Source organism: Anopheles coustani, chromosome 3 (genome assembly GCF_943734705.1).
Source record: "Anopheles coustani chromosome 3, idAnoCousDA_361_x.2, whole genome shotgun sequence".
NCBI lineage: Eukaryota > Metazoa > Arthropoda > Insecta > Diptera > Culicidae > Anopheles > Anopheles coustani.
Window position 1 is genome coordinate 32,174,043 of NC_071288.1, and position 72,089 is coordinate 32,246,131.

Genomic DNA, 72,089 nt, shown 5'->3' on the forward strand with positions numbered 1-72,089 from the left:
CATCCAACACGAAGCTGGGTTTCATAATTTAAAAATAGACACATAAATCCTTTTCGCTTCACCCTGCAACATGAAACAACATCTGTCACCTTTTTCATAAGGAGAGTAGAACTCATGAACTCATCTGTTTGCTGCCGAAAATTGACAGAAATTGCGATTGAAGCCTGGGGAAAGTCGAATACGCTTCGGCTTTCGAATGAATGGAGGGGAAATACTTGAACACAAACACTAGTCTGTCGACTACGACAGTTATTTTGGTGTGTGTTTGTTTGTCTCTCGATGTTTGAAAACAGGATAAATCCTGAGTTCACACTGTACTGAAAGAGCGTTCATTCATAAATTTTCAGTTGGTTTTGAGTAGTCTCAAATTGAGTGAATATAAAAGTTGACTTAAGTAAACTTAATCTAATAACCGTATATAAAAATTCAAGTGGTTTCAAAAGCATGAGTTGCATTCTGAAATACTCAGCAAAAGCATTATTTAATAGGATTGAAATATTCTCGTTCCTCAATTTTTTCATTGAAAAAATCCACCTTTCTTAATCGAAGCTATCTCTGCGAAAAATCCGTAAGACCCGATTTCTATGTCTACGGCACGTGCTTCACCCGCTTCCTAACTTCAAACAGTGTTTCATCTTGTAATTGAAGCGATCAATATAAAAAAACATTGAAAAATAGCAGCGAAAAGCTGCCAGTATTGTACAAAGGTGATATTGAAGTCATCATTCTGTCCTGGTAGAGAATATCCCCTTCATCTTAAAAGCGGTTTTTCCGGAGTATGTCTCTTTTTTCTTTATCCTGAAGAAGAAATACTTTCTCGCACCTGGCGCTTCTTGGTGGGAAAGGAAGTGCCATACTTGCACACGCTAGGCATTGTATTGAATTTTTTCTACTTACACACCTAGTGTAAGAAACACAGAGAATTTGGAAAATTATTAAAACTCGCCTAATGCTATCTCCTTTTACTACCATGTTTAGTTATTCTGTGTAATGCCAACTAATTAGCCTCCTGAGGGACCATGAAATCCAACAAGATTAACGAAACTTAAAAATAGTAAAACATTGTGTTCTAGTAAAACATACAATCAAGAGAACAAAACCTGTCCAGAACACTCACTATAATGAAGATTAAAAAGTTAGTCCTCGCATGCCAGTGATGGATTATTTTTTCGTTTAATTTTTGAAAGCTAATCAAAATCGATTTTAAATCAAATGACTAGGTTTTGCTTTCTACCTTTATCGCTCTCAATAAACTGAACTGGAAGAGAAAGGTAAGAAAACGAAGCATCTGCAGATCCAGCAGAAACATTTAATTGGCGCCAAAAATTTGCATACAAATTACTATGTGTTCCATTTTTTTACGAGATAGACCTTCGTTATTTTCTTCGTTCTCTTGTCTGTTGTTTTGTGTACTGCAGGATGAAAGTCTGACTTTGCATTCCACAGTATTTTCTTGATTGGTTCACGCTATTGTCATTAATTTCATCAACCGTCATGAAACGTTTTCTTGTCATCTGCATATTTGAGGGGGATCAAAATTAAAAGAAAAAAAAACGGAGACATCTTCTCTAATTTTACTGGCAGCTTGTGTACGTCAAACGAATAACGCAAAAGTAGAGTAAAAAAAGGGCACGTGATTGCTCTGACATAATACGTCGTTGTTGGTAAATTTGACCACATTACTTCGCATACTTTTCAAAGAGCCTTTGGTCTTATCGCTATATTCTCCCATCATCCTGAACTCCAACATTAATTAGTAATAAATATTGTTCGGTACCGTAGTTCGATACTGTTGCCTCCAGCCGTATCCATCGTTACCGCAGGTTGAAGCACGAAGTTAGGCATTTAATTTGCAAACTTCCACCCATAATTCATTCCAACCTCCATTACAAGCCAGAACATCGAACCAACCGCAAAGGATCACGAGCAGCATGTGCGCTACTGGTTCCTGAATTATTGTTGGTCATTTTCAGCCAGTAAAAGTTGTTGACCCCGGCCAACCCTGACCATCGGATCGGGTTGTAAACAAGCCGTGCGTAAAGTGTTAGCGTGTTATCAAATCCACTTGGAGCTAGATGGGCTGGCAAAGACATATTTTAACGTTGTTTTTGTTTTTGAGTTTGAACATACCGTATTTAATAATTGCCACGAGGTGGCACGGATAACGTGGAATCCTCTCCGATGAGTTACTAATCTAGGTTGCGTTCCGCAATCGATTGTTTGACTTTATTTTGCCGTCAGTGAAAAGAAATTCTTTTTAAAGCTACTTATTTTCTATTTGATATGATTTTACGCTTTCTTTTAGTTCTACTTCTTTATCATTTCCATTCAACAATTCGACACTATTTTAAGACCGGTGACAGGATTTATGGGATTTTGGAAGACATAGAACAATAATGAAACCACTTAGTCTCACACGACAGCATGCCACAGAAAAAGAAAACAAAACAAAACCATACAACCTTGCCAAGGCATAGGCGGGAATGGGAGAAGAAGATTGTATCTGTGGCAGGTGAAAAGTTTTTCAACATTACCCAGTCAACGCGACGGAAGGCGGAGAAGAGATTTAAGAGATCATTCCAGCCGAAGTTAGTTTCAATAACACAAAAAAAAAAATTGGGCGTGATGTTTAAGAAGGATTATGCCGGCTTCGATTGAAAGAGCGTCCTGTTTGAAGGGCAGTTTTTTTCAGTTGTTGGATCTTTCCTTAACTGTCTCATAAACTGAAATGAACTGAACTCTGTTAGAATGAAGAAAGAGATCTTTTTAGTTTTCCTCAATTTTTAATTTTACTCAAAAATAATACATTTCCCCGAGCTTGTTCAGTGCAGTGAAGGTTGGTTGATTCATGCTCAAAAATCAAACGTGAGGTATTCGTTCGCAAAGGTTAGCACATCCGATCTTATCGACCGTGGGGGCAATCGTAAATCGATCCGCTACAACACCTAAATCTGATCGGAATGTAAAATGACCTCCAGACAAACGCTTATCGTGCGTAATAAACGATGGCCATATTTTTAATTTCCATGCACGGACATGCTCGATTTATACGCGATGTTTAATGTACATGTAAATGTAGAATGAAGCAATAAAATAAGGGAAACGATGGAGATACTGTCAAAGCAATGTTTTGCCTTAGCAAATGTATTCTCGGGTTTGCCTGGGTCATTTGTTCTCATGTTAAACTCGTATTTGGTTGAATTTTTCCTTAGTCACATGAGTGATAAAATAATCAAAATAGTCGCTACAAATAACTTCAGGTAAATCTATCTGCTCACAATCAGAGCGATGTTTTTCTAACAGTCGAACAACGGCGAAGCGTAAATCCTACATCGTAAGACAATTACAGGCTTGATGATTTGACACGCTTCACGACAGAAATGGGAACCAAGGGGGAGAGATCGATATACCCACGGTTCAATAAGAGACAAAAAAAACCGTTCAGGATCATTAACACTAATTGGTATCGTTTGGTATGTTTTCTGTGTTCTAATGGTCGACCGAAACATGCGTAGCACTTCTTAGCTAAATAGAATGCTCGGCACATTTTTTGTTTAAATAAAATGGTAGTCATTCCGAAGAGAAGATGAGTCTTGCTTTTTGTGTATTTTCTCTCAGTCTTCCTTTGGTTGTGAAAGATTTTATATGACGGCAAAAACTATCATCTAAAATGAAGTTTGTTTAAGTACATGAAACAAACAACACAAAAGGCAACTCCTAGAGATGCACAAACATTTTGAATTATTTTCATTTGATATAATCATATTTTAAAATATTTACGAAAAAATATAAATACTCCCAGGTCTTCGATCACTGAGTTAATTTATTTGTATCAAAAAGAATTACAGCAGTATTAACACTTTGACGGCCGCACAATTCACGGTGTCACAACGCTTTCCGACCGGCGCGTTTGCACTAGTTCCTCCGTATCTGGCCGCCCTGTTTGATAATTCGTTTTCAATCTTTATTAGAATTTACGTACGAACAGCAACGCGCCCTGTGGAATTTGTTTATTTTCCAATTTATATTTGTTTACATTCAGTAGTCTGTGGTGCGTGTCTGGTAACAGCGTTGACAGCACACCAAAATGATGTGATCGGATGCAAACTGAAACGGAGCCATTACGTCTATAGATGTAGCCGGCCGTCAGAGTGTTAATAAGCTATTGTGGTTTTCAGCAAACCCCATTTTCCGAAAACTGTAGTATATGTTTACGTCGAAAACCACACAATGCATCACGCTGGGGTTTACCACTATGCCATGCACAACATGATGATTGCCGATAGATCAGCAAAATGGTTCAGTCTGAGTTTTTCCTACCGTTTTCACTTAAACTCATTAACCACATTCAAGATTCGTTGGCGACAAAAACTACTCCTAAAATCACTGATGCGTTATAATCAGTCATCATGCGGTTAAATGGAGTAACGATGCTGACGAGCACAATCAACCACCCAAACGTTGCCAACCAACTCTAAACCAACCACGTTCACACTTTGTCTCCCTAGAACCAACGGCCATTAAAACAACTTATTACCTCGTTGTTGGTTATCAAAATGGCAACTAATAACTCACGGTTCAATCGGGTTCTTAATCATTTTCGTTCGATTGGGTACGCATCTGCCTGACACTAAGAACTTCCCGAAAGACAGCATACAATCCGCTCTGGTGCAGTAGTCACAAAACAACCGATCGATAGACCGTTTCCGGTGCAGAGAGATATTTGCCGTTGGGCAGGAAAAACGTAGCCAATGGCGGAAAATGAGCGAACAAAGATATGGTGAATTCCTAGGCAACCAGTGAAGAAGGCAAGCAAGTGTAGTCAAATGATCATGCGACGCAAGGGCGAAAGTCTTCGTCGTCACTTGAACGGGTCGAGCTCGGGAAAAAAGGGATGATGTTAAGGAAGACATAAGAGTGAACGTACCCGCACCAAGGAACTTCTAGGTGTTGCACCCAGCTCGTTTCGTGGCTTCACACGAACACAAAGTGCAAAGCCGGCGACGGTTGGAACATCACACCGTACGCCATTTTCCGACCAGTCGATTGATTATAAGGGCTCCGAAAATGGTGCTAAAACATGTTATGCTCCATACATGTTGTCTAAGCGGAAATGTCGCAGCTCGTTCTAACCAAGTCTAGTAAAGCAAAAAAGGAAAAATCAGCCTCTAATGCCAACAAAATCTGTTTCTTCGCTCGGCCCGGTATCTGTATGATGTTGCCGGATTGAGCGTAAACAACGGAACTAGCTCGTTCGAAACACCTTTCGCTACGATGAAGATAGACTGTTTCAAAATCTTTGCCGAGATTAAGCAATCAACTTTTTTCTTTTTGTATCTCTATCTTATACATTATACCAGTGAACCAAGACTGGAAATGGAATCAGCAACGTTTCTATCTACCATTTCCAAAACATGAACCTGCAATGAACAAATACGGGCTGCACCAAATATTCATTTTCGTTCAGATGCTCTGATTTAAATAAATCTGAAGGCAGCAATGTAGTTTACAAACTACAATGTATTTGCTTGACGCCAAAACAAGTAATACTTATTTGCAAATGGAAAATTGAAAATTAATTAAGCACAACGCAATCGAATAAATGGAAACAAACATGAAATAAACACAGACTAAACATAATATGACATAGATTAACTGTTAAAACGAGCGTAATTATTACAGCTGACCTAAGTATTCAACACATTGAACACTTCCCTCGTTTATGTCAATGTATGTTTTCGAAACACACAACTTTTCGCACCAGTATTTTTCCGTAGATATGCGTCCATTTCGTTTAACATGCGACGGAGAAATCATTAACCGCGAAACCGCTATGGAAAAGGTGTAGTCACCATCAGCAACACGCACTGATCTGGTAGGCCTCATTGTCGTTATGGAAATGGAAAACTCCCCCATCACGCGGAGTGCTATGAACTATGAGAGAGCGATAATGGTGTGATACCAGGAAAATAATTGCGGTTTTCCATGGTGAGACAATCACAAAGCTAACGGCGGACCAACAGCGGTGTCGTGTGTAAATTTCCATTGTCACCTAGCATTCAATCAATTCCGTCGCACTGCTTTCCGTATCATGATCGAAGTTTAACCAGCTCCCGTCTTCAATTTTGTCTCATCAATTATGATTTAATGAGATCTTATGCTGGGGAGAATATCAATCGTTACGCTCAGGGAGGTATAGATTAGTTGGGATTCTAGGAATGAAACGGAGTATGCTAATCTCTGTAAGATATAGCCTATACTCGAGAGTGTAACAAGACACTGAGAGTTGAGTAAGTTGATTTTAATTTGCAAATGTTTTGATTCAGCAAACAATACGTTCAATACGTTCTAAAGGAGATAAACTTTATGCTTTTGAGTGTAACCAAACTAAAGCTTTGCGTAAAATTGAAATTGCAAAAATATGTTCAACTGCTTAGGGTCGGGCACCTTCTGCACATAAGTTTTCACTTAATCCAATCTACTCAATTTATAACCAGAATATTTCCCCCAAGAGAAAGGACTCGGGGATTTTAGAGAAGCTTCTTATGTCGACACCAAACTGGCCGGTTTAACTGATTTAACCTGTCGTCGGGTAACTTTCAGATTCATCGTAATATTTTCAATTAAATCGTAACCCAATTTATATACCTTCTCGGTGCTGATGATGCGTGGCCAGAGCGCGCGCGCACACATCATGGCCGACATCGATTTTCCCTCAGACCAAGGTGGACAATTTCGTCCAGTGTGCTGCCTAATCGAATCCGTCCAGCGACTGGTGTACTACGGCTTAAAGTCGACGTCGCCAAACCCACACTAATTTGCTTTTAATAGGATGCTGTGTACCACTAATGACGTTCGCCCCCAGAAAACTATGGTGAAGATTTCCCGGTGGTATCTTTCTCTCTCAAAGAAACTACCTTAAATAATTTGGGTTTTGGTTGCGCACCCCTGGGGAAGGACGTTCTTCAATCTGTAATTCACGGACGCAAGGAGGACACTGCTGGCACTTGATTGCTGTTTGATCAATAATTAAATTCTACTGACAGCTTTCTCGATCGGTAACATCTTCGGGAAAGGTAATTTAAATCGTACAGAAATAAACAAAAATCAAATAAACTAAGCATTCGAACACTTACTCAAAACTTGTCGTAAGCAATGCGTGCAATATTTAACGTGATTCAAAAAAAATCAGTGTGAAACCCTAGTAGCACTGGAATGGTGCGTGATTAATCGGTGTCAAACATCGTCGCAATCATAGACGTGACACGGACAACATGGACAACGTCACTTCCGTTGCGCCATTCCGCGCGGTGCGCGTGGGAATGTGGGGAAGAAATGAACGATCCCCGGACTAGTCACATTACTAGCCGCGACAGCATCCGTTGGTGCAGTGATTAATTATAGCAGCAAAGTAATAAATTCATTTCGCACGGACACCTGGATTAAACACGCTATAGGAGGGATGTACCAATATTTAATGGTACAATAAGTAGATTCATTAAAGACGCATAGTTTTGGTGCGAAAAAAATATCTGTGTTACTCAAAGTTTTACTGAAATAATCTATAAGAAGGAGTGTGACATAAAAAATTAAAATTAGTCATACATACTACAACAATCCTTTAAATTTAACAGAGACAGTTTTCTTGCTGCTTGGTTTTTTAAATTGTGGTTGCTTCTAATAAATATACTCAGTTTGAAAACTCAACTAGGCATACTCACACATTTAAAACAAATTCAAATTATGCAACAAGAGACTCGTCGTAAAACATCCCTACGGCTCTGATTAACCTTAAAATAACTTTATAAAAAGGGTTGTTGCAAAACAACGCGCGAAAAGGCTCAAACATAATTCAAATCCACAAACCGGCGTTCCTTTCGAGCCATAAACCGTTGGATTTCATTCCAAGTCAGAAAGGTCCATCCTAATAAACCGCTTTTCAACGCCCCGCAACGAAAAGAATGTCCATGTTGTTTACTATTCAAACTTTTCGTACCTTAAGAATATTGTTTATAGTAGAAAATAAAACAATCTTCTCCAGAACGACCACTCCGGGCTGTTGTGTCTTTTCTCATTTCAAGTATGAGAAAGGATGCATAAAAGCCAATGTAATTTAATTTCGTGCAACGCTCGAATCACAACGGAAACGGTTTTCATCGGTCATAACAGGTTCAACCAGCGACAAAATAGTAGAAAACCATTCGCAATGGGGTGAAAAAAAGAAATGAAAAGCAGAACAATGCTAATGTCGTTGAGATCTTCTTTTGATGGTGCATTTGAACTGCAAAACAGTATTGAAAAAGTAACCACACTAGGAAAACAATCGTTGCTAATCCTTTCGCTACATTTCGACCTAAACTGAGTTTCAATAAAAACATTACATTCTACCAGAAAATCTCGTATGCACTTTGGGTAAAGAGAATCTGTAACGATAAAGCATCCGAACGACACGATCGCAGGTGAACCATTCGCTTCATACCAAGTACATTATGCTTACAAAGGAGCTTTAGCAGAAACACTCACAAGTTCAAGCAGAAACTTTCCATTCGGTTAATTTGGAATGAAAAGAGTTCGAGCCGAACGAAGGGAAGGCGGGAAAATAGTGCCTGTCGGGCAGCTTAGAATAAAACACTTGCAACATTGTCAGTTGCATTGTTGTGAAGGAGGAAAAACAGCATCAAGCTATAAGCTACAACAACAACAGCACTATATCGAAAAACACTTCCACCGAGTTCTAGCTGGCGTAGATCGTGTAACCCAAGCAGCCGGTTCCCCGTCAACCGAACCCACGTACTCCTCCAAATGTTTGGGAGCAACAGTGACGTTTTAAATTACAAGCTTCAGTTGACACCACCCCGACCAATGAGAAGGGGTGGATGTGGAAAGGGTCAAACTCGACCCCAGCGGCACTTTCTCGTAGCCTCACTCCACACCCCCCGAAACGTACCGCATGCCGCAGGACCTGGAAAACAATTCTGCCAGCGGATAGGAAGTGAGGCTAAGCTGAACATCAGAAAAGCTTGTAATGTTTTTGTCTGCCACTTCGCGTTTCACCCATGAAAACCCGTGAAACGACAGACCACCTCAGGCGCACGTTGGTGGTTATTTGTCCGCCGGTCTATGCAAAGTGTTTTTCCTAACAAACCCTTTCCCATCCGTTCTGAGCTCATCCAAATGTGTGGCTCGTGCAGAAGGGAATGAAAATAAAATAAAGGGAGATAAAAACAAAACTTCCGGTCCAGAAACGTTAGAAAATGGTTTGAAAAAAGGGCAATCGAGTGCAATTACATTTTTCATGTTCTCTTGTCGTTCGCGGAGAAGGTGTGCAGTCTGACATGAAAGAAAATAGCTACACAATTAGCTCGGGACAATTACACAAAGCGGAGGACACTAACGAACTTTTGGTTCTTTGAATAAAATGCAAAAGCAAGCTTCGGTTAAATATGAAGTTGTTGCTTGATTTACGAGTAACGAAAGGCCACGAAATCAAGTAACGAAGACTTTTAAAGCCCAATTGATGTTGAATGTTGAACTTAAGCCATGTTGCAAGTTCAACTAAGTCTATTTTATAACATTGAACAACGTAACGAAAAGCAAGCTGCATCGAATGCATTCCAATTTGATTAAGTGCGTTCGAACAGCGTTGAATGGAGGTGATCTGCCTTCGGAAGATGTACACGAGTGGCCACTTTGAAGTGCGCTTTGCACATCAAACGTGTTTTTCAATTTCCACCCTCGGCTCGGATACATCGGCCATTGGTAATGGCAGACGGAAGCCAACACGAATCCGCAAATGCGAGTTTTCGCGGTTCGATGATAGAACATTCGCCGGCATCATCATTCAATACGGCCAGGTATCAATTGCCATCGCTGGATGTTGGATCCCTCCCCGTCCGTTCGACATTGCCAATTTACTTGTTGACTGTTGCTGCGATCTCGAAACTGGCAAAAAAGCTTTTAATCTTACTTACCGCTGACCGTTGAGCGCACCAACCTGGACAACACCTGAGTTTTGATTTTAAAACGGATTCGAATACACATTTAGCGAGGGCTTGCGAGCGACCATATCTAACGGAAAGAGCCCGTTGAATCGTTTATTGGTCGAGCTGCATTTCAGCACTTGGGGTGGGTCGAGAAGCATTTCATTTGATATTGCATCGACCAGCGACGTTTGTTGTATGGGCAAACTAACTTTCATTTTACAAGGATGATGTTGTTAAGCGGTAGAAACAATTATTTTCTACTAACGCTTTCCATTGTTTTGTTGTCACCAACAATTCGGTTTCCATTAATTTTTCATCAAAATTAGTTCTTCCTTCAAATTACCTATCAATTGCACCAAAGTCGTGGTGTATAAATCATCCTGACAGTCGAAGGCCGGATTGTTTATTGATGGATCCATCCAGACTTGCTACCCTGGATACTTTTCCCATCGCAATTTGTCGCCTGGCACTCGTATGCAAAACTCTACCCGGAGGACTCTACAAATATGTCACTCCCACCACTCGGGTTTTGGTGTTTCGACGAAGTCGACAGACGAGACAACCCTAGCCATCCCATTTTCATCACCATGTGCAGCAGCGCCCGGAGTGCATTTAAACTAAAATATACACTGGCCAAAAACCAGGATGGCACAGATTGATTTTGTCCCCGTGTTGATGGTACCAGGGAGGCATCGGTTTTTACGAACCGTATCGGTCCCGGCCGGCGCGTCGCTGATGAGCCTATGAGGACAGAATGGGTGCTTGGTTTTGGCACAGACTCTTGGCCTCGTACGAGCCGAACATTTACGCTTCATCTGGTTCGATTTTTGCGACGTGAGGAACGCGTGCTCCTAAACAAACTACGCGAATGGAGAGCAAAATGATGTTCCGAAGCGTTCCAATCGTACACTCAGGATAAGGGAATGGCTTTTAGTTGGTTGGACGATTAGAAGGGGCGAAGCGAAGCTCACCTGAAGTGGCACACTATAAAATGGTTGGGGATTTCCATTGCCAGTTTTCTGGTTAAATTTCATAGTACACCTCATATACCAAGGTTTTGACGATCGTTATGTGTGTGGAACGAAATCAATGAAGAATTTCAATTCAAAATATTAACGCAGTTTTCGCTGAGTTCAAAAGAGACTTCCAAGAAATTAGAAATAAAATAGCGTAATGAATAGCCATTGAAAAATTCAGGATATAGGTTTGAGAAAGGTTGGTCATTAGCATTCAAATTCAAATTTTGGGTAATAGTATAGAGCTTAATGACAGTAACGTTTTTATTTAAAGGGTAAAAGAAGCAATAAGGTAGATAAAAAGTTTGTGACAACTTTATTTATTTAATATGTCGAAACTGGCGAACTTCGCTAGATAAGTTAAATGAATGAGCCAATTTGAATGGTAAACACCATATAAGTAGAAATGCAACTAATATTTCACAAATATGTCCAACTATAAAGAGCAGTCGTTTGCTAACCATAGCAAAAATAAGGAAACTAGGGAGCTGAAGAAAAAGGAGATCCATGCTTATTCTGCTGATAACCATAGACATTGTCACGCATGATTGGACATCATTCACAACTTCACAGAAAAACCGTGAAAAAATCCAATTAAGTGATACTTTACACATCATTTTCAATTAACACTCCATAACGCAAGCAATGGCATTTATTGCGGCAGCGCATTACACAACGCCGGAAACTTGCAGACGACTGCTGGGAGAGGGAAGACACCTATGAGCGCTAACGTTCGTCGTTCAGGCCGAAGCCTTCCGCAGCGGGTTTCCGGAGGGGGCGCACAGGCGTACGGCATCATTAAACAGCGCTCGTAAAATGCAGAACAGGAAACAAGACAATTTACAGGCAGGCAACAAACGTCGCTCCCAACCGGTAATATATCACCTTCCGAGCATGCTAAACATCCGCCCGACCACGTCCACGGGTGCAGGTGTGTGTAGATCCTGATGAATCCCAACTTACTGAAGGGAGGTAACAAAGTTTTTCCACCGGACGGGAGGTTTATAAAAAGTATTCCGCAGCTGCAGCTGCTCACGATGGTGTTGATGTAAATGTTTGTTTGAGTCCTCTATCGCATTTCTTTCCTTCCCTTCGTGTCCCATGCAATTAATTTCAACACAGGATGATTCAGTTTAGCTACAAAATATGCACACTTCATCTAGAACAATATTTACACACTTGCTTGTAATCTGATTCCACACAAAAAAAAACAGTTTCTCTGTATAGATAATATCTTGCGAAACGAAAAGCAGCTTATCCGCATATCGCCAAATATTTGCAGAACGTTTCCATCACCAGCTCGCAGTTGCATTGCACAAACTCCTAGGGAGTCATTCGGGCGTCCCGAAGGATGCGCTGCGGTTGGTGTGGTTAAATATTTCAGACAATAATAAACCCCATCTGGTGGCTAGCACCACATCTGGTGTTCCGACGCTCGGATAGCTTCGGTAAATACGCATCACCGACGGGCTTGGGATTCGGAGACAAAACCCAAGACATGTTCCTTTAAGAAGCCAAAAGATGAACGATCGGCAAACGAGGGTGCGGACAAATATGGGGGGGAAGAAATGAGGAATATTCTTAAGCTGCGTCACACTCGAGGAAAGCGAGGGCCATAAATGCCAAATGCAAATATGCACGCAAACGATGAAAGGTAAGCAGATTCTCACCAGATCGGTGCAAGCCGAGGATAATGTTTCCTTGGTGCAAGAACGGTTTTCAGAATCAGGAAGGAAAACACGCAAACTGTGAGCTGACAAACCGTTAGTTTTTTTTCTAACGTCTAAGGCCGTGAAAGGAAATTTTCACCAACTCCCAGCTAGCTGTAAAATTTTGAAGTTGCGTTGAAGTGCTTTCAATGTGTCTTCGTTGGCAGTCGTCTTCTATGAGATTGAAGATGAGTCTCGATGCACCGAACAGATTTAGTAATTACTGATAAATATTAATATTTAAACACGATTTCTTTACCACTCGCTTTAAGTCTTTAATGCATTCCTAAAAACCGTTTCCTGATTGGCTGACCAATTGTAGCCGAAAAAAATAGGAACAAAAAAGCGGAAATCAAAAAATTAACACCATTCCGGAGTGACCATAAACCATCCAAATGGACTAAATTTTACGACTTTTCAATTAGCTTCCGCAGGTTAGTGCACTACCTTTTGCACAACAAATGGTGTGAGAATATATTTCATCCAGGTTTTGTAAAGAGTTTTGTTTCCAACAGTATGCTACAATTATGAACTCGTGAAATTTAATGGATGACCAGTTTTGAAGAAATATTTGTTACATTAAGAAAGAATTCTTTGTTTCATCAATTGATTATTAGAAACAAAATCATTTGAAGGCTGAGTTAGTAGAAAAGAAAAGTATATTGAATGAAGAAATAAGATAAACCAACACATCGTAACGTGGTGCACCTATGTCGAACCAAATTCCACAATATGAGTCATCTTGGGCGGCCGGTGACCAAATGTTTAACAACGCACCGCATCTGATTTTCGACCCACCGCGTGAGATGTTTATCAAACAATTGCAATTTGCACTCGACACACCGAACACCCTCGTCCGGCAGACTCGCACATCGCGATTATAGGAGTAGTTAATTAAATTACCCAACGGGCCGAAGCGGGAAAGGATTCCGCTAATTGAGTCATCGAGCAAAACCACGAAAGCGAACCGACCGACATGGTGGTGAATGGGTTTGAAAATCGAGCATTCGGGATTTGTGGGAACTGATCTCTATTTGTGTTACGCGTTTGTTTAGCAATTTATTGGTGAGTTCGCGCTCATGAGAAATGTAAATAATTCTGTGAGGTTCTTCGCGATAACTGGCATGCCCAGTAATATGATGTCCATCTATCACATATTAAATAATAACGAAATTATATTATGTGAAAAGAACAATTCTATCACCAAACTAATAAAATTTCGTTAAAAACATACCCTTAAAACAATTCCCTTTTCTAATTTTTCCTCTCTCGAAACGGGTTTCACAACGCTACATTCCTCAAATTCAAATATGATATATTCATAGCTACTAATATCACTGAGAAAAGTGGCTCACCTGGAAGAAAAAGTACAATTTTCCCTTTTTTTATTTCACCAGAGCTAGCGCGGCCAACAAATCACCAGTGACTATTGCATTTTTCGGGTCGTATCGTTTCGTTCAAAAACTGCCCGGTTCCAAGGAGGGTTTTGAGTTTCGGCCCGAGGATGTGAACTGCAAATCCACCGCAGAACTGAAACAAGAAATATCAGGAGTTGAGTTTTCTTTTTCTTTTGACTCTACCCCTATCCGGAAACTTTCCGCACTCCCGAGTCGGCGGATTGGTACTCGAAAGTGGATAACCAACGGGATGATACAATGTGCTCGACGGTGCCGGCCACTTCAAAAACGTCAAAAACTGAACCAACGAAAACCTACGCTGCGGATTGGGAATATTTGATATTCATACCGGAAATACAGTACCGGTAAGATTAGGGCTTTGCCGCATTTTGTTTTGCATCCGTGATCTTTAGTGCTGCTGGCATGATGAAGGTTCAGGACGGTGACAAGGGAAATATTTGAACGTTCTTTTTTGAAACAAAACAACAGTTTTGAGTTCTATTTTAAAGGGAGAGAGAGGGGTAGTTGTTTGGTGAAAGAAAATGTCTCCAGCTTACTTCTGCTTTGGTAGCCTTGGAAAACACGACTGACATTTGTAACAGTTCCGAAACTAAAACCGCAACAATGGCGAGCCAGAAGTGTGCCATTCAAAACGATAGGAAATTTATTACCGAAACTCCAGACATCGTTGCATCGGGATATGGTACGAGGGGTACAAGGACATTCTCTCTCGCTCTACGACCCTTTCCGAGCCTATCACTTGGCTCAAGTGGAAACCATAAATCAACGCTCCACTCTGACGTCTGCGGAACGTTCCCCGGGCATTGGATCTCTGCAGAGCTCGTGTGAAGTGGCCACTCCCGAGAAGCACACACATTCACCACCACACAGGAAACGATCCGTGCACAAAACACAACCGAAGCCCGTAGGTTGCCCCGAGGTTGTGTGTTTCGTCGTGCGGAAACCGATGCTCCATGTTCCCAAACCGTATCCGTAACGTCATCAAACACACTCCAAAGGAGTGGATTGGTTGGGGGAAAGGGAGAGAAGACAGCGGCAAGTTCTGCAGGGGCCGACGGAAGACCGACCAGAAACAAATAGTTCTGCCCCTGGTGCTGACAGAGTGATGATGAAATTGAGTATACTGTGGTAAATAAAGCAATTCCCTTTTTTCCTTTCGAATACCCCCCGTCCCCCCTAAAGAGGTTAGGATTAGGAAGAAAGTTTTCTTATGACAGTGTTCAACTACCCCTATGAGTGTGTATGCATATGTGTCTAAATTCAAGCCAATTCCAGGACCGGGATTGCCTCATTGTCTTGAAACAGAACGAAACTAGGAACGGCAATTTATACCGGCTGTAGTAAGTGCTAGTGCTACGCATATGCACCTTTATCTACGATAAAGTTCACTTACTTTTTCAGCTTTTTCTACCCGTTGTGCGATGGAATCGTTTATCAAATTGAAATCGTAAATTAAAAGCCGAGCTTTTATCGCAACTGGATCAAGCAATCTTCGAAAAATGAAGAAAATGGATTCACCTGAGACATTCCCGTTTTTGGCTCTGGACAACGGTGTTGACATTGAAAATTGTTCCCTCTTCTTCTCGCGTCAAATAATTGATTGCCTAACTTTGCTCTCAGCAAAAGGGGTAAACGAAGATTAAATAAAAAAGACGAAGTTCCACGCCATCTTCTAGCAAAACGCCGCACTTGACACTGAAGAAGCGCTTCCAACCGTTGTTGGCATGGAAACACTCTCCGGATGTGTTTCCGAATGGCGCCTTCGCGAATTGTGTTTGCTTTAGCGTTCACGTTAAAACTTTGTTCGCGCTGCAAAAGTTTACCATCGTGTTTCAAATCGATGCTTCCGTTCACTGATAACCGATGAGATTGGTGCGATGTTTCATTCCGATAGTAACCGGAAAAACCAAAGACAATTTCAAAAATGTTCGAGAAAAGTTGGTCAAAGCTGTTACCGAAAATTCGTTCCATCCCTACCGGGAATTGATTCGTCGCGTTTGGATTACAGTTTCACTATTTTCAAAGCGAATGAAACAGTTCGTTCACTTTGCAATAACGATTTGGTACAGATAATTTAAATCACGTCTTCAGTTTCAGCCATTGTCGAGGGAGTAGTTTTTTTTCTATCACAATTTGACAGGACGATTCCGATTCGGAAAATCATAGCCAACCCTGACGCTGTATACATGAATTGATTGCAATATGGAAATGAATTTACCACCCAATCGGGGGTCTCCTTTCGCTGACGGTTGCAAATGGCAATTCGATTTGTTCGATTTATTTTAATTTGAAGTTTTTCCTTTTCTTTCTTTCGGCTAGCACACTGCTTCAATCACCAGAGCTCGTTTCTTGTTAGCCAGTTGTCAGATTCAACTGACAACCGCCGAGACGAGAAATGGAAGGATTATAAAGGTTTTATTTATTTCATTTTGCTGCCGCTAGTGCCCGGCCAGCCCGATTACTTGCCGTTCGGTTTTTCCTGGCGGACATGTGTCCGAGAGAGTGAAGGGATTAGTAGCTCGCTTTATCACAAAAATTCAGCCTCACCAGCGATGGCGTACAAATGAACGATTTTTAAAATGCAAAAATTCCATATTCTTTTCTTTCAAATGCTTAAAACGAAAGTAGACTAACCTGCAAATTATAGTAATAATGATCCTTTATTCATTGTTGTATTTTGTTTATTGTTTATTCGTTTTCACTATTTATTGCCTGAATGAATGTTTTTCTATTGGCCTTGCACCAACCGTGCGCGTACTTATTCATCATCTTTTTCAGCCAGTTTTACATCGCGTTTTAACAAGCAGGACTCATGGGGGTAGACAACTTCTAGCTCGTTTTCCCATATGCAAACGGATTGAAAAAAATGTTCAATGAATCATCAAAGTCTCTTGTTATCTATTACCTTCAAGCTAGTTGCCTCATGCGTTCGACGGAAGTATAGGCAGTAGAAGGGAAGAACTGATCGCTTCTAGCTTTCGGATGTGGTTTTGGTAAATAACCATGTCGTAAGCAAACTTGTTGCAGCACCAACGATGTGTTCGAGTACAAAATACAATAAAAAAGCCAATTTGAACTCAAACGGCTCAGCACCATAAAACTTAAGAAACGCTGCACTAAAAGGAAGACAAAAAGGTCGATAGGCAAAATTCCACCATAAATTGTAACATTTCAGTGTCCAGTGCGATCGTTTGTCCAAATAAAGAACTATCCGAAAGGGCACGACGCACCGGAAACGAGATGTCCAAATCAACATACATCGAGCGCATGGGTCGATCGCGCATTTGTTTAGGACGAACCAAACACGTGGCATGGGGAACAGCGATTACGCAATGTGCCAACGGAATAAATATGTAGATCGGCGCCATAACCAAACCCAAAATGTAAACTATCGTTACCGATCGCGATCCTGATCTCAAATAAACATAGAAAACGGACAAGGGACATGACGCAACGATAACGGGATGTTCAGGCATGCGTTGCATTATAAAGTGGATAGGATATTCAAGAAAAACCCAAAATAAGGATCACGAATCCTTCTCGCCAACTTCCACACACATACATTTAAAACATTGAAGTATAAGCACAAATACCATGAAGAAATTCTGGTATACAAACGCAATCAGTTATGAAATAAATTTAGTGTTAAATCAATCTCCGACTAGAGTAACCTCGTTGGTTTTTATCTCACTCACTGCCATATCCGAAAGCTCGAGCACCCAGTCTCCCTTTTCAAAGCATAGGCCTCCACCACACGCAGAGGAAACTAGCTGTAAAGTATTAGAGATCCAGGGACTTTGGCAATTAGCCGACAGAAACATAACTTCCCGTTGTACACCGATCACCAAGCAAGGAGGTCTCCCTTCGAGGGACCTAATTGGTTAAACGTGCAGTAACATTGGTGGCTCCAGAGAGGAGATTCACGAAATTTTCCTCAAAAGATTGGATTCTTGCTTGGGTAACCTGGACCAAGAAGAATCACATCAGCAAAACACTCTGTCGAACATATTCGTCGCAGAGATCAAAAGAGTGAAGATCGGTAAAAGGTGAAGAAGAATTCCGGTGGCAAGACTACGGTATTATCTTACCACACACCACTCAATAATAACCAAAAGAAATGTCCGTATCAGCCAAGATGGCACAAAAGACCCTGTATTTTGTGGACAACAAGAACGGTCACTGTCGATTTTGCGACAAACCAGACAACGCCGACACCAATATGGTCCAATGCGACGAGTGCGATCGTTGGTTCCATTTGGTGTGCGTGAAATTAACAAAACTCCCGACGAAGGAGAGAGCCTTTTCTTGCATCAAGTGCAACGATGGCCGAGCCAGATCGGTACCCTTGCCGCAAGATCAGCCAGGAACGTCGAAGGAGAAAAAGATCAAGTCTGAACCGAAGGTTACAACAATGGCTGATCTAGTAGCAGCTTTAAGAGTTGGGAACACGGTCGGCGTAAACCACCTGATGAGAATGTCTGTCAACGACTTGCCATACTTTGATGGCAACCCGAGAGACTGACCAGCCTTCAATAAAGCATTTACCGATACAACGGAAGAAGGAAGATTCTCAGACCAGGAGGATATGAATAGATTGCAGAAATGTAAAAAAGGCGAAGCCCTTAGAAACCTTAAGGCCCTATTTTTCAACCCAGAAAACGTGAATCTCATAATTGAACGCTTAAAAACTCTATTTGGTAGATCGGAACAAATCTACCAAGAGCTTTTAAGAGAAGTTCAAAGAAAAGCGGATCCAAATCGAATTCCGGATTTGAGCGTCGCTGTAGAAAATCTCGTGGCCAACATCAGAATCCTAAACAAACCATCTTATCTGAGCGACCATCGACTCATAAACGAGCTGGTTGACAAATTACCACAAGATAAACAGTTAAAATGGATCAAAGTGGCAGACGAGTTAGAAGAAAGAGAAGAGATGCCTACATTAGAGCACTTTAGCAGCTGGTTGGCCAATATTGCAGGCGAACTTCGTCGCTTACCAAAGGAAATTGATAAAAGACCTATGAATATGCACGAAGCTCCCAGATATTCAAACCTTACGAAACCAGCAAATAATCCAAATGACCAACGCAACATCAGTCGAAACGACTGTCATCCAGGATGCCCAAACTGTAAGGGCAATCACACCTTCTGAATTGCGATCAAGTCAAAAACATGACGCCAGAACAAAGAAACGAAGTTATAAACAGGGAGAAATTCTGCTCGAGCTGCCTTCGATCCAAAGGGCACGTAGAAAACACATAATGTTTTGCCAGAGAATGCGGTATCAACGGGTGCAAAGAAAAACATCACCGTATGATACACCTCACGACCGATGTACCGATAAACTACCACCATATCGGCCAGAGTCCAACAAACGTATACGTTGGCGTTCATAATGAAGCAGAATGGGAGTACAGGAAACCTCCTACGTTCAAAAGGCGAGAATATGAAAACTTTAGAAAAAAGGAAGCATGCCAACGCTGCCGTGACGTCCACGTCACTGTGTGCTTACACAGTGTGAAGAATTCAGCAAACTTCCCGTATAGAAAAAATATGGTGAAGACACATCGGCTGTGCCTTTCATGTCTCCTGACCGACGATCATCGTATGCGGCACTGTGAAGTATCTAAAGAATGTTCTAGAGAATTCTGTAACAGACGACATTGTAGCTCATCTAAGGAAAAGCTGTTGAATAATCAAAAAGAAAACAAGCTCAATGAAAATCGTCCAAATGAAGATTTGGTTCAGAAAATTAAAAGCAACAATCAAAAACATAATTTCTATTCTGAACCAGTAAAAGAGAAGAAAACTAAATCGAAAACATCCTTCAACAATCCAACCGAAAAGGTTACAATTCTTCGTGAAGGACAACAGGAGCGAGACGTGTTGGTAGACAACACATGCAGCGTAACAGCAGAACTCCCCAAAGAGTATCGTAAAAGGATCTCACCACGTTTGAATGAAAAGAAAAAAAAGAAACAAAAAGACTATGAAAATCATGTAACACGACTTGAGGACTTCGCCATATTCGAAAGCTCGAAGCACCCAGTTTTTTTTTAGCCGGCAGAAACATAACTTCCCGTTGCACACCGATAACCAACAAGCAAGGAGGTCTTCCTTCACGGGGCCTACTTGGTTAGACGTGCGTTCACAAAACTAAACTCCTGATGTTACTCGTATAAATTTCTGATTTACACTGATTGATTATTTAAAAAATCTGTCTTTTATATTCCAGGATTTCTTCATTCTATTTATAGAGTATACAATGGTTTGTGATTATGCCTGTATAAAGCAGGCAGGATTATTTATGCTTATTATGTGTTTTTCAGCTGATCGGTTTTACCTAAGTATCCTACCTACTTTCCTACAATGTAGCGTTGTTAGAACTGATCGGTTGTTATTTTCTCCTGATCGTGTCCTGTCCAGACCTCTCGTTTCTGGTACATCGTGTCCTTTCAGGAAGCTTCTTTATTTAGACCCACGATCGTACCTGGCACCGAGACGTTATGACTTACTCTGGGTATTTTCCCTATGTTGTTTCAGGATACAGCCTTTTACCTCATTTTACCAATGCGTTACCATCTTGCCTGGGTTTTTTTTCGTCCATTTTAGGGTAGCCCACCTTTCAGGCTCTGTTCGGTTTTCCATTTTTACCCCGTTGGTGAAGCAGTAGCCAACGCTCCAATGAGTATCGCTTCCGACCACAGGACCGATGGTGTTACGGGTCGTAACTGCAATCAGACTGGACCGACGGCAACCTCGTAGTTGCATTACGAAGGTATGTCCGTAAATCATATTCCAGAACTTTTCTCTAGAGAGCGTACCCGTAATGAACAAATTTAATTTGCTTCCACCGCATCATATGACAATGCCGTATATTCCCCTCAGTAATTCAGAGCGGAGAAAGGCGTCACCAACGACCGCCGGAGAACTTCCCGTACTCGACGATGATTCGATCGTTTTCACCTAGATCGAAAACATATCTCAGGGTACATGATTCTGCACGCTAGAGGTAGGTAGATCATCTTTAGCGGCTGCTTCCCTCGATCAACGTGGTTTCCCAGGAACAGATGAGTTAACTTGCGGTGGGAACCTCGTACTCGAACAGTCACTACAGCTCGGTATACTAGCCGTGTATGTCACCTGGAATGAGGAAGAACGAAATGATTTGATTATAGCTTGGAAAGAGAAGCGAATTAAAACAGCGAAGGCGCAATGTAACGTACCGGAAAGTTAATGTGGAATCACCATCATTGGCTGCTGACGGAACATTTCACGAAATTATAAGCAAAGTACTCAGATTTCCTCTACCGGCATCGGCACCGATTTTCCTGGATGGCATCCTCGAACTGCAATAGAAAATGTGCAAAAACAATATGATGACTGATTTTATATCTCAAATAAATTGATCAAATAAAATTGAGATCGATTTGGTAAAAACATTTTACAATGTATTTGATAAAAGTCTATTTTAAACCCACCAGCGGCATTCGTGCAAAATTTCCTCATTACCCTAATTTCTTCGTACTCCGTCAAAAATTAAGTGTATCCAGGTGAGAAAATATGATAACGAATATGTGAAAGCAGTTTCTCCGTTTAAGAAATTTGCAATTTTTCTAGTTTTAAGTCAAGAGGTAAAAGTTGGAGCAGATTATGGGTGTTATGATCTCCTTAGTGATAAGCATAGAAGCCTTGCTATAATTGAATCACGCAATAAAACTGGCTCATTTAACCCACGTCAGGTTTCTAAATGAACACTTTCGCGAACGCTATTTTTAAAGCGCATACTCGATCAAATTTTACACAGGTTTTTCACCAACCGAACCATAACTGCTGCTGCTGCTGCTGCTTCCCCGGCAGCGCTGAAGGCACAAATGCAGCTGCATCGGAGCTAATGGAGCACCAGACGCAGACGTACAGCTATATCATTCATTTGATGCTTGATGGAACGGATTTCAATCTGAAAACAGCGTCACGATAATCTGTCAGATGCAATCGAATGCATCTCACGCATTGTGAAGGGATTTTTCACCCGCACGGTGACTATAAGTTGCGCAACGACATCATAAACGTTTCGTGTTACTGTTTTGAGTGATTTTCTTTTGATATTTCGACAGCATATGCGCTCAGCATAAAGTGCACATTAAGAAAAAATGGCGTTTAAAACTTACTTGATTTAGTTTTGCAATAGTTTCGAACCGGCTAAAAACGATTAATTTTTAATTTTCGCCTACGGTAGCTTAATTTATGATTATTGTTCAACGCTTTCTTTAATTTATTATCCCGAGTACTGGGAACGATGCGATGCACACGTTCACATACACACAATTTCAAGCGATATATTTCACGCAACATACGTAACAATTCGCTCGCCTCGACATGACCGAGTCCTGGACGAGGAATGATTTTATGTCAGTATGGTTTGCGGTGTGGCGCGTTTGTGTGGTAAATAATTATTTTTATACGGTTATTACCATTATGATAATACCAGGCGACCCGAAACATCACAGTGTATCATCCGGGTCGGCCAACTCCGTGTGCCGTTGACCAGATGCGTTCCCTTGTGTCACGGAAAGTGTTAGTGGTTTCAGGGGTTTTGGCTGACATGAATGAGCATCATTAGTGCGTTGAGCAAAGTGCAATGTCGACGGAGGGGCTGTGGGCGGGTACACATCCGGTCCGGAAAGCCTCATTTGCTGGCCAGACCAAAATCCGACACGGGAACAAACATTTCGCTTCTCTTGCGGCTACAAAAGGTCAGTCAGTCAGTCTCTGCATCGCTTCGTCGTGCGCCATTTTCCTAACCATGCCTGAAACACTGTTTTCCGCATATCCCGGTGTGTGCGTGGCTCAAACGTCGGCGGTAGCAAACGGACACACACCGGTGCCACTTTTGTGTCCATCACCAAAAACACAATGTCCCGCTGATGGGATTTCGATGTGCCCACGTAGTCGAAATGTAAGAAAACACATCCTTCGCGCTATCACAGGAACACCTCCGTTCGGGGATGTTCGAGAATCAAAATTTGTTGTGTTCTATTTTATGATTATAAGCTTTGATTTGTAGTACCTCGTGCTGGAGAAAAATGGGAAAGTTGAAAAGTGTCATGGATCAACAACGTCAGAGACCATCCGCAACATAAACCAAATGGCATTCGGCATTGTTCAGCGTTTTACCGGTTAGTATTTGATGTTGCTAGCAATATAGAAAACCACAAAACGAGAAGCACCAAGCAAAAAAAAACATGACAGCCGATAGTCGAATTCCGAAATCGGTGATATGTTCCCCGCAGCACAAACAGTACTTATTTTCAGGCCTTGCTTTAATAGGTTTTCATCGTATGGGTATTGTATCTTAGCGACTTTGAAGTGCATACCATGATACGGCCAAGAATGAAAATGAAACGTAAGGCTTTGCAGAAGAACATTAAACTCAAAAAAGGAAAGCCTTTGTGGAAAAAAAAACGCATGTACAAACCGCCTACCTACAATGAACCTACAAACGAAGGAAAGATTCGCTGCGCTTTAGCTGGTCGACAACTTGTGTTTGCATTGTTTTTTTTGCTTCTTTTTTGTTCACTCTTATCGCGATCCACCTTGTCTTTGGGCAAATCATATTTTCTCTGGTGTCCGTTTTCAACGTCTTTTTATTTCTTCATTTCTTCCGTTTCTTTCGCTCCCAACACGTAGCGCGAAGTGAAGGTTCAAATTTTATTTCCCGTTTCTTTTTCGTTTTCGGTGTACCACGAAGAGCTATGGAATCGGAAAATTTTCTTGACCTCGTAAGGGCAGACCCTTTTTCTCCCATTGTTTTACACATCGCTTGGTACGCTTTATTTCGTCAGAAGATTCCATCCCGGTGCCGGCCCTGATTGGAGTTGCTAAATTTTGGACTAAATGCTTAAGTCAGGAGGAAAACAAAAGAAAGCTAGATAAAAAAAGTAAAGAAAAATTGCCAACTAGAGAGAAAGGAAACGAAGTGGAATAAAAAAAAAACACCAGGCTCTCTTGAGATGGAAGCAGCTTAAGCCGAAAGATAATCTATGAACAGCTTCAGCTTGCAAGGCCGAGGAAAAGCGGGATAATTGGATGGAGAGAGAAGAACAGGTGGTGAAAAAAGTAAATAAATAAACCGGCCCTTCAAGATGAAGGAAAAAGTTAAAACGCATGCCAATTTAACTCCCCGCAGACTGCGAACGGCACGAGGCAAAGTGGTGCTCTCGGGTAAATGGTATCAAAATCCATCCCAATTTGCCGCGGCTTTTCCGACGAGCGAGGAAAGCCTTCGCCGTGGATACGCCGCTCGTCATCGTTGTGGCCTTGATACGATTTCTTCTGAGAGAACCCACGGGTCCACGAGCTGCGAAGGCGGATGGAGAAGAAGGGTGTATGTGCAATTTGCGCAAAGCTGATATGTTTGAGAGTTCATGTTATGAAGTTATCTCGTTTGTAAAACATATTGAAGTGTTTCGTATCGCCACTGGCATATGCTTACCAATTGGCGGAACCCCAGGGCCGTAACGGATTTGGCCGATGACCTCGAGAACCATTCGTTTCGCTTCTGGTGTTTGGTGGCACTAAGGAGGAGGAGGGTGGTACACTGCGAGGGTAAACCTTGCCGATCAAAGAGTTGAGCAATGGTTCGTTTAAATTGCTTGGTTATTTCTATTTTTTCGTTCTGTGGTCAACAATTTAGTTTTTCCTATGAAGCGCTTTCGGGTAGTGGCCATTTTCCTTAACTAGGCAGTTGTGCTGTTTTTAATGGAACAGCTTTTAACTGGAGGTTGTGAGGCTTATTTTGAGGTGTTTTATTTAATGTACTTTATGAATAGAGCTTCTTTGAGAGAATTGTTACTGAATTGCTGCAGTCGTGAGTTTTACTTTTACATTTCTTGTGTATGGAATGGAAAGTATTAATAAACGTGAAATCATATATAATTTTCAATAATGGTAAAAAACTATGACCGAATGGCATATGTTACCTGTTTCTTAAATGAAAAAGGTATTTTTTTATCTCGAGTCTAGAAGCCTTACTATTCGAAGGATCCTCACAATAAATCCAACATGACATGATTCTATGGCGATGATATCCATATTCTTCCTCAACATCCTTCCTTGCAGGTCGGTAAGCCAACTTGCAATTTTTCTGCGGGTAAAAACATGCGTGACAGTGAAATGATGTAATATACATTTACTGACTTGTCTAAACTCGCAGTCGAGGTAGTTGTCTTCGGTAGAGACTCAACTCCGTCAAAGCTTTTGAACTATTAGACAACTAGTTGAACTAACGAGCCACACGCACGCATTATTGCATTCGGCCCGTACTGGAGATGACGATAAACCGAAGCTGGAGAGTGAGGGTAGGAAATTCGGAAAATTGAAAACGTGTACGGTAAACTGACAAGTGACATGTGAAATGTTGTTGTCATTTTGAAGAGCCATGTCTAAAGGGAAATATGTATGCCTGCCGTATAAGTTTATTGAAATATTTTGTAGCTCCTGAAAACGCTCTTTATGCGCATTTTGTTATAATCAATTCCATTCAAGAGGGAGGATTCGACGTGACGCACGAAAGAAGGATTAAACTTTTGTCAATGTTTATCTTCCCACACCGTGTTGAGTTGTGACGTGTTTTAAGTCGCGGTGTGCCGAGCGAAGTGAAAATAATAAATAAACTTCTAGGTGAAGGTGTAAACATGATGACTGCATCAAGCTGTGCAGGCACATGGAGCATCAAGCGCAGATATAGATTCGAGAAGTACATCGTTTGACTTTTGAATGCTGCTTTACGAAATTTGTTGAATTCTTCTTCTCTTCTTCTTGGCGTAACGACCTGTTGGTCATGCCTGCCCGTTAAGGGCTTACGAGACTTGTTTCCCTGTTGTACGTGGATAGTCAGTCCTCTCGTACAGAGGAGGGTCCGATCTCGGTTGGGATTCGAACCCACGCCGTCGAGGTGGTGTGCCCCGGCGATCATGGGCCGATTTTCTAACCGGCGCTACCGCTCGGCTGTCGCGGACCCCCCAATTTGTTGAATTAGGCAGCGTATATTCGGTGAAGGAAAACTATCGCTAAGCATTTTCTATTTCTGAAGCATAAGAGGAAGCATCTCCTAAAAGCTTTTCCGTGCAGGTGAGGATCAGACTGAAGACTTTTGGTGCCCTACAGTCATATGATTGGAACGTGCCGCATAAGATAAAAGTGACGAGGAAAAATAAAAATAAAAGTGAAACAGAATAATAGAGAAGGAACATGCAAGATGGAAAAGTTAAAGGCTAGAAACCTTAAGACTTTAGTGGACAGCCGTTTACACAACATAGACGCACGTACTCTGCTCTGGTTTCCATTCATGGTCACCGAATGGTCTGAGCACATTCATCATTAATTGTGGCAGCAAAATGCTTCCAAGGAGGAGAAAAGAAATCTAATCTCGACTACGCTTTCTTTGGCGAGGCAAAAGCTTTTAGTGTATTTTACTGAGTTGGCGGACTGAGGGCGGACAAAAAAATGTGCAGAAAAGGATTTATACATTGTCGTAAAAAACTGTCGGTTTTGTCAAATGCTCCCAACGAAATCAACGCGTCGGTTGATGAGTTACATTATGTGAATGGATGAAATAAGATGGATTTCTCATATTTCATTTTACATATATATTTCCATATTTCAACTAATTTAAACCATCATCATCAACTGTTCATTCGAATCAAAGACATAGGCAAAGAGCTTTTGGCTAACATTTATCTTTAAAACCGTTGCCAAACGTTAATTAATTGTTGCTACGTAGTGGTAAGAAGTAAATGATCTCAATAAATTAGGAACACCCAACGGTTTGACCGATATTACTGCATTAATAAGCGGTCGGATGATTTTCCCGGCTAAAACGAAAACACTTGTTTTCCATTCCTAGGGCTTACACTCCATTGCTTTCATTGTGCAGTACCATAGTCGTATTAAAGCTTGCTTTGAATTGCAAAAAATCGTGATGCATAAATAAAGAAACGTTTCATTAGGTCGGATTTAGGGCGTTGACCTCCGGTCGAGAATCCGTGACTGGGTTTTGAACAGAATTCAAGTCAGTAGCCACTGAACATTAGCAAAGGCCAGGAATTTCCACGAATATTGATATTTGCTTTAACGCTGCGTGAAGAATCATTCCGACAGAAATACAAAGCAGGATTCGGGCAACGTTTGCGAGATGTTTCGATTGGAATTAATGAGGGACTGAACTGGCGGAAACATGCAGGTCGACGTCGAAGAAACCTTAATTAAAACCGTCATGTTTACACCAGCTTGAGGCGTGACAAGGCATGTTCCCATAAGCGGGCTTGGGATAAATAACAAAAGGATCTGCAAATCCGATTAAATTCAGGAACTGTCAAGGATTGAAAGCTCTGAAGGTAAATAGTTGGGCTCGCTCGTGTTTGTTTAGTTTTGAAAGATTAATTTTCATATGCTTTGAAGCAAAGCAAATCTCTGCAATGATTTTATCTGTAAACTCCAGATTCGCAAAGTAGTTGTTTATTTGCTAAACATAAAGTAATAGTGCTCTAACGTCACAAAACAAGTTGTATCCGCCGTGAAGTGCAATCGAGTGGATCGGGTTAGAATATAAATCCACTCTGACTGCTGACCCTCGAGGGAACGTTTTTGGGTCCATAAACGCTCAAAAATAAAGCGTTGCAAAAGTCTCAATGTGCTGTACGACTTCTAACGCCAGCATGAGAGCCAGTGTCCCTAGATTCCCGATTTTATTGTCACTCACAACCAACCGGAGTGGGCAAGAATTTAGTGAAATCGGTCCGGATTGTTGATTGTATGTACGCAAATCGTGGTCCCTAGCGTTGGTGGATTGCTGTATTTGCGTTCACCAGCCGGCCAGAATTAATGGAGCTTTACAGCACCACGGTCGAGTTGGCTAACCGTGAACGAAATGGGTCTATGTGAAATGCAGGTAAGGGACATACCCGAACAGGCAGTAACACTTCTTTCCAACCCTGAATTGGAGCTACAAACACAATCTACCACTACTTTCTGTAACCTTTGTGAACATTAGAGTAAACATAAACTCGTCGATAAGCTTTGATTTGCAAGGTCCACTGTCCAGTTGCAACTGGAAAATCTTAAATGGTTTATGAAAGTGAATAAAATAATTTAGCTCAAGTTATTGGTAATACCATTTGCTTACCATGTTTTCTCTATGAACAATTCATTTATGTTGGTAATATTTTAATGCAAAGAGTGGTTGTGAGAAATAGCTGGCTTGTTTTAATGCAAGCTACAATTGGTTGTCGTTCTGGGAAGCGAAAATGTATGGTATTCACTCTTTTTTTATTATTATTTATTTATTTATTTATTGATAATTCATCGAACACTTATTGGTTTACATGAATGTTGGTATTAAGTTTAGGTTATTTGCCTGAGACGTTCACGAAAGCTGGCCTGTGTCAAGTTGAAGTCAAATATATCGTAGGCTTCGTTAAAAGCTACGCACATAGCCCTGAGTGGATCAGTTTGTCCAAAGTTCGTCCGGCGATGGTCAATGGCGATGAAAGGTCGAGTCCGTAGTCGTCTATCAAAGGCTGTGATGTCAATACCGCTGAGGAGGTCTGGTGCATCTATGGAGCCGTTCAATAGTCCGGAGATGAACAGGCATTGCGCGTTACACCGCCTTTGTTGCAGCGTCTCGATGCCCAGCAGCAAACACCTGGTCTCGTACGCGGGGAAAATATCGCCGGGACGCCAAGGAAGCATTTTTACCGCAAACCGCGTCATTTTGCGCTGGATGGCTTCTAATCGGTTTATCCACACCTGGGCCGTTGGAGGACACACTACGCTGCAGTACTCTAATCCAGACCTGACAAGAGAGCAGAAGAGCATCTTTACGCAAATTGGGTCACGAAATTCCCTCGACATTCGACAGACGAGCCCGAGCATCTGGTTTCCCTTCGAAATTACGCTCTCCCAATGTGCTGTGAAGGTGAGCCGGCTATCCAACAGAACCCCTAGGTCGCAAACGCAGTTGGTTCGCTCGACGGTCACACCATCAATGGAGTATGCGAAATCCATAGGTGTCTGTCTTCTCGTGAAAGAAATGACTCGACATTTCTCCACACACAGGGAAAGGGCATTTCGGTTGCACCAATCTGCAAAAGCGCCGGCAGCCTCTTGCAAGCGTTGACAGTCCTCGGCGTTCCGCACCGTTCGAAATAATTTCACGTCGTCCGCGAACATCAGGAACCCGCAGCCAGTATCCGCGAGAGCAAGTGCAGCGTCATTGATATAGAGCAGGAACAGCAATGGCCCTAGGTTGCTGCCCTGCGGTACCCCCGAGGAGCTGTATACTTTCCGAGATGTGCATTTTCCGATTTTAATCTGGTATGAACGTCCTGTAAGGTATGAATGGAACCAGTGGACCCATTGCTCATTGATGCCAATCTGCTTAAGTTTTGCAATCAGGATTTCGTGCGATATCGTGTCGAAAGCAGCCTTTAAATCGGTATAGATCGCATCCACCTGAGATCCATTGTCCATCTGTTTAATGCAGAACCCCACAAATTCCGTAAGATTCGTTGTGGTTGATCGTTTCGGGACGAACCCATGTTGTTTGGGACTAATGTAGCTCAGGGATGCCGACATTAAAGGGCCATAGACGAGGAGCTCGAATGCTTTCGAGAAGGCGCAGAGTGAGGTAATCCCGCGGTAGTTAGCAGCGTTGGAACGGTCACCTTTTTTGAATCTGGGCACCATCCATGACGACTTCCAGGCACTAGGAAAATGTCCAGTCAACAGTGACATATTGAACACTCTCGTCAACATCGGGGCTAAGGAATGCCGGCACCGGTTAAGGATAATGCCTGGAATACCATCAGGACCAGGCGTGACTGACGGTTTTACTCTTCTGTGCTTCTCGTATTACTTCACTCTCGCTTTGCTCAACTAGCTGTGGGGAATCTTTTATTGGATTGAATTTAAATCGCTTCATTGGATTGGGGTTTGATAGCTCCATTGAAGCGTTTCTTTGCGAGCAGGATTTTATGGAGTAGTTCCTTTGGCTAAAATACATTTATAGAAGAAATCCTATGGACTCTTGTTTGAATCGGTACCGCTTGGCAAAACGAGGTTGGAACCGGAAAATTGTGCAGAATCAAACTCATGCCACGCTTTTGTGGAAAGAATGAGTACTGACGAAACGGTAGCTCTTTTGCCGACCCTAGGGGCGTCCGAAAAACACTTGCCATTCTTTTACACACTCGTAGGAAAGTTGGTGGTTCGATACCGGAGGGAAAAATGGATGGGATGATAAATATTTATTATTGACCGGTAATGAAACATTCTATCTTTTCGATTTTAAACTGCTCTCAGCGAAATGTGAAGTACTGAGGCTGGCCTCGAGCTCGTCGATGCCATTTTAAGTAGAAAAATCTCGGTTGGATTTCTTGTGACTCGGTCTCGCCTTGCGAGGGAAAATTAAATTCCATTCCATCACAAATCCATTATCGCCTAGTAGAAGGTGATGTGGTGAAGTTTTGTACGTTATGTAAAATGATAAATAAGGATTTGATAGGGAATTTTAAAAATATTTTACTTTGAACCGGAAAAAGCTGAATGATCCGGAATGATTAAAGTATTTTTAAAAAATGACAGAATTTTATCTTTAAAATCAAAAACATTTTGTCGGGCACATCGGAATAAAAATTGGTTATAAAAACACACGCAATCGCTTCAGACGAACTTGTTGATATGTTAACTTGAAGAAAGCATTGCGAATCTATTGCTAAAGCACGCAAAACACAAACATCAAAAAGATCGCCTTCGACCTGAAGCGTTACGACCAGCTTGCCCAGCCTTCTTTGTAGGCTCGGTGAATCCTCCGCGTTTGTCAATGGCGGACGGCCGAGTGTGCGTGCATCCGTAATCTCGAGCATCCGGTGGATCATAAGTTTTGTGATTTATTCATCAAAGGGCTCAAGATGCTGCCCCTGGCCCATACGCTCTTTCGGTATCGCTTATCGTCATTTCTAACGAGGGTTTGCGTAGACACACATCTTACGGCTTCAACGCTCGAAACGGAATCGGATATCGGGCCTGTGAGTTTCAGCCGAGGGCTGGAATTGCAAATGAGCTTATCGGGCCAGGAAACGGGCCAAAACGACCAAAAGTTATGCTGGCGTGGAACCATCATCCGTTTTGCAGCGTTTTTGCTCACTGAAGTACATGTTCAAGGACGAGAGAAGCAACCGGACGGGAAGTGAACATGAGACATGAAAAGCAGCGTAAATCGATACCGGTGAACGGTACTTTTAATATTGGATATGTTGCAAGAGGAAAAACTTTCCAGCCCTTTGATGCATTCACTCGGGAGGGGCCTCGAAAGTTCATCGTCAGGTAAGTTTCCTCATCCTGAGTTTTCTCACCGTCGGAAGTTGAGCTATAATTTAGGATGGAATTGACGGAAGCTTTCCCGACGGCTTGAGCAATCCTTTTTGGAGGAGAATGAAAAACATTCCGGCCCGAAAATTGTTACTTCTGCGAAGGATTAGTATTTCGGCTTTTCGGTGAAGAGTTCGTTTTAACCCATGAATATTTAGATGAAACGTGTCTTCGTTTATATTCGCACCGTTTTATAAAAAGCCCCGTAACCGATCTTCTCTCAAAGTAACACAATTGTGATCGTAATGGCAAACCGAACCAATCCTTTGTCGATCAAATCAACCCAGGCAGCCAAATGTGGGGTTCCCTTTCCTCCGATTTCGGCGGGGTCGAACCATTCCGCTGGTGCTTGCGGCGAGGAAGCCAAACTTCCGGCGCACGGGCCACGTGTGTACCGCAAAAACCGACAGTACCGCACGCACGCACGCAAACGCTGTGACACGCATTCCAATCACGATCGCAATTTTATTGCACAAACCTTCGCGGCTTCAGTTTTTCTATTTGTCCGCCTCTTCCGAGAGGCGTTTAGCTTGTCTTTTATGGTGCGGAATCCAATTCCATGGCACAGGCGGTGAAAGATGGGGTAGTGAAAAGGGGGAAAATTGTTACCAATCCATCGGTTCGGATGCCCGCTGGTACACCACAACAACGCACCGTTCCTGTCGACCCAACGCACGTGCCTTGTGCTTCAAAAGCAGTGATTTAGAGTGAGTTTCTTTCGGGAGAGTGAAAAACGGCCAAGATTTACGTTCCGACAAGGGGCTTCGCTTCCGTCTGGCAAAGAATTTCAATTGTTCTGGTTTGGTCGTAGGAAGTCGCAAACATTTCACTACCCAGAAGCAACTACCAGCCGCGCTTTAGAGCTACGACAAACGAACGTGAATTATATTTATGCATTTGCATACTCCAAGCGATAAGTTAGCACCGGGACGTTTGTTTGGAAGAAACATGTCTCAAATTTAGCCCATTTTTGCCATCACAAATTATACTTCTTGTCCTTCAACACAGTCACACGTTTCAGAGTGATATACCACTGCCACGATTTCCCTAGATACCATCAGTCAGGATCCTCTCGCTAAGAACACCTGAAATGTGCGTAGCCTGAATTCATATTCACAGGAGCCGCTTGGGGTTCGCAGAAGTGCAATATCGGAAGCGAAAACATGCCCATTTCCAGAGTTTCCGAAAGAGAGAGAGAAAGAGCGTGAGGTGTAAATGTCCGAATAAATAATGATTTATGTGTGAGATTATGTGATCAGAATTGGACGCGAAAGGACAGCCGTCCTGGGAGGACTGCCAGAAGAAGGTCTAGGGCTTAGGTATCCAGCCGACCACAGGTTGACTCATCTCCCGAAGCTCCCAGCGGTTTGTAGAAAGATAAAAGAAAGACTGGTCGACACTTTCCAGGGATACCTTCCACGCACCACACCACGTTACGGGTCAATAAGGCCAATCCTTGTGGACATGCGGTCATGCTAGGATCGGGTAACGTTTTCCATGATGCCTTCGGAGAAGATGCAAAGCGATGCACGTGTCCGTGGCGTATAAGACATAAATCGAAACAAACCAGGCAGGGGTCAATCTCGTATCCCCGTATTTCCCACGCTCGTTCAGCACCGTCACAAGAAACTAATTTATGCCAGCCTGAAACGCACCTCCAATACCAAACTGAGACTTTAGAAGGACGGGAAATCGAACCCTTCACATTGCGCCAGCCTTCCAAACCTTTCGGTGGAATTGCATCATTCAGGCTTATTCTGGCGAAAAGGATCTGTCCGACCGTTGGAGTGGCTTTGGTTCAACGTATTGCAATCATGTAATCACTCCGAAGTCCAAAATTTCCGTACCGTTCTGGTTGGAAGTAGAAAGACCGCAACAGATTGTTTACGAGTGCAATCTCGCACGAAACAGGATCGGTGAGTCTGCTCCTTTACATCAGCATATGCAATGCCATGGAGTAGTTCCATAACTACATCGAATAGGAGTGTGTGAGTGTGGAGAGTGTGCTCAAAGGAATGGTTATTAAAGCAATGATTGAAGAGGCAGATTATAGTACGGTGTTTGTGAGGTTGAATTCCTTCGAAAAATGAGCTTCGAGAAGGCGTGAAGGTTTCATGGATTATGCACCTAATCCAAACAATTCCTGACACATGAACATGCACGTCAGGGAATGAACCACAACAGCAGGACATAACCACTGCCAGTCTTAGTTTTTTAATACGTTGTTTTTTTGAGGATCAGGGAAAATGATGTTTTTATGTGGCACAACATCCCCTAGTGGGAAAAGGCCCCTCTCCAAAGAGAGTTTCTGTGACCAAAAGCCGGTCTATTGTAAATCTGTGGTCAGCCGTTCGTAATACCGGAAGGTGCCATACTCGAGGTTCGATCCAACTACCTGTGACGTGGTGTTTTCTCAAGGTACCGCTGCGCCATGGGCACTTCCCACGGGGAAACGAGGATACTATCATATTGGTTTTTGTAGAAGGTAACAAATAAGTCAGAGCTCGTTAATTTTCTTTTCATTAATTTACTAAAGCTTTCCTTGTTTCATGAGAAGCATTGGGTGGACCTTTACGCGAGTTCCACAATACAACTTACGGAATCCTTGTCAACATCCTTAGATACTCTAAACAAAGTCACCAGTTCTCGGTAAGGAGCTCAGAAATTCATTAAATATTCATTCAAATAAAAGATTCGTTTGAAGCAATTTGCCAACCAATTCATTGCCAGCAGCGGAAGCAAAAGGGAAAGTCGTGCTGCACCGAGCTTTTGTTTCTTCCCTCCCCGCCCAAAGGTTTTAGGGAGGGGTAGAGCCCATAATATGCCAAACATACAACCGGCAGCGGACGAGCGCACTTTCGCTCAACTGACCTCGGGAGAAAGTTGCCCACAAGAACCCTGCTCCATTTAGTGCAGTTGGCAAGTGCAGGTCCCAGTCTTCTACACCCCACCGGGCTCACGCCGGAGGGCAGCATTTTTCGGCGGGAATTTAGGGTACGCCACGAGGACGGCACAAGTAAAAATGGGGGTCCGCTTTTCGGACTGTCACAAACCAAGTTTATGGTTAACATTATTTATACTGATTGTGAATCATTACTTTTACACTGGCGCAGTAGGGTCGGCTTGGAACCAGTGGTTATCCTCGAGCACCGTTTATGGGTGGCGGCTATTGTGAGTCCCGGGACAGTCACCACGGAGGTTATGTTAACTCCGGGTCGGCAACAGTCGCCGGATGCCTTACCAACCACCATGGCAAGCCGGTTTTTGGGAAGGGAGCGACGGGATTTACTGCCGCATGAATAAATGCTCCATCCGTCCGTCCGCTCATGTCCATGCCCGTGCCGCGGTATGCTGTGTCCCCGGGTTCTTACTGACTGTGTCAATTATGCTATTTGGACGCAGGACCGGGCCGTATCGGGACAACGGGGTTGTTGGTGACAGATACATTGTCAGTTCAGTTTTTTCCCAGTTCGGCCACTTCAAACGCTAGCTCTAGCCATTGTTGGTGAAGATCGGCGTAAAGACGGCGTAAAAGCGAAAAGTAGCAGCTTCAAAAGAGGTCCATCCGCCGGTCGACCGTAGTCAAAAACTCGCAGTAGGTTGCCTTGGGTTAAAGATGGGTTAAAACCGATGCCGGGTCGGTAAATTTTCTGTCCTTTTTTATTTATCTACCTTCACTCGGTTGCAGTTAGTTCGTTTAACGACCACCACTGATGATTAAAAGGGGTGCGATCGTAATTTTTTGTATAACGACCAGGCCCTCCTTACGATACACCTTCCGTTCTCGGCTGGGGATGTATAAACTTTAGCTTTCGTCATCAAAAATTTCCTTCATGCACTGGCCGTACTATTTTGAGTACGCAAACTAGTTACCCCGTCTTTGCTTCTTCTCGGAGCACATAGAAAAATGAAACGGTCGTAAACTGAAGAGAGGAGGTAAAGGAGTTACTGCATGTCAGCGGAACGTACATAAACGAACCTGGTTTATGGGTGAAATCAATGCGAAAATAATTTCGTGGGAAAATATCATTCGTGATAAATTTGGCTACCCATTTTGGTAACGCTTGGTAACGGTTTGATTGTTTGTCGTCAACTATTATTTCTAACTTGATCATAGATTTTTCGTTGATTATTATTCTGCATTACACAATTCTTTTGGAATGTTTTTGGTCATGTTTTTCTTGTACAATATCTACTCTGAATATTAAACATCACTGTGTATTTCTTTCAGCTCTTAAATCGTTCCTTGCAATTCATTTCGAAACAAACTGGCAGTTTAATTTAGCAAAAGCTCATTTGTGTAGGCAAGTATGAAAGGTTCAAAGGTCAATTCTTCTTTATTATCGTTTCTCTTCACAACGTTGCGACTGTACACATTCCACTTCGATTTGCGACTACCCTGTCACTGGCTATTCGCGGCCTTTTATATCCCACCGCTTGCTCGCTAATTATTCAATTTCTCTCTTTCTCGTACCCTACTCCCACACGGCCCTCCTGACATTACAATCCCCCTGGATTGGCCCATGGCTTAATCAGATCGAACGCCGTAGTAGTTCTTATCGGCCCTTCATTTTCATGATTCAACTTCATTACCTCACATCGATCGTTCATCATGATCTTCGTAACCTTATAGGGTCCTAGGAACTTTCCTTTAACCTTCCTACCGACACCGAATTGGGTGACTGGTATCGCTACGACATCTCCTACCTTGTATTTCCGATTTGGTTTACGCCGCAAATTGTATGCGATGCGATTTTCCTGCTGTATAGCCTCTATACCTTGGCAAGCTACTTTGCGCAAATCCGATCGTTCTTTTACAAAATCATCCTGTAATTCCTCTTGTAAAATTTTGCGTACTACAATATCTCCTTTCGATCTCATTTTGACTCCCGTTAATAATTCGAACGGTGTCATCCGAATGGCGCGCTGCCAACTATTATTGATTGCTATCTGGACCTCATTGACAAATTTAAACCACGTTTCTGGATTCTCAACCGACAACTTTGCTAACGCTGGAATGATTACACGGTGAATTCTTTCCACCTGCCCATTTCCTCGAGGAACCCCTGTTACGATCCTGTGTATCTCTATGTTTCGTTCGCTGCAATATTTCTCAAACACTCCTGAAGTGAACGCTGCGCCACGATCGCAAATAATTCTGCGCGGGTCACCAAAAAGATCGGACACCGCCGTAAGTTTTTTGATCACTTCTTCTGCATTTGTTGTCTTTGTCGGGAACAACCAAACATACTTTGTGAATGCATCAATCACCGTGAATATATAATTGTACGCTTTACGTGTCGATGGCATAGGGCCTAAATGATCAATATGAAATGTGTCAAGTGGGACCTCACCCTTCGGAATGGGATGAAGCTCACCCTCGCGTTTCCCTCGCTTCCGTTCATTCACTATACACCTGACGCAATTCTCTATGCACTCCTTGATCTTCTCTTCTATGCTTGGAATATGATATTGTGAATCCAATCGTTCCTTCGTCTTTTTTATCCCAAAGTGCCCCTGTTCGTGTGCTTCTCTTATAATAGACATTTGAATCGTCTTCGGTACTACCAGCTTCATCTTCCCTTCTTGTTCTTTGTATAGTATTCCATTGGATAGACGGAAAGATTCAGACTTATCTCCTCGCTCTATGGACTCCCTAATTTTCATTATTTCATCATCCTTTTCCTGCGCCTTAACAATCCTCTCGGATACTGCGACTGATATTCTCAGGACATTCGTTCGAGATAGCGCGTCTACATGCTTCATCTGTTCTGCAGGTCGATGTTCTATCTCATATTCATACTCGGACAATGTTACCAGCCATCTTGCCGTTCTAGCATTGATCGTCTTTGCTGCTATAGATTGTTTGAATGCGATACAATCAGTGATAATCTTGAATTTGTTACCTAGCAAATAACATCGAAACTTTTTAACAGACTCTACTACCGCCAATGATTCCAACTCGAAGGAATGATAATTCTTTTCGGCTTGATTTGTTAATCTACTATAATAGTAACATGGATGTGGTTTACTATCTCCTTCCTCGTATTGCATCAACATTCCTGCTATTCCTTCTTTACACGCATCAGTATGCACTTCTGTGCTACGCCCAGTTTTGAAAATGAGTAACACTGGATATTCCGTCAACTTGGCCTTAATCATGTCAAATGCTTGAAGCGCCTCTTTGTCAAACTTGAATGCTGCCTCCTTCTTTAACAGTAGCGACACTGGTCGCATAATTTTTGAAAAGTTAGGAATGAACTTCCTGAAGTAACTGGCCAAACCATAAAACCTTTGCACCTGCTTAACCGTTCTAGGAACTGGGAATCTCTTCATCTTTTCTACTTTCTGCGGTGATGGTTCAATCCGCCCGTTGTAAATCGTAAGTCCCAAATATTCTACTCTTCGTTGTAGAAATGTACACTTCTTCCAATTGATTTCAAATCCTGCTTTTTCCGTGGCTCTTAACACTTTTTGCAAACGTAGCAATCCTTCTTCTTCATCACTCGACGGTATAATGATGTCATCCACGAACATGAGCATTACGCCTTCCTGCACCAAACTGCGCAACGCCTCCCCGATGAAACGGCAGAATGCACTCCCGCTCACGCATAAGCCAAACGGTGCTCGTGTGAACTCGTACTGTCCATCCGCTGTGACGAAGGCTGTGTATTGACGACTTTCCTCGGCTACTTTCACATGAAAATATGAATTTTTTAGATCGAGTGTTGTGTATACGCGCGCATCCGCTAATTGATCCACTTGGTCTTCCAAATTCGGCATCGGGTATTGATCACGAATTATTTTTTTATTTATCGCGCGATAGTCGATGCATACCCGATAGGATCCGTCTTTCTTCGGGACCACGACGACCGCGCTAGAATACGGGCTGAACGATGGCCTAACAATTCCATCCCGCATCCACTCACTCACTTGCTCCTTCACGATTTGCTTCTCCAACGGAGCCAATCGGCGGGGTTGCGTACATACGATTTCGTTGTCCGTCAAATTAATCTTCATTTCGTTTACGATTTCTTCGACTTCACATCCATTGTTCTCTTGACTGTTAACACCGTAACTCGCCACAATTTCTTCCACTTTCTGGCGATACTTCGGAGGAAAGTTCAATTCCTCATTTAGTTCGTCGCACACTATGTGATGTATCCACAAGTCTTTTTCGCTATTTGTTTCCACATTTGCATTGTCTTCCATTATTTCGACCTGTCCATTAGTGATCCTATAGTTTACCCGTTCGAGCGTATCGATTCCGATTAACACCGGGCTATCGATTGCCGATTTGGGTACTACTAGGAATCTGACTAATCGCGTAGTTTTGCCGATGACCACCTCACAGCTTAATTCGCCGTACACTTGCTCGCGCTGTCCACCATAGCCACGAACCATTTGTTGGCTGTTTCTTACCTTCTGTTGCACGCTTGGTTCCAGCTTTTCACAGAAGTCCTGCCGTACCAGCGAAACATCGCTTCCCGTGTCGACCATGGCTTGCGTGCGCACATTACCCAACTCCACGTCGACGGTCGGACAGCGAGTTCTGATGAAATTAACTTTGGCTGGTCGCGACACTGCCATTGGACAACGAGGTGCTATGTGTCCGGCTTCACCACACTTGAAACATTTCACTTGAAGCAGGTCACTTCCACGATTTTGTTTTGTGCATTCTTTTGCACGGTGACCGTGCGCGTTGCACTTGAAACACTTCGGGCCGTTGTTTTTTATGGGACAGTGGGCAAGCTGGTGTTCCACACTTCCACAGTTGAAACAGTTTTTTTTTTCGTTTCCCCCAGCCTCGCGGGTACTCCCTCTCTTGCTGTGGGCGCGTTCCATGCAAATCAATTTTTGCTTCAATTCCGCTATTGTTTTTGCCTCGTACAGCATTACTCGTCTTGCGGTGTCCTCTGTTACACCGTCGACAATATATTCACAAATGCTTTGCTCGTCCATATCAGAATACTTAGCAATTTTCTGCACGGCGTACACGTATTCCAACACGGACTCGTGCTTCATCTTCCGTCGGTTTGTGAGCTTACGATGAATGTCGGATGCTCGCACCATCGGTCCGAATTCGTTTATCAGTTCCGCTTTTATTTTTTGATATGATATGTTACCGCGCAACGTGTTTATGAAACTTCGAGCCGCTCCTATCACCTTTTTACGGCACATTACTCGTCGCTGCTCCGAATTCCAGCCGGCCATATCCGCCACGTCTTCAAAGTGCTGGAACCATACCCTAACGTCGGCATCGGGATCTGCACCATACGTGTCGATTCCGTCTTCCACGTCGCGGAACGTGAAGACTTGGTGGACCTTCTGTACGCCTGTGCAAACACTGATCACATCACTGCCGTCACCTGCCGTCGCATCCGGCTCCAACGCGTCTTGATAAGCACTTCCGACAGTTCCATTTAGGTCTCGGTCGCGCATGTCTTGGCTCACTATTCGCTGTGCCATCTCCTCCTTGGTACCCGAGGTCGGTAATCCGCGCGCGACGCACATTTTTGATAATCCCGATCGTGTGTGGTCCTCCACGAGCTGCAACACTTTCTCTTCCTCTGTCATTTTCCTACTTTTACTCTCTTGTCTTACTGCAACTGTCCAACTTTAAAACCTCACCACTTCACAACTTTTCAACTTCACACACTTGACAACTTAAGCTTCACCAAAATGGGAGGTTTTACAACTTAAACTCTTCACAACTTTAACTTTTTCGCCGTTCACCTCCTATCCTATCCCGGTCGAGCCCCCATGTAGGCAAGTATGAAAGGTTCAAAGGTCAATTCTTCTTTATTATCGTTTCTCTTCACAACGTTGCGACTGTACACATTCCACTTCGATTTGCGACTACCCTGTCACTGGCTATTCGCGGCCTTTTATATCCCACCGCTTGCTCGCTAATTATTCAATTTCTCTCTTTCTCGTACCCTACTCCCACATTTGTGCTGGTGGTGGAAAATAAAACTAAATTGTTTCGCATCTTGGAAGCGAACCACGTTTTGTAGGATAAAGCAGCACGTCTCTTTATACCCAATTGAAGCGGAAAAAATGGAGAGAGATAAATCTTAGCCTGTTCGAGAGCGCATGGTCAAGAGGAATGCAAACAACAACCAAAACGGAGCAGATACGATCGATAATATAAGTTGAGGAACGCTTAAACCATACTTTGTTTTTAATTCAAGAGCTTTCTTCTGAACGGTGAGTAGCTCAACGATACAGTACGTCGAAACTTTTTCAATAGGGTTTCTGTGCTTTTATTCCATTTTGTAAGTGTTTCTGTCACTGTGTTGTTCTGTGTTCTGTATCATTTTGCGGCAATAGAATAAGAGATGATGAGAATTTATTTCCAAGAAAAAGTATACAAATTAGAGCAACAATTGTTTAACAATTGCACATATAACACTTTCGAATACTAGACTAAAGCTCCTGCGAACGACAAATGGGAGTCGTGGACAAAATCTTTATTGGAGGCATCTTCTTTTCATTATTTTTTTTGCGAGAGCTTTTACACATAACGGCTGACGTTACTGTTATGATTGCTATCTGCTTCCTGTATGCCGCCCGGGTGGTAAATGAATTTCCCAACGGAGCTTTACAGGCGAGCTAATAAAATTTTACTGCATCTTCTGGGCCGATCGCCAGCACAAGACTGCCATGTTCCGATATGCGAACGCTGGCGAATGCTGTTGGTGGTGGTGGTGGAACCATGGTCCACTGTTCCTCCCTCCCGAAGCGCCCTTTGGGGGGTGAAAGACTCCGAGCACCGGAAGTGAAGTGATTCGTTCACCAGCCGTGTCTTGCTGTGGCGCATCTTTACCGGCTCGTTTCGGGATCTATTTTGCTTTAAGGGACAAACGTGCTGGAATTTTATTTCGCCATACTGGCAGCTGCTCCACTGGAGGCCTTCTCTGCCTCACCGGGCATGATAGTAATTTAATAGGAGCCTGTGTCGGTGTAAGAAAAGGTCCAACCCGGAGGCTCCACAAATGGGACCATTCTTCTGGTTGCAGGTGTTCCAAAGAATGACCCACGGTTGGTTCGGGCTTTCATCTTGTTTGTCCTTCGCGCCAGGTGCACCACCGGTAAAATGGCGTTCGGAAGGAGTTTCTACGAGGCTGCCCTCACGGGAAGCTGCAAGCGAGAGTAGTTACCACCGATACGGTATAAAATGCAAATCAAGCGCACAAACGGTCATTTTGGAGAAGGAGCATACCCGGATGGGAGGAGTGCCGAGCCTTTCAGTGCAAACGTTTGGTAGTGTGAAGCAATGCAACACAGTATTACTCACAGCACGGGATCCATCCGGACAAGTTAAACCCCCTGATGGTTAAGGGAAAACGCCCGTGACGTTAGTAATTAATTTATGGGAAATATTTTCCAAATTGAATTAGAGAAATTTTCCAGCCCGTTGGGAGCATGTTAAATTTTGATCTTCATGGATCTGGCGTGTTATGAGAGCGTGTTAACATTGGAACGAATGCAACAAGATGCATCACCATCCGGCATATGGTATGTTTTCAATTTTCAACCAGATCTTTTTCTAGAATAATTGCTAGACTAATTTCCTTTTGTATAATGAAATATAACGCATTGAAAAAATCAAACCCGTGTAAAAACCAAAAGTCACCATTGCCATTGGCCACGCCACGAACGAACGGATCTAGTTTTCTTCATCGTCGCTTTACGGTGATGAATGAATTTTCATCATCCATCAAACAATTTGCTTCGATGAGGTTTTTATTGCGGTTCGTCTCCTTGGGGCATTTAGGTTCATGTACTTTTGTTTTTCGTTCCCTGCAGAGTAGACCGCCATGCCTCGATCGTCACGAGTTTTACTGACCTTCTGGGCGACCGGGGTGGTTTTTCGAGCGACACACTTCCACGATGGAAAGGACGGCGTAAAAAGGCGTCCTTTTTATCGCAGAAAACTTTGCCAATGCTATTATTGGTGCGACAGTCCCAATCGAGAACGACAGATTGGGGCAAGAATGAATAAACGAAGAAAGGAAGAAACAAAGTATGGCGCGTCCTGGTAGTGAAGTTGTTATAGGAAGACGATCGGGAGAAATCCATAAAGGGTTCTTTCCCCAAGCCATAAAATACTGCACGTCGTGGTTCGTGTTCAAAAGGTTCGTTGTTCAAGGTTGCCCCGGTAGCATGCGATCTTCTTTCGACTTATTTTCTTTCAAACTCGCCAAAGCTCGTGCGAAAAAAGGACGGCTACATACATAAAACACTTGGCCTATTGCCAGTTGTCGTTTTTAAAGGTTTGAATGGCAAAGCGCTTCCTTCTGCGCAATGGGTCTTCCAAAACCGACTATCGTCGACACACACAATGCAGAATAACGTTCAGTTTTATTTGTCCTTGCTTTCGCGGCCGCACAGCCGGGATAACGGTCAAATAAAGCTAAAGTAAATGAGAGGAAGCTGTTATGGTCGTTATGTTTATTTTGCACTTAAAATATAGCGGACTGGCGTTACGTCCATGGAAGTGGGGCCTTGGAAAGCGAAACGGACAGACGAATGCCGACGAGTCCATCGCGGGACGATGGCACTGTACGGATCATATGGTTTAGGGTACTTATTCTCTCGTTTGTTTCTTCTGCCGGAAAAAAGTATGCGCAAATACTTTTGGGATTTCTTTTATTGTTATGGGGTTATGCTCTGAGGGATTAAATTGATATGTTCTTTAAATGTCTTGTAGGGCAGATGAACGGGCGTAATGCGTTGCTAAATGCATAATAGCACCTTCGGAACATTTCCAACACACCGTATGTGTTTTGTATGTGTTACGATTTTTACAAGTTGGTTGGGTCTCTAAGCATGCATTGCTTTTAAAACTCAGTTTCATTGCATCATACCTGCGTCAATTTGTTGCAATTAAAGAAAAACAGAAATTTACATTTCCAAAAACTCAACATAATATTTGTACTGGTTAATTTGTAGTGTGGGAAAAACATAATCGTTATATTCAAGGATAACCTTCTTCGTTCTCATCGTCAAATACCTTGTTAACCGTCTCATTACTTTAACGAGATATTATATGCAACATGGCTTTGTCAGTCAAACTCCACTGAAAGCATCCAGTGTTCCTTTACGAAATACTTAATTTTATTGCAGTTCGTTTCCATTTGCTCTCTTCCAAAGCAAACAAATCCTGTAAATTGCAGTATTTTGATGGGTTGCTCTATTCGTACTCACAAAAGTTTGCGTTCGGGAAAGTTCATCGTAAGCAAGTTGTAGATGTTGATGGAATGGATGAAAAGTTACAGCCATCATTGGTTACTTTTTAGCAGTTTTTTAAAAAGTAAATAGATAAAGTTTAAAATTAACAAACCACCCGAACGTTACTCGTCATGCTGTGGCCGAGTAAAAGGGAATGCAGAAAAAGATAACCTCCATCGTCTAGGAGTGATATTTCTGCAGTACTTGTTAATCGGTAATACTTTACAAGTGCAACTAGACGAGCAAAAAGTCAAACGAGACGGCTAAATCTGAGTAGCAGACTGAATCGTGTTACGAAGCCGCACCGAAGAAGTACTTCTCTAATTAAACTCAAAATTCTTTTCCAATGGCGTTTCTCGGTATCGGGTACGGGGTTTTAAGAGTCTGGCTAGTGGCTGATGTGGAAGATGGCAGAAAATGAACGAAGGGGGAACTTTTATCGTGAACATGAAGTATGTCGGGCTTCGGGTACTCAATCCGAGACAACCAACCCTCAGATGGATGGGTTTAGTATTGGAACTGATGTTGAATGCTTTCTGGAGTCTTTGGAAGAAGAGCTCTAATCGTAGGTGTAGTAATTGCATAGCATTTCCTGTTTAGAAAAATAATTGACTGCAAGTGCGTTAAAAGCATGAATTCTATTCTGTTTGAAATGAGTTTTCATGTTGTTTTCAATCTATAGAAGAGAGCCATAGGATGTTCATACTCTGAACACGTAAATGCAGTACTTTTTTCAGGGTATTCACAAAATCGATGCAGATGCCAGCCATAATGAACGTTCTATTCAATGCTAGCAAATAGTTTCACTCATTTACTCCAGAACCGAGCGTTTTTGAAGAAGTGAGGTGCTTTATTTAACATATTTTCGTTCCAAATCGCACCTCTGGAGGTGGCAGAAGTGTTATAAGTAACTGTTTTGAAACATTACACATGTCATTACGGACAGGAACACAAAATGACTTGTTTTCTATGGACGTCACGTGTCACACCACATCCACTGAATGCATATGACGAACACTGTGATGGGTTGTGGTAATGAGAAAATTCGTCGCCCTCCCGCGTCGAATGTGTTGTTGATGACGGGTGCCCCTTTTTCTCTTGAGTCGTGAGCCACTCGTGGCTGTGCGGAATATAGAAACGACCTACCCGAACCCAAAGGCGGGAACGCATCGACGAGTATGCAAAGGAAAAGTGATGCAGAGGAAAACCAAAATGCTGCGGATGGTTCGCTTGTGTAAAGATGGCGCTACGCAATCTCTATACTAAGGCCCGTGAAGGGCTAGGTGGTCCGTAAAGGGGGCCAGGGAGAATGAGTCCTTGCTATCCTCCCAAAGTCGCGTCCTGTTTTTGTATCTCGTCAACCACCCCCCGGGGAATGGCAGGAGACAAACAAAAGACGCACTGAATTCAACCCCAAACGAAACGGCAATGCATTCTCCGTGGCCGCATTCAGCGCATAAAAATGTAAAACAAAACGTGCACACGAATGAATGGTTTCGTGGTGCCAGCACACCGCAACTTACCCAAAAAAAAAAACAGGCATTAAACAGACATAAAAAAGGGTAACACTAAAGTGAAACCCAGCAGCTGCAAAAAGCTACTGTGAAGTAGGACGCAGTGCCTGGAGCTTGCTTTGGGTGAGATGCAACGTCTAGATGAGGAGCCAAGTCACTGAGAGGGGAAACTAGAAAAGGGATGGGTTTCTACGAAAACGAGGTCATTAAGAGGCCATACATCTACGGGAGCATCTCCAGGAGGAGAGTGCCCCAGTCTAACATAGTGTTGGCAGCAGCAGCAGCAACGTACATTAGTTAATATTAGTTCTACCTTTTTCGTACTGAGCTGGGCGAAGGAAAGCGTGAAGGACATGGTTAACAACCGCCGTTTTTCTTAGGAATGAGGGCATCTTTGACGGAGACTCGAAATTCGAGTCTGCAGACGTTCTAGATTGTCAAACTGCAACTGTTATTCATACACACAAATTAAAAAAGGGTCCTCTGGCCTTGAAATACTCCAGGAAAGGAAATATTGTATGTTTCAGAGCTTCTGCGAGGTATTCTTCCTACCAGCATCTACATTTACAATGTTTCAGCGATCGCCAGTGTCGCACCCCAACAAATGGCAAGAATGATTCTGTAGGTTTTCGCAAACAAAAAAGAGGAAAATATACGCGTGTGGTTCGGTAGGAAAACATTCTGATTCTTAAGCACGTACGACGTCCTCCGCAGGCTAGAGATGAACAAACGAGCGAAACCAAACAACAACAACAGGCACACAAGTCCCCCGAAATCTTGCTGGCACAATTCCGTATAGCAGAGGGAAACTCTGCTCTGTTTCGTCACCGGGAACAATTTTCCGTTCCGAACTGTAGCGAGATGAGCGTTGCTCTTCTAGGCTCAGGCGGATTTGCATGGCCTTTTTCTTTTATGAAAAAAAAAATCGCCCAGAGCCCGCGGCCCTATTTCTCGTCCTTCTCTCTGTGATGGGAAAAGATTCGAAGGATTGTTCTTCCTTTTTGCGCTCGCGTCGACGCCAAAGTGTATGTGGAGTGCCGCTGCGAGTGTCTCTAATGAAAATTTATTCCGCACGTGGTGGAATTTTTATGAGTGGCTGAGAAAAGGAGGATCCCTTCTTCGAAAGGCGTGCCCGGTTGTGCACGGTTGTCATACTGCAGGGAAAATGTATCTCCCTCCTGCAGGAGCACCGCATTGCAATAAAAGCTATTGTACATGTGTAGAGGTCCTCGTGTGAAACTGACGGTGCTGCATCGAAATTGGTCTCAAACCCGAACGCCGCTGCGCCCTAAGAAAGACGTGATTTTGTGGGGCACGTCTTCGTCCGGGTAGGCTTGAATATGGCCACTGTATTCGCTTTTTCTTGAGTGGTCTACTCTGATCGAATGCCATCGGCACAACACGGTTCGCAAACACACCCTTTGTAAGGCTTTCGGTCGAACTCAGAACGATTAGATCGGGGAAATTGGGACCTGACCGGAAGTCCAAAGAAGATAAATCGTTGCTGACCTTTCCTTTGGGGTTGGGCTGAGGGAAAAAAAATCTCCCCAACGACCCCCGGGTGTGTGAGAAACAGAAGGTAATTTTCCTCCATGAATGGTGGATCGAAAACGGCTCTAAATGGTCTCCAGGTGCATGCGGAAGTGACCTCGGTCGGCCGGTGTTGGTGGTTGTGTTTGATTTGCAGATCAATTATGGAACCGCAATAGCTGATGGCTCTCCGGTGACTCCGAGCGTGTGGGCAATAAATCGACACCGAGCGTGGGCCCGGCAGTGCGTCTTCTTGGTGGCTTTTCCCGTCGGGACTCGACAGCTACGCCGAGGAAAAACCTACACAAGGCTTAGCTGAAAAGAGTGCCCGAGTGAAAAGCCGCAAGCGAGAGCCGGTTACTAATTTGTTATGCGGCGTGGATCGCATCGCGGTTCCTATCGGTGTCCGGAATCGTCAGGAGAGATGTTTGCAATTCCGTTGGATTTATTTGGAACAGGGTTTACGTTCGCAACGGAAAGAATAAGGGAATTGTGTTTCAATCGTGTTTACATTCAAGTATCTCTAATTCGTGAAGCGAAGCTGGTTATTTGAACACGTATATCCATGCTTTAGACACAAAAAGAAACGTTACTTTATGCTTGATTTATTACCCAAATTAACGATCAGTTTGAATGCCTTATTATTTCGCGGTTTTTTTGAGCATTCAAATAAATCTTTTTTCCTACAGCATCAAATCACATACACATACACATACTTTAAATTCGCAATTTTTACATCACCTTTCATACCACAAAACGGTAATCCAAAATATTATAATGCGCTAGGGAAGGCTTTTTTTACAATAACAAAAACATCATATTGCTCTGTCTATTTTCCAATTGTATTAACGCACTTGGGTGAGGATGCCAAGTATTCATGATATTATCAAGATTAAATCCTTTCTACAATTTGATTAACTCGGTCACTAGATAAGTTTCACTGCCATTTGGTCGCTGTGGTGTCGATAGCTTCCAGCACTGCCCAGAGACGAAAAGCACAAAATTGATTTATTTGGCACTGCCATCTACCACACATCATCAAAGCGTACTGCAGATGCCTGCGTAACGACACCATCCTAAAGACGAGCAGTTGCCCATTAGCATGACGTTCGCACTGCATCAAGCTGCTGTCCTCACACGAGAGATACATCCCCGATGGTCGAACGGGAGCATGTAATACAGTACGCACACAAACACACGTTTGCTGTGTTTTCCGGAAGATAGAGGATAAATGCTCGTGCTTTTTATACATAGTTGTTTGCTGCCTTGGAGCTCTTTATTTTCTACTCAACGCTGGCCGGTGTCGTGTTGCAGCAGACATTATGCGATGGCGCATCAGATCGGAGGGCTACAAAAGAAAAACTCCAAAGTCGGCTTATGTCCGCAGCTCAGCTAACTTGACTCCACCGTCATGGCGGGTTCGCGATATATTTTACTGCGGAAATATCACGCTTACGTTTTGTTGTTTCTATGCAAGAAAAAATAATCCTAAATGGCTTGCAACCTGCATCTTGTGAATTTTCACGCCGAGCTACGCTCTACCTGATACATTTATACATGTTGATACCGGCGTGCGATAACGAGTGAATGTCGATCGTCATACTCGTGAAGGTGCCGGAGATGAACCCAAACGTGGTGTGGAAACTACGCCATCAGCGACGGCCTTCCTTCACCAAACGGTTCGCGTTACAGAACGTAAACAGGGTTGGGCCATCCGGGTCGCGTCAACCGCTGGCCTTTGTTTGCTGGGAACCGACCCTAGGGTTCCAGGAGTGAGTCGAAATGTGAGCAATATTAAGCCGAGGGCTGGAAAAATGATGATGATTCGTGTGCGGAGTTATCAAATAGCGGTGCTGATGAAGTTTGGGGTTTTGGATGAAAATTTGATAAGGCTGGCTGGATTCATTTCTTCCATAGAGCCAACGTTAATGAGGTTCACCGCAAACGTACACCAGAAGAGGATAGACATGATTAAGCGTTTGCGTTGGGTTTTCGGGATGTTTTTCGACACTATTTGCACCATGATTATTACATTGGAATGTGTGAGGTTAACTGTAGTTTATCCTACAAAATAATTTTTAACCTTAACAAGTTTCTTTAATTCATAAATAAATTGGCTGACATAGATTTGTCACTGAAAACACCATAAATCAGAAAAGTGGGAATACAATACTGAAACAATTTTTAAAAAATAATAATCACTAGCCATAGTATAAGTATTTTGGCTAAATTCTGTCAAGCAAACCTGAACGGCACCATTGTGGTATGCCAGCCTCCTTCCATGAATTAGTACCGGAGGCATCAGCTGCTGATGAAGCTAATCATTATGATGCTGTGGTAACGTACCCTCCACCTTCGTTCCTGAGATATATTTTCACCCTTTTTGACAACAAACGACCCAACCACGCACACACCGATGTAAATGAAGGTGAGGAAGCGCCTAACGCTTAGTGGTGCTTATGAAGCGCGTTGATGATTTCGTCAGGGACGTTTTTGTTAAAGTTTAAAGCAAGTTTAAATGATGTTTCTGGTTGCTACGCACAGATTTCTGTTTTCTCATGTTTTGAAATCACACTCTTCCGAAAATGAACCAGCTTGAAATTCACATGACAGTAGAAAAACAAATGCGTGTCACACGATAGCTCGTAGATCTTTCGCAATGGGACACCTGGGTGCGATATCAGCGAGATGAGTTTTCTGGCCCAAGCTAGGTTTTAGATGAAAACCATAATATTTTGCGGTTGGGAGTACATTTTATGGGTGCAAAAATGTGATTTTATTTTTAACCACATCCATTTGATGGGCTTCGTCGGGACGATATTGAGCGCATGCAAATATTTTCAAAGCATAATAGTACAAGTTTCAATATTTAGGTATCATCTGAAATGATTTTATTTAGGTGTGGTGAATGCTTAAACAAATGTTTTGTTTTCAAAAATTTAAATATTTTGCACAAAATAACTTATAAAAAGAAGCATATTTATTATACAATGTTTTTTTAAATGATAACGTCTTTAGTGAAAATTTCTTGAAATATAAGTACTGCTTTCGTATCAACTTAAAATTATCAGATAATTTATTTGTTTTGTCAAACCATTTGAACCCTTAATAGAAACGTCCCAAGTAAGGACCGTTTCACGCCTCAAAAGAAATAGGCTGTTATCACGTATCAAGCATTATCATTCCCGCAAACGGCGTCGTCCGAGAGGTCGTACAGAGGTGATAATTTTTGACAACCGAATCCCAGCCGAACCAATCGCTACATTGCCGGGAGGCAATGAATGAGGCGGGCAATCGGAGGCGTATGAATGAGGCCTTGCAGCCGGACGTCGTCGTACCACGAGACACATTAGAAACTAGTGGAGAGACATTTACATACTCACATCGTTATTTGCGGGTATTAGACTTCTACGAACCATATCTACTAAGCTCACACGAGGGAGGCCCATGCCGGAGTACAGAGCTTTGGAGTCGAATGTCAGGATTGACTGCATAATTACCCATAGCACAATATCGCCGAACGAAATCTAGGCCCAACGACTTCAGGCAGGGCTTAAGCGACCGCAAAGGTCACCGTTCCTCGCAGAGTTTCTCGAGGGATTTTCAGATAGCCGATTGTTGAATTTGTACAACCCAACGACCCAGCGGTTGAGATTTATCGACAGTTCGGGGAAGTTCGAATCGAGCAGTGACTTGTTTTACAGTTTCCACTGAACACCCGGTTAAGCCGGTTTTTCCTGTGCAAGCTTGTCGTAATTATTCCGTATCGCGTACAACATGACTCCATCCGATTTTCTACAAGAGTGCGAGAGGTGTGACAGCGGAACGAGAGGGTTAACGGTTAGGACCAACAGAGCTCTTACCGTTCGATCTAATTTATGTTAAAACATGACGTTAATTATGTTCCGTGTTGCTTTGCGACATTTATGGCCCCCAATACAAATACACGGACGCACACACACACACATAACCAACGGATGCATATCACAATCGAAAGGTGTTTCCATCGATTTACCAACGCCTCCCCTCGGGGCCAAGAAAAACGTCTCGACGTTTGCTTGAAGCAAGCAAACGGAAATCATGTTTCATTGTAGAAGGAAAACGCTGGAAGTGTGAGGGTCGTGAGGATTCCGGATGCGGGTGAAATGAACCCGATCGACATTTCTCTATTGCTTTGCTTTGCGTCAATATTCGTTCCGGTATCGGTTTTCCTGGAGAAATCAAAACGCATCAGATGTTTATGATAGTAAAGACATCGCGTTACGATAGGCGAAATAATTGTCAGAGGATTTAATCAGGCCGAATTTATCTACTCCAACTACATAACTTTTTATCATGTTATCCATCAAGGCCGATTGCCACAGAAAGATCAATTTTGTAAAGACAGCACCTCGGGAAGAAAGTGTACCATCGTACCTGTATTATGGTAATGTATATTTGAACTTCTGAGTGTTGGTAGAAGTTGATTTGTTGCTAAACTTTCCATCCGATACGTATCGATATGATGGGGCGAAACACATAGGCCTTTGCTCAGTTGATAGATGGCAAATCGAATCGAAAGTTAGTACAGCTTCTTTATTCCGTTTTAAGCACGAAGGAATAAGTTTTGGCTACGTACGCCTCCTCGTAGCATAGATTTCACCATGTTAAGGAGCTGGGTTTGTTTTGCAAATGCAACGATTCGTTATCATATCATACGATTGGTTTGATTTGTAGGAATTGATGATTCTTATTTATTGTTCTGAAATTGTTTCTTCTCAAATCATGAAAAACATTTCAATTATTGGATTGAATGACAAAACAATTCCTGAAACTTCTTGACCTCAAAAAGTCACTCGTCACACATAACTGTTCAAGTTTATATCCTAAAATACCTTCTCTATGTTTCGAAAGCAAATTAAATCTAAAATGCTCAAATTTTCCAATTCAAGCTAAGGGTTCGGTTGATGCTTTTGTACTTTTAACTGTCCTTAAAACAAAAGTTTCACCCGCTACGAAGGAGGAGGAGATAGAAAAGTTGACTAAAGTTGATTATGTGAGCGTGTGTTTGTGTGTGTGAAAATGTTTGATTTTCAAAGCCTTGTGTCGTGCGATGAAGAGTTCAGCAACCAAGAAACTCGGAGAGTACATGTAAAGTTTCGGCTTAACGTTAGTTTCGACACGAAGGTAAGCTTTAGCTTTGTTTGGAAAATTTACTGACACGTGAGTGCTATCGACCGGTAGCATCGAACAGTTTATTTTGCTTTCAGGTTTCTGACCTCGTGTCGTTCATACCGTTCCGTTTTTCCAATCATGAAACTTCACATAGAAGGAGAAAAACGAACGAGAGCTCTATTGAAATGCGGAGCTGCATTTAGCGAGTGGTGCCAAACCATAAATATTCAACTAATGTTTGTGGAATTCCGTACGAGTCCTTTTTCGTTGCTTGTGTTTGGATTCGTCAGGTTGTATTGATGCAGTTGAGTTAACCGTTGTGTAACCGTTTGCATTCCGTCGTTTTGAATGATTTGTTTGATGTTATTTGCTAGTAAATGTAAAGTAGCTAATTTAGAGACGTTTTGTACTGTTGCAAACATTATGTGTTTACATATTCTTTCTGTTAATATGAAAAGTTGAAAGACAGGGTGGTTGGAAGAAGTATATTGTGTTTAGTAGAGTAAAAAATGTAATATAAAATTCGTTATGAGATTAACTTCAAATCTCTCGACGTGATAACCTTCCTTCTCGATGAATAATAGAATCTTAGCGCATAAAAGTATAATCTCTTCATGTGAACCTGGTTGTTGGAGCGTGTGTTTGCCTTTTTTCCTAGCAAGTTGAAACTGAATTTTTACCTTCATGGGTGGAAAAACGGTTCACCAAGCATCAGCTGCAATGTTGTCCTACTGCTTCCTCGACGAGAAACGGCACTTGCGTAAAATCGATCCAATGCTACGACACAACCGGTCGATGAGAACAGCTTGGCAGAGAATGGTTACGCTTTGCATGGTCAAGCGAAGCATTAGTGTCCCGAGAATAGGTGACGGTGTGTATAATGGAATGTAAGGGAAAGCACCGAAGAAGGTGTCGAGATTCCGGGAGCAGTGCTTGCCTTCGCCGTGGGTTGGTTCTCGGAAATTGATTATAAAAATAGAGCGCTTAAGAGAAATCTGGCGCAAGACGCATTTGGTTCGGACGGGGCTTGGTGATGCAGATTGTGGACATGCTGTCAGTGGTGGTGGTTATTTGCTTTAGATCGATGGTCCACGATTTAACGTTTATCCTGGCCAATCTACTGGCCAGGTCTTTGAGCATCGAACGAGATTTGAGGGCAGTTTTGTGGATCGTCGCAAAAAAAACCGCTCTTTGAACTTAATGGGAGAATTTCACAAAACATTACATTTTAAAAATCGGATGCGACCGGGGTTGGAGGGCTGCAGCCATGGACCGAGCTACCAGGAAAGCGATTGGTGACCAGGCCATGTCAGCACGACGAGCTCAACTTCGAGCGGGCCAGTGAAGAAAGAAGAAGAAGTACATTTTAAAAAACACAGCTACAAATTAATAACCACATGCTGCTTATTGGATAATTTAAAAATTTCTTCACAATTATCAGTTCGACAATTAATGAACACTTAATATACTTTTTTGATCCTAAAATACTGTTGGTTTATTCCATCTACGATCAGCTTAAGTCATTTGTTTTGAGAAAACGTCAGCCTTAGTTACACGCGTTTGACCTTCGATAACAAATCAAGGCAAACAAAATTATGCTGTTGACGAAACTGTAAAAACAAAAAAACTATCATAGGGAAAGGAATAAATCACGAATCAATACAAATCATTGAGCAATCGACGGCACGGCCGTAATGATAGATTACGTTTTGAGCCCCCTTTTACTGTAAATATGAAGGAAGGTGTCCGCGCGTGAAATACGATAACTTATTCGTCGTAGTAAGCCTTTCATGAATTTTCCGCCTTGCAATGTCACCCGGCGGACCTTTTAGCGCATTTGAACTTTAGACTGGTTCATACTTGGAAACAGTACTAATGGGCGCGGGTAAAGAATGGTGCCTGGCATCAAAACACCATGCGCCTCCATTAATCGATTCGGTTGATGAAGAACTGGGCGCCTCCATCGAGCCAAGAATCGAATGCATTATACTCGGGGAAATGGCAGAGACAAGTGGAGAAAAGTAGGGGGAATAGCAAGCAATTTCGCTGAAACAAGTTTGTTAATAATTTTCGTGGTGCAATGTTTATCAAACGTTTCTTTTAGATCCGTTTCGGTTACTTGCTAGGGAAGAATATTTTTTCTTTCTCGTCGGTTGAAAGGGCTGTAAGTGCCTTCATTGCGCACTTCTCTCACGTCCAGTAGGGATACCAGTGCTTTTAGTGAGCAGACGCAATTTTCCATGTTTCTTCCAATGTTTCGTTCCTATTCATCGCGTAAGGGTGGCAAAATTATTGAGCAAAATTGCGGAATGTTAAATGAAATGAAAAATAGTCAAAAGTAATCCGCAAGGCCATGACTAACGCCCCGGATTGACCTAGAACCGGGCTGGCAAGTCAGTCCGATGCTGGTGGGGGTGAGGCATCTTGCATAGCTTACACTTTTCCGTGTTTACTATGGATCGTTCTGCTTCAGCAAGCGCCGCTCGGCTGGTGCCGTACACTAATGGCCTTTTTGCTTTCTTTTCTGTTTCGATTCACATCGCTGCTTTGGAATTTCGTTACTTAGTTGATGCGTATGTACTTGATTGGCGGCGTTGGTCTTGGCACTTGTTTGTTTCTTTTTTCCTGGTCCCCTAGACCCATTGAATGGCGCCAGCTTTCGACCAGCCTTCGTAGGAAACGGGTTTAAATGGCCACATGAAGAAGCAGCAGAACCAAAACCTTCAGCATTTCACTTCAATTGAGGTTTTCGTTTTTATTTCGTTGTAGTGTTCTTGAAAAAGCACCGACACCAATGATTAGCTTGCGGCAACGTTCCGGCAACGTTCTCTTCTTTCCTGGCCGAATAATGAAGCCGATTTCTAATGTTAGAGAAAATCAGCGAGAAAAGCCACACCAATAATACCATCCTTCAAACGGAGCTTTGTATGCAACGGGGCGAACGTGAGATTTTTCGTTTTGCATGGATTTGCTTATTAGGGGCCGCGACACCCGAGTGGTAGCGCCGGTTAGAATATCGGCCCATGAGTGCCGGGGCTCACCACCTCGAAGGCGTGAGTTTGAATCCCGACAAAGACCGGACCCTCCCCTGTACGAGAGGACTGACTATACACGTACAACAGGGAAGACAAGTCTCGTAACGGGCAGGCATGACCAAAGCGTCGTTACGCCAAGAAGAAGAACATCAGCAATTGCGCGTCGCCGATTCCACGAATCCCACCGGGGGTGGCGTGACCAACAAGAATCTTTGGAGGCATAGTTGCCCATCACCCGGAGGAAAATGCTGCGAGCCATCGTACGGATGGAAACAGGGTCGATGGGTCACAGACAGTAGAGAGAAAATGTGCTCGTTCGTAAAATTGTTATGCTAAATCTTTTTCCTTGAAATCGGATGCGATGCATGACGTGATAACCGATTCCGGAGTGAAACTGAGAAAATTGTTGGTACAGCAATAAAAGAAAAACCTTTAACAAGGGTTACCATTTTTCTAACTCTACAATGATAGAGATTTTTTGTAATGTTATATTTTTATAATTAAATTCTATCACTATGTCAAAAGCATATTTCTGGGCCGTGTTTGGTTTGGTCCTGTTTAATTTGTTTTGTTTAGTGCATATAATTCTAACAATGAAATATAACAAAAAGGTTGTAACGTTTATGACATTTTCATACAGAATGCACAAACAAACAAATTTCGCTCAATGCTTCCGAGGTATTGTCTTTTACAATCCAACATAAATCTAGCGATGCCTAACCCGTCTTATCAACCGTACCAACACCAGACCAATATTTATGCCCCATAAATTTCTTACTCATCGTTCAAGTTGCTCACCCATGGGCTAATGATTATTTTTGCGTCACATACATAACTGACACTTGGTTGAAACGGAAAGATATGCTCTCGGCTTTAAATCTTTCAATGCAAAAGAATTTAAATAACGTTGGCCCAGGTCCAGCAGAAACTTTGTTTGATGATCTGTGCGAAGAAATGTTTTTTATTGTTTTATGTCGTCACGCTCGTATAAAATGACCAATTTGTTTTACTGCACACCTCTCCAAGAGTGGCTGCTTTCTTCATACAGGAAGTAATTTGATGTTAGAGGCTTTTTAGTAGTATTCACTTTATGGTACCATAAACCTATAAGGTTAATTATGGCAGCTACAAGTTTACGCATCACCACAAGTATACCGCAACAAAACAATTATGGTGCGTGTTAATTCGGGCATGGTGCTTATTTCAATTAATGAAAAATTTGTAATGCGAGCATTTTTGGCCATATTACAAGTTTAGTGAAGTGTAATCAAGCCGAAAATGGCATTTGAAAGTTTAAGTTTGATTGATGTACAGAAGTTTATTAGGGTTGCTGGTCTCTGGTATCTAAAAAAAAAAAAAATGTCTCCGTAATCTAAAAAATAAGAATAAACGTAATCAACATAGGACGGTTAGTTCAGAATGGAAAGTAATAATGAAAAGACAACCTTTATTCAGTTAGCCGGCCAACCGTTTATCATTCGATCTGGCGACCACTAGAGAAGAATACGAAGTTGCACAAAAAACAATCGAATAGCCCGAACGGTCGATGCTGTGATGCGTTGATGTAGTTAATTGATAAATTACATCATTCATCACCTCATTTCAGGCGTGAAATAAGCTGCCGAAACCCCTTTCACGACAAGTTTGCGCTGAGAAAACTTCTTACGAAAAAAATCGTCCCAAAAATTTCCTTCAAAAGACCCGTTTCAAACGCTGTCAAAATGAAGACACCCCTTTTCAAGAGACTTAAAAAATGTTCAAAAAAGAATAAAATTTTGTCACAGTGGGGACGAAAAAATATATGTGTTGATGTTGTCTCAACAGAAAAGGTAGTCGACCCTACAGACAGATAGTATAAACAGAAAACACAAACAGTGATGAATATCAAGGTGTACAAATTAGAAGGTGAAGTTAACAAAATGATAAGCCACAAGTGACATTCTATAGATGAGCACAAACACAATAAGTTACCACACAGAAAAAAGGATATATGGCCTTAGAAGCCGGTCCTTTAACATTAATAGAGGTCTATGTCACCAGATTAGCTTGCGAACGCCCAGGAAGCTGGATTCAATAGCCCTACTGGTGTAAATCCTCGACGAAGAAGAAGAAGAAGAAGATGTTGTCTCCTGGGTCTAATATTTTAGCAATGTAGAATAAGATATATTCACAATGACTGAATTATTCTAATGCATTCATACTTTTATTGCTTTTGATTCAAAACACATTCTCTGATAGCGTAAAACAGTATGCGAAAAATTCAAAAATCCTAAAATGGAGATGCCTGGTTGTTTGTGAACCTAATGGCTTGCTAATGGAGACGCCTGGTGCTTTTCGAATGGAAATGGATTGTCTACATCTAAGATTCCATTCCATGTTAAAAAAAAAACATATCAACCTACCTGTTCATTTTGGTTGGCGGCGTGGCGTACGGTACGCCCAGGAACGCTTCGATGGGTTTGAGAAATTTGTATCCTTCCAGCAGCAATACCAGACCTTGTAGCCGGCCGTATCGAGTCTGCACGATGCGTTTGCCGTGGAGCGAATTTTTGTACAGATCCATCGCGGCACCGTTAAGGAAGCGCACCAGCAGAAAGTATACGATGCAGAAGTACTGGAATTTCACAAACATCATTTTTCTGTCCGTTTGTGTATTTTTTCCTTTTTCTTTGAATGACTTCGTTTACACTAACGATGCTTCCGGTTCCGCTATGTAAAAGTATGGACAATATTGTACATCGGACAGGAATAATAATGGAACGATTTGTACTAACCGAGGAACACTATTTACATCCGATCGGTAAAGAGACTTTCGGTAGAAGGCTGCACTATTGGAAAGCAATCGACGCCTCGGAGTCGAAGTGGTGGTGCCACTTGGTGCAACTTTGTGCAGCAATATCATTATTTCGTCTCATTAGTCTGCGAGTAATGATTGCCGTCGTACAAACACACACATATAGCTCGGGCGGAGATGTCAAACGGTGCCAAGTGACATATCTTACAGACGTTTCGTGGCTGGTGCACACTTTAAATGTCCTTTTTTTTTTACTGTGGCACCGGGTTCGATTTCGCACGAGAGCACGGGAAAGAAATTGCCACAAATCGCTAGGCAATAATCGTTGCGCTATCGTCCACGTCATCCTCCTCGTCGTCGTTGTCGTTCGAAGCACGAGCTGCCAGCGCTTGGCAAGCGGCTCGGCGTAAAGTTCACTGGAAACTATCTCCGATGTTATTTTCCCTCCGCCGCCCAACGAAGTGCTCGTGCCATACCCGTGCACTGATTGGTCGGACGCCCCGCTAACCGGACGCGCCCAGCACCGCCACGTTGTATCATTTATCTGGTCCGAGCATCATAAACACTGACACTTAACGATCGCTGGCGGTGACACAAACGAACTCATGCCCGACATCGGCAGCAAATGTGGTGCTGGCGGGGGTTTGAGTTGGAGCAGGAGTTTTTGAAGTTGTAGCTTGACAACTAATAAGCACCATGCACGGAGCGTTCCCTTTTCCGGGACGATATTTTTACCACGCCGTGTGTCGTTGGGATCTTATTGCGCACCACCCAACCGATAGCGGAAGGAGTTTTGCACTGATGTGACGACTTTCACTGAACAAACTGTGGTTTCCTAGTAGAATGTCTGCAAAAGTGACTCGTGTGAAAGCGTGATTCCATTAGAGGTTCGTAATTAGGCTGTTTGTTTCCAGGAGGCGCCAACAACTGCAAGTTCACTTTAGGTTGGCCAAGGTGGAGATCTGTAAGAGAATCAGAAAAGAAAGAGGAAAAGTTAGAGTGTTGCTAATGAGAAGTAGCAAGTGCCATGCCAAGCTGACAATTCTTTGCTATATCTTTAATTATTTGATCGTGATTAAAAAGTGGCGGGTCTAGTGAATCAAATGTGAATATATCAATATAAGCAATGCTTTTCAAAGACAATTTTATCTCATGCTATCAATTGAGCCGTATTGGCGTATTGCCGTAGCAAAGTGAAACGCGATATCGTATGTAAATCCAATCACTTTTCTTCGACATACTCATCCTCTTAGGTAATCATGCTCGCTCCAGACCTGTACCGCAGGAATGCATACAGGAAACCCCGTTGCCGTTGCTGGCTGCATGCTATCGGTTTAATTCAGTCGCACCGAAGCTTAAGGTTGATCGTGACATATTTTTAATTAGTGGCTCTTTTTGTGAAGCTTATTCCTCGTGACGGTGTTTTATGTTGGCACGACTCAGGTGTAGGTAATTTGGATATGAATCATTAATGATGGAAAGAGATTTCGGTAGAAATATTGGCGCCAGTGTTCGTAGTCACGTGATTGAATTCACTTTTGATGCAAAGAATTACACTGTGGAGGGATTAATTAAAAATTATCTGGTCGTATTATGTTGTTTGTACCGCTGTGTCAAGGTTCGTTCAAGCTCATCGATATCTTCATTTGGTTATGCATAACCGCACGGACGTTTCAAACACTATTCATTTGCTGTTGTTTTTAAATTACTATATTAATCAAAGTGTGAAATACAACTACAAAAATTGAATAATTTTCAAACAGAGAGAAAAATTAATTAATCGTTACGAGTTATTTGATGCTATTTAAAAAGGTCAATTCTTCCCTCTGTGCCTCTAACGTTTGGCTATCATTCAAAAGAAATTGTTTTACAAGGTTCATGAACTCATTGAAGATATCTCTTTTCTAGTTTTTCTTATGCTTTTGTCTGGTCAATATTATCAAACACTGACGAAGTTGAAAAATGCACTGATGAAGTTGATCCTTGTTCGCAGACGTTTCTGTCTATAAGTCCCTATTTTAAGTGCACATCTGTGAAATGTTTTCCTGCACAAGAAACGGCTACGATTGCTTCACCCAAAGTTATCCCGTCGGGATAGCGGTTCCGCGAAACGTAGCGCTAAGATGGATCGCTTCTTAGAGGCAGGATAATCCATCAGCGCCCGGCAGAATTATGTGCTATCCTGGAGAAAATGCGAAAATGGCTCAGTGCGCGAAAACATCCGGCCGTCTGAAGACGGGCGAGATTATGTTTATTTACGGCGCATCAGCAAACACGGACACGGACCATGGACAGATGGCAGAATCGGTACCAGCACCAACGCGTGAGAAGATGACCGTTGGTAAGACGGCTTCAAGCTGCGGTATATTTTTGTAAGGTTACCAAATGAACCATGAGTTGTTCGGTGCCCGGAGGAAACGGTGCTAAGAGGGAAGGTATGTTGCACACTGTTTACGGCTACGATTTTTGTTTGCTAAGCTGCTCTTTAGTCTACCTGGCCAGGACAGGTAAGGGTGATGTTCCAATGTACACTGTGAGATGAATGTTTAATTATAATGGGTGGATTTGTTTGTGGAATAATAGAAAACAAAAAATCGAGCTGCATTAATTGTCCCGTGCAAAAAGAAAGTATTCTAAAAGATACAGACAATGGCTTGTATAAACATTTTATCTATTTGCAAACGAGATAAAACATTAATCTTAGAAACCTGTGAGTATTTCTCTATACTACGCTTTGTAGGGACATTTCCTAAATACAACCTCGTTGAAAATTTTCCTAACAAGGGACCCTTTTATCAACACTAGGAAGTTATATTCCTGCTACAATGATAAGAATCGTGAAATTCGAGCCGATCCAATTCACCTGGGCCTAAGCAGAACGTTCAGAATTTCAAGGGACGCATGTCTGAGCTTTTGCCTTCTTGCTACGTCTCGGGAGTGTGAAGATAGTCAAATCACACGTGTAGCAGGATTTTAAGCAATCTACGATCCCCCTTTGTAGATTTCTTACAATCCCACTACACGTTGGACAAAAAGGGGAGATTGTCTAAAGCTCTTAGTTTTAATCTCAGAAGAAGTGGAATCTTTGAAAGACGGATTTGCTGTTTCTTGAAATTAATATTAATTTAGCTCATATTTTTAAATGCCAGATCAACCATAAAGTCTTACAAAGTGCTCAGTTAAAGAATATCGGTCCCCTGGAGAATCGTGTCAAGGAGAAGAGATTTCTATGAAATTCCAATTTGTCCAATGCGCCAAGTGAGTGCATGTAAAAGAAATGAAGCCTTGCTCGGGCAAGTGAATATGGATCCATCATGAATGAAGCTTCGCTCGGTGGTGTGTGACAATACTGCTATCTTTTCTACATCATAGATGAGAATTGGTAAATTGATTCCTTTGCTGCTTAATTGGTAAGGGACAACAATAACAAGGAGAACTCCCTTTTCTACTTGAACATAACTCAATCATCCAACGCTAAGATAATGTCTTTCAATTGTATAACGTTTCGTTAGAACGTGATTCGGAGGAAGAGCACATGCAACATCAAAGAGATAGCTTTACGAGATATGGATATCCCTGAATCAATTAAAATATCCTTTGTATGAGGCTGAATTATAGAGGTTGCAAAATTTATAATGCTCAGGTACGGATATACGGAATGTAATTGTATACCTCTTCTCTGCCACGCAGGAACGTCAGGGACCGTTCTACCCTGCTGTTCTCTGTCGTGTTATGTGGCTCAGTCCAAGGTATTTCGATGGATAATCCCAAATTACATCTTAGAATAAATGGGCAAAATGAGTGACTAGGACCTCGGCACAACTGTTCGGCAAGGATTCCAAATTCCATGGATTTTCAATGTTGTCACCAAAACCTCCATTCAGCAAACGTCGTCTAAATTTTAAAGCGCCCTTATAGCGTTACATGTTTGGAGCGAGCGCGCTATCTTCGCGTCCCTATCGATGATAGTCATGAATTTTTCAGCAGTGTTCGTTAGTTATAGTGTCCTTGCGAAACGGCATTAGAGGCGATTCGTTTGCTACCAACTGAACTGATGAATTATACGTTCAATTTTCCCACTCCTATGAAATTAAGCGAACGTTACCGAGACCTTTCTCATGCATTGCGAAGGGTTTTTTTGGTTGAATGCTCTGATCCATTCGATGATGGATCTTGTTGCCTTCTCGGAGTGAGCTTTTTAGTTATGAAATGTGGTCAGAGGAAATGAAAGTTTTTTTATTCGATCTCCCTTTTTACATGATGGTCAGACATTTAACAGCATCGTTCAGTTGAAAGTATACGTTTATTTTCATTGATATAAAAAATCTCTGTTCTTTCATATTGGCTCCACGTCATCGGTTTTTTCCTGATCATGAAAGAAAAGCAATAATAAATCACATTTCTATAGACCAAATTCCACTCTTTGATTTAATGCCTTGCCGCATTGTTGAGTATTTCCTGGGATCCACAAGTTTCTTTCAATAGTAAAGTTCAGTTGGAATGATCTAATGGATATGAAACGATATGTGAGTTAGAAATAATATCGTTACTCAAAAAATACTGAATTTGAAATCACGAGTTGATTACTGGACTGGAAAGTCCCAATTCTGAGATGACGCAAAATAGTTGGGTTTGCAAAGAAATCCGCCGTGAAAGCTACTGTTGTCTTTTTCTATGTACTGATCGCGTGCACTTCAGCGTTAAGAGGAATTAGTAGTTCATCACATCTCTTTTAGAAATACTTATCAAAATGGATCAAACTAAACTACATAAATGCTAGTAAAAGCTAAAAGTGCTCAATAAAGTAGTAGGTGCTTCAATCTTATGTGTTTTATCTACATACAAATTTGAAATGTTTGAAAGGAAATTTCATATTAAATGATCTGTTTCTTTTTAACTTGTTTTCAATCTCTTTGCAGTTCAGAAGACTCATCAAATGTATTTAGCAACTACACAGCCGTTATGCAAAGGGTATTTGCTAATTGCTGAGCGTTCTTCGTTAGGCAGGCAAAAGGATTTCATAACCACCTGCAAAAAGCTGCAGATGGTGTGCACCACAGACACCAAGATTTTCCGACCATCAAATTCTTTGTCAATTGGCAATGGTGGCCTGTGAAATCTCGGATACCTTATGCTACCGCTCCATATAGTATCATCATCTTGCGACTTGCAATTCTACATTGCTATCATCTGTGGTATGACGCCCTGAAGCGGAAACGCAGAAATGAGTAAACTCTTTGGATAACAATTTTGGAGCACTTGGAAAACTTTTGAAATATCAGAAGCTGCCGGGAAAGTACGATTCCCGTTGCGAAAGTCCTGTTAGCTGCAAGCATCCTCCTCAAGTTGAAAGCGAGAACCCTGCGCTGAACTTACCCATTTTAATAGCGGAAACGAGTCGTATGGTATCATAATATTCTCACTAATTGTCACTCATTCTTATAAGAAGCATTATCGTTTGAATTAACCGAGTGATGCTTTCCAAAACTGTAAAATTTGAACGTTTTACTAAACAAGCGGCAAGTTCAGCAATAGTTTTATCACATTGAATATTTGACTAACATTCAGTTTAACTACCGTTCACATGGTACGTCAAACCAGTTTTAAAACCTGACAAAAAGACTTACTGTGCCAACAATCTGAAGTTTATGGATATGTTATATCCTAAAACAGAGTAGAAGTCTCCAGAAAACATGTTCTATTTTCGAATTTTGGACAACTCGCAACTCTTTGATATCGACATAAGTTGAACCAAAGCCAAATTGCAGACCAGCCAAGTGCGTACCGCACGTAGTCAAGAATTCTTCTGGAAGGAGTAATCAATCGAAAAGATCTGCACAACTCAGCCGAAATGGAAGCCACAAATCTTCTACAGCAGGGAACAACGACAACTGCTCAGGCCTAACGATAAGAATCGCTCGTAAACAAGTTAATCCAATTACTCAATGCCTCATATCATGTCAATTCGTTTGAGTCGCCTTTTCGCCGGCCCATCGTTTAATGGATGAGCACGCATAGCTGAGCACTAGCCGGAGGTTTTAGTTCCAGTTTGAGAGCAAGAAAAGGAAAACCCCATCCTGTCGCAATTGTTTGCGATACCATCATGCCAAAAAGGAGAATGAATGCGAAACGAATCTGAGGTCCATTAAGAGTACACGAAGCTTGTGTAACTCTTTTCAGAAAGCTTTTATAGACCTTTGTTGTCCACCTTATGGTAATTCCGTTCGACTTGTTCCAGACGAACACGTGTTACCGATTTTTTCAACACAGTTTACGAATTTATTGTCTTTTGTTCCGTTCAGTAGCGCTATAAGTAAATGAATCCTTTAATATCAAACAGGAAGCTGCCTAGAACTACTCATTGAAGCAGTTCGTTATAGAAGAAAATGAGTGAGCAAAATCTGGTCAATAACCTAAAAGTAAGTCTATGTGGCGATGACTATGGGACAATCTTCGTAATGAGCTGCCTGCGTACGTTTTTTGTGCACTGAACGTGATAAGATGGTGAAGCAGCGCATCCAGCACCCAACAGTTAGTGAAGTCATCGACTTACGGAACGGACAGCAAACACCACTTTGTGATAGTCAACTTCATACCCTCTAAAAAGTCAGACCTTATGTAAAGAGGCTGCGGTGCGAAAGCAGTTTCTTCCGTAATCTGCTCGCACTTCTTACACACTTTCGTTAGATTGGAGGAATGAGTAAGGCGAAAAACTTCGTTTGGGCTTCAACCGCATAGTACAAAAACAAAGTAAACAAAACTAAATTAAGACATTTCTTGGCCACTTTCGAAAAGGCATCGAAAAGCCAAACGGCGAACCGGATATCTTAATTGAAGCTAAGGGTTAAGGTGACACGTAACTGCTTTTCGATGCAAATAAGGGTAAGAAAACTCATAAAAAAACCTAACGCGGTAGCGCCAAAGAAGAAAATACGCAAACACATCCGACGCAGCAAAAAATTAATATATAACCTTCCAAACCGCAGGTTGCGTGTGGTTTTCCGTTTTTCAACAACCAACAACCAACACCCCGAGAATAAAGGGAAGAGAAACTTACCAATCGATCTCCACACAGATCCCACCATCTTTTATCTCTACATGTGCGCGCGAACATGCGGTTCACGTGCGGCCAACCAAAAGAACTTAGCACAGCCGCCTGGGGCGGTGAAAAAGCGAACGAAATTAATATCGTAATATCGTGATCCGTGCAGATTTTCGGTTTTGATAAATTGTTTTTGTTTGGGCCGTACCGTCATCAAGCGCTAACGAACGGAATGGTCCATGGCAAAGTGAGTGGAGCGATTTGAGGCGAGATGAGAAAAAGAATAAACGTAGATAACAATGAGAAGTGGTGAACTGCGGGTTTTGAAGGGGACCGGGTTTGGAGTGGCTTTTCCGAGGTGAAGAGAAAGCTTTAATTTTTTTGGGTGTGTTGATGTGGGTTTTTGTCCTGTTCTGGCTAGGGTCAAATTTTCACTTCAGGGAGGATGAGGTGATTAACCATAAAACTGCTTGTTGAGAAAAGATTTGGAAATATTAGGCAGGATGTGAATAATAGAATATTGGAGAAGGTACGCTTCGCAAAGAATGGGATAAAACTCGAAACCTCACGCACCATTTTTATGTTTTTGTTGTTTGCTTCTTTCAACAGAACCGAAAACGGGAAGGGTAGGTGCCGGTGCTGTGCTTTAGGATGGAAGAGGGAGATCTCTCGAGCGAAGAAGAGAGCTTTCCAGGGGAAAATTGAATGACGGCAATAATAGGGTTCACGTGATTATGCCCAGCGCAACGTCACATGATGTGTCAACTAATTTCCTTCGGCGTCACGCGTGAGTTGTGCGGTACTGCTGGCCCATCTCAAGCTTTGAATGGGGAGGACGAGGTTCCGACACGCCCGAGGGGTTGGGACACATTTTTTGCGCCCTTTCTCCCCATTGCATACTCCACCCACGGGATCTAGGAAAGAGGACACCAAGCGGCGAGGATGAGCGAGTACCCGTTTTCCTCGAGGGACTTTACAAACAGGAAAATATCCATTGTTCCCCGGGGCCAGATTAGTGTGCTGGTCCCGCGTACACGTGAATGTCCGCCACAGACCGGGTGTCACCATTTTCCCCGTAACATTGCCATCCCGCGTCAGTGCTGTAACATGCAAACCTCACCCGGAAAACTCTTTTCCCTTCGTCGAGGGCATTTAATCCTACCGCCCGGGGATCTTTTGGGGACGCTTTTTGAATTCTACATACCATTCTACATACATTCTGCAATGACAGAAAGACAACAAATGACAACAACACACAAAAAAGAGTAGGACAAGGAAAACGGGCCGGGAAAAACGAAACCGCGCCGTTGGCATTTCGCGAAAAGCGGATTTAAAGTATTTGCCATTGCAGAAACATGTATGGTATACATTTTTTCAACTGAAAACATCATAGAATTAGAAAACACGAGGGCCTTCGGTACATAGGCAAAAATGCATGGGTTTTTGTGTTTGATTTTCGGTTTTCCAGCAACTTTCCCAAAAAATGTTTGTGCTTTCAATGTTTGTTACCCTATGCGGTAATGGATTGTTGTGTTGAGTTTTACAAAACACTGTCCGAGCACTGGCTAGCATTGTAAATTGTTAGACTCATCATTTAGAGGCGGATTCCTTTCTACGGAAGATGAACCTGTCTTGCGAGCACTTGAAGCTTGAATGCACGAAAAGCTGGGTATACTATATTCATGAGAATTGTTTGATTGCTGCACTTTCTCCACTCGGTTTACCTTGTTTTGGTTGCATTTTTGGCTGAAACATAGGGATTTTAGAAACAACAAACGTTCTAGTGACGTGAGGTTTTGGTGTTTATTCGTTCATTATCCTCACATTTGTTTTGCATTCTTTGTGCCTCGTGTTATACAGGTTTAACACCAACAGCTTGTCTTGTTGAAACTAGAGCGTAAGGTGGTTTGTAATGAAATGAAAAAATTGTTTTGTATCGTACATTTCCCTGGAAATTATAGAAATTCTACACGGACGTTACAATAATTCCAAAATATATAATTAGTTTTAGCCAAATAAAACAACAAATATATTTCATCAAGCGGATCTGTTTTTTTTTTAATTTAGTCCTTTTAGGAACAACTTTTTTACATCTCTTGGCGCGTGTTGCAAATATGAATAAAAGAAATTGAAGTTTTGAAACAGAAATAGAAAACTTTAGCCCGTTTTTATAAACCTCAAACCGATTTGTGCAGAAAATTTCGCTAAATAAAACTGTGTGATGTATTTTTACAGATAAACGGCAGTTTGTAAGTTATGTAGCTTTGTTTATCGAAAAGTTTTTTGCTCAAATAAGGATCATGTGCTATTCATTGCCATGTACACGTCTTTACTTTATTTTCTAAATTTCACTTGAATTTAAGGGACTTCTATTCATTGACCCCTGATAAGACGCTTTCATAGATGTACACATTCTTCTCGGCCATATTCTATTCTTTATTCCATATTTATTTTGGTGTTGCGGTGTGCTTTAGATTAATAGGAATTAGCTATAATTGTAAAATCAAACTAGTCACTAATTTTAACTTTATCAAACTGAACTCAAAGAGATCAATAAAATTCAAACAAATAAAGCTTTTCTCTAACGGCACGTTTTCGTGGCTTTCAAGCAGCAAGTAAGAATTTCTACCCATAGAGATGCTGTCTCAATTTTGCATATCTAATTCGCAATCGAAAACAGGCAAATGAAGCTTTATGCTTGGCAATATAGCTTGCAAGAAAACCACTAGCATTACCGTTAATTTTATTGTGTGTCTGATAACGAACGCGAAACACGCGCGATAGGATAACGGCGAGGAATTTCTTATGGGTTTTCGGAATAACTTGAGAGAATGTAGGAAGACAGTGGCAGCAAGAATTTATTAAAATGTTGTTCTCCTAATACCACCACAATCGATTGTTCTGGTTTCTCTGGGTAAAACATTATCATAAAAATTTGGAGGATAATTTCATCGAATAAAATTTTAAGATAACATGATTTTAGATCCGCAAACCTGTGCAGACTGTCTTTAACAGTCAACGGTTTTAGCTAGGCAACATTAACACCCGTTTCGTATTTATTTTTTGTTTTCTTACTTATGGCAGCGAATGTAATGCGTCCCTGTGATCTCCTCAAGTCCATCTTACTGCTCTGTTGTTTATAATATTCTATACTATAAATATGTTGCCACATCGTTCCACATCAGCAAAACGAACGAAAACCAGAAGTGCTAACATAAAAACTCATCCCAGGCAAGAGGTTGCTTCAACTCGAGGTTTTTTTGCTCTTGATGATGTATTTTGTTGCATAAATCACTGGCTTTAGAGAGATAAGCTAAATTTATTAAAATACCCTCACTGGCAGGAAGGAGCTGTGTGCGAGTTATGCTAGCGACAGCTGGTTGGATGTGGCTCTCGTACAAGCATCCGTTAAATTGGTAGAATATGGTCGGTTTAAAATGTGGTTGAAATTTTATTCACATCTTAAGCATCTTAGCGCACTTGATGCTGAACTCACATACCCGTGGTTGGGGGAAATAATCCCTTTATTTGAGAGATAGCTTGCTGCTTGGACGAAAATGTCAAAGTTGAATACATTTTTCTAAAGTTTAAACGACAAAAACTCGTAAGACCAAAACGCAGAATGATTCTGAACGTTTGAAAGTTTTGTAAATGCTAGCTATAGAATTTTAAGAACAACCTAACATAAATGTCAGATATGAGGTGAATTTTAAAGCTGTTTAAAATACTAATCAAAATATCGGTTTAATTATTTTAAACGCTGATTAGGTTATGGTTCTACCTTTTCATGTTTCCTTCTCTGCAAATGACTCTGCTATATCATTTCCACCAATGCTCGATAAAAACCACACTAATCCAATGAAATTACGCTTGGATACTTCATAATTTTACTATCTCATCTCTGATGAGCCTAGACTGACGGCTCATTTCAACCCAGATTTCTCCATCCTTCCACAAACGCAAGGCGAAAAGATCTGGTCTGCTTACGTAATGAGGACTCTCGACGAAACCTCTAAGAGGACGTTACCGTTAAGATACGTCTCATATCGCTGCCAGAGCGTGACTGGAGTGTACCACGCCGTTCTGGTGTCTATTCCAACCTATTCGTCCCATTCATCCGCATCCGTAATCAAAACCGGCGGGTGACGATTCGTCACCGTAGCAAATGAAACATAATGAGCACTTGGTGGAGGCAGCTTCCCGGAAATAATGGGATAAACATTTCATGCTAAGACCCGCTCTTGGCCTCAACTTCTTCAGCCAGGTGTCAACCTACGGTAACTTCATATCTTCATTCTTCATTTATCCTTTCAACCTCATTCGGGATTCCGCGAATTGTGGGAGGGGTCGAAAGACTTCGGACATCCGCCCGGGAGGAGGTGCTCGATATTATTCCACGCCAGTTCGGATCTTGGCTGCGCAATGGTAAGGTTGCGGGCGAGGCTTAAGCCGGATTTCGGTGTGTTTGTTAAAAAAAGTCAAGTGTCACTTTTCTACTGTTGGAAATAAATGGTCGATGAAAGTTAAATGGAAAATACGAGTACATTGGTAGCGATATAAGGTGGAAATGTTTATCAAGTCATGCACGAAACTGTTGCTATTACGTATGAAAAACAGTGCTATTAGCACTGCTTATACCAGAAACATGGGAGAACTTTTTGGCTAGAGGAGGAGTGTAAAAACATCAATTAATCATATCAAAAGAGTGTGCTTCGCAGTAGTGCAGCTGATTGTATTGCCATGATTAAATCGCACGTCAAATCGCTTCTCCTGTTGTTTTAATTGTTCGCCATCAACCAACCGTGTGTTCAACCGTAGGTGTGTCAGGGAATCGATAAGGTTGATGGAGAACAACGCTGAAATTGGAAACCTCTTGATCCCAGTAGTCCGTACGTTCTACATTCGGACGTCCAGATCCATTAGCGAGCTTTAGCAGCCCCACGTACACACACCCACAAACACACATACATGGAACGAGTCGTAGCATTCACATCGAAATTCGAGCTTTGGTTTGAAAAATCCGCTTGCCAAAGTGTGAAACGCACACGGACGAAGGGATTCACAAACATCCATCAGGACTGCATCATTCTTGCGGGACGTTTTTGCTGCTAAGCTGCCAGCTGGACATTGGACCCGAACTCGCAATAGATAAGAGCGCGATCGGAGAAAAAAATTGGAACGCGATGTGGGCTGGCTTGACACTCAATTCCGATGCGGTGCACAAAAAACGGATTAGTCGTAGTACCGAGCACTTGGAGCCCAATTATGGACCGTTGGGACCGGGTAGTATCAGAATCTCTGTTTTTCTTTTACCGCTAGCGATGGGAAAGAAAGATTGAAAGTTACCTTATGAGTTGGTCGATTTGAATCTAAAAGAGGAAATTCGTTTTCGATTTACTCATAAGTGATTTAATAGAAAAAATGTTGTACACGCGTACCTCGGTTCTGCAAAACCCGGTCTGGTAGAAAAGATGTCTTAAATATTGAAGTAGACAAGATTTTACTGTACATTTAAAAATCGTAACCATTAGTTAAAGACCAGCGAATATGTAAACACTTATTGAACCATGAAAAACATATTAAGAAAAATAAATTGCAAATACAGTTAAAATAGTATTGTGGCAAAACAAAAGTTCCTTTTATTCTCACTTATCCTTTCATCGTGCTCACAACACTTCAGACAAAGAACGAATGCATTGAAATTCGTATACTTGCAAATTCTGCTCGTTAATTGATAGGTAAACATGTTGCAATTAATGCTCAAATGTGCTGAACATGTTTGCAACCGACAGGGCTACTTTACACCATGCATCTTAGAACTATGATTACGAACAATCCATCAACTTCCCTTACCACAAACGATTCTTTTTGCCTGCAAAAATCGATGTCATCGACATGCAACCGAAATCGTTCCACATGCCATGGGCAATAAAATTGGGTAATTGTTACTCGAGACCCATTAACCATTTCCGTGAAACACAACCTACATCAGAGTTATGTAATTGAGGTCGATACTGTCTTCCTGCGACCGTTGGAACTTCAGCATGACATTACCGATACTGAGCGTGTCATTATAAATGAAATGAGTTGGTTCGGAAATGACAAACCGTGTTTCGTTAAAATCACTTATTTTCTTCTTTTTGGCGTAACGACCTCTTGGTCATGCCTGCCCGTTAAGGGCTTATGAGACTTGTTTCCCTGTTGTACGTGGATAGTCAGCCCTCTCGTACAAGGGAGGGTCCGGTCTCGGTTGGGATTCGAACCCACGCCGTCAAGGTGGTGAGCCCCGGCGCTCATGGGCCGATTTTCTAACCGGCCCACTTTTTTCACTTATTTTAATGATGGCTATTTGTTGAATTATGTACGTTAAATCGTACATTGGAAGTACCGTTTGGAAATAACCGAAGGAAGCAGGATAGCAATAAATGCTGAATTTACTCACTTATTGCAAGTCCAAAGCATTTTTCCAAGCTTTTAGCATTCAAGTTTTTTCAAATAAATCATCTCAATATCAGTTTGCGTAAAACGGCGTACTTCAAATGTAATCAAACGTAAAATAAACACAATTTTATAACGACTCCTGGTTATTGCACAGGGCAAGGAATTTTCTTACAGTGCTACCGTCAGTCAACACTCGCAAACAAATATAACCGCGAGTCCTATGCCTGGTGTTTGACGATTCGGGCTGGTTGGTTGGGTTCGGTGGTATTTCTTTTTCGCAGGCATCGTTTTCCCTGAGGACATCATAATTAGCGGTGCGGTTTGCTGAATCATTAATTCGAAACGCAGCATCTATCGTTTATTCCGCACCGAAAAGCTGTTAGCGTCCAATGCAGATACACCCACACATATAAACACTTTAGGACAGGATGATGGTATGAAGAAAAGTCTTACGAAATCAAAACATAGGTGTATTAAACAAAACTCGCGAAAAGCTTTAACGGAAAGTGCAGGCTATAAGTACACGACAAATATACACATCCGCACAAAGTCTGCGTTTTCCCTACCATAAAATGTTCCCATGACGGTACGGAGCATACGACGCTTTGGTTTTGGTGACCGGACATGACTTTCATCCTTCTCTTTTTCTCACTCTTTCAAGGAGGCTTTGAAAATGTATGTTCATGCTTCGACTTTGGGGCACTTAAATAGCCATTGCCGGGGGAAAGCAAGAAGTTGGTAAATATTTGTAATACATTATGGTAATGCTTCTGTACGTAGTTCGCT

General features: G+C 42.2%; 1 protein-coding gene across 2 annotated transcripts; it reads right to left on the reverse strand.

Annotated features, from left to right (window-relative positions):
- Positions 1-21,167: 21,167 nt before the first annotated feature.
- Positions 21,168-57,660, reverse strand: LOC131259415 (uncharacterized). 2 transcript variants are annotated; one of them, XM_058260898.1, is made up of 3 exons: positions 57,429-57,660; positions 21,353-21,475; positions 21,168-21,269 (listed from the first exon to the last, which is right to left on the reverse strand). In XM_058260898.1, exons 1-2 carry the CDS (start codon positions 57,656-57,658, stop codon positions 21,400-21,402), a joined length of 306 nt encoding a protein of 101 aa, XP_058116881.1. In that variant the 5' UTR covers positions 57,659-57,660; the 3' UTR covers positions 21,168-21,269; positions 21,353-21,399. The 2 variants fall into 2 exon arrangements, with proteins under 2 accessions (XP_058116881.1, XP_058116883.1); XM_058260900.1 differs by having other exon boundaries at positions 21,213-21,252.
- Between the last annotated feature and the right edge of the window lie 14,429 nt (positions 57,661-72,089).

What these genes read in the sequence shown, in the direction of transcription:
- LOC131259415 (XM_058260898.1), bottom strand. Translation starts at nt 57,658, where the DNA reads ATGTTTGTGAAATTCCAGTACTTCTGCATCGTATACTTTCTGCTGGTG. An exon ending in CCGCCAACCAAAATGAACAG is followed by an intron (nt 21,476 to 57,428) that starts GTAGGTTGATAT and finishes TTTCTATTGCAG; the next exon opens with TTCGAGGATGCCATCCAGGA.